Source organism: Cannabis sativa, chromosome 3 (assembly GCF_029168945.1).
Source record: "Cannabis sativa cultivar Pink pepper isolate KNU-18-1 chromosome 3, ASM2916894v1, whole genome shotgun sequence".
Lineage (NCBI taxonomy): Eukaryota > Viridiplantae > Streptophyta > Magnoliopsida > Rosales > Cannabaceae > Cannabis > Cannabis sativa.
Genome location: NC_083603.1, coordinates 40,511,320 through 40,561,805, shown reverse-complemented (window position 1 = coordinate 40,561,805; position 50,486 = coordinate 40,511,320). Strand labels below are relative to the sequence as shown.

Genomic DNA, 50,486 nt, shown 5'->3' with positions numbered 1-50,486 from the left:
GAGTCAAATTCCAAACTTAAAACTAAAAATATGTATTGAAATCAAACAGAAATTAATTAATTAGAAAGTTTCAAGAACTGAATCAGAAAAGAAAAAGATGTTAACAATTTGTTTGTTATAATAATAATAATAATAATAATAATAATAATCCTGAGACAAATAGTCAAATTTAGTGAAGATAACTAATAATAATTATGTCTAATTAATTCAAAAATTATATAGAAAGAATAGAATGATATAGTTATGTTTGTTTATTTTATATTCATAATAATAATTATTATTATAATTATAATTAGGCAAATAATAACTGGCTGCCACTAATAATGTGGGATTAAAAAACTCAAAGGCAGAGCAGATGATTAGGAAGAGATTAATTAGTTTCAGTTGTTTTTTATCTCTTAATAATTTTTCTCTTATTCTTTTTTTAATAATTTTTACCAAAACAATAATAACAAAAATCATTAACAAACTTTCTCTCTTAGAGGGAAAAAAAATGAGATTGTTTCAATCTCTTTTTCCCTCTAACACACCATAATTCATATTTATTGCTGTTCTTGACCAATATTTTATTTATATTTTGGGTTTTTATATATTTTTTTTTTCTTGTTCATATAAATATATAGATAAAGTAATTTTGTGTGATTTGGGAAATTGATTATGACAAGGGGTGTTATAGAGAAGAAAGAAGAAATTGTTGCAGTGGCTATTGATAAGGATAAAAGTAGCCAATATGCTCTTAAATGGACTGTGGATCATCTCATCACCAAAGGCCAAACCATTACTTTGCTTCATGTTAAACACAAAGCTTCTTCTGTTCCAAATCCATGTAATTATACATATATATATACATAATATAATATAACCTTATATTTATACATATTTATGTATATATAGGTATAGCTTCTTAAATGGGACATTTCTTATGTGACGTTATATATTGTAGTTACAATAGGTATTCTGATTATTTTCGAGAAATTCTGAATACTTAACAGTGTCAATATACTCGTGTAAAATCAAACAGACACAAAAGCTGTAAATTATTTAAAATTTTCTGAAAATTCAATTGCCATAGGGTATAGCTATAAGGTACATCATCATATCAAAAAAATACTAATAATAAGAAATGTGCTTATGATAAGAGCAAAACTGATACTCTCACCGAAATATATATATTTATATAGATGTATAAGTAGTAGTAACCTTGTCTATGTTGTTTGGTATGTGAAGTTGGGCACTTCATCTCAGTTCATGAGGTTTCTGAAGATGTAGCAAGAAATTACAAACAACAATTGGAGAATCAAGCCAAGGATTTGTTCCTTCCATTTCGTTGCTTTTGCACTAGAAAAGATGTATGTACTATGTTCAACTCTTGTTCTTCTTTGATCATTTCTATGAAAATCTAAATAAACTTATTGTAATCATTATTGTCATGGCAAAAACAGATCAAATGCAATGAAGTAATATTGGAAGAATCAGACATATCAAAGGCAATACTCAACTATGTTGCAACTCATTCTATTGAGACTTTAGTACTTGGTGCAGCTTCAAGAAACAGCATTGTCAAGTAATAATAATAATAATCTCTTTCTTTCTTTTTTCTGTCAAGTAATAATAATAACATCATTTATGCTAAGTGATTGTATTAAGTGGTATCAAAACCATGCACCCTCAAGTGTGACCGACATCACGTAAGGAGCGGCCTGTGGATTAGCCCTAAGTGGGCCATCGTGAATGTCGGTTACAAAGAGGGATGTATTGTTAGGATCTCACATTGATTAAGTATGGAATTGGTTAATAGTATATAACTACTTGTTCACCCTTCTGTCTTAGGCTAGCTTTTGGGGGTGAGTTCCTAGTATCAGAGCAGGGCCGACCCTAAAACAAAGTGAGCCATAGGGAAAGAAAATTTTTTTGGGCCCTTATGTTAGAAAAAATATGATATTTTTCAAAATCGGTAAAAAAAATGTATCATTTTAAAAGAGAAAAAAAAATTTTGAGCCCCTGGGCTGGGTGGGCCCTAGGCACAGGCCTAGCCCGCCTATGCCTAGGGCCGGGCCTGTATCAGAGTCATGCACCCTCGAGTAGGACTGACAAAGGGTGTATTGTTAGGATTTCACATTGACTACATAATAACTACTTGGGCACTCTCGTGTCTTAGGCTAGTTTTCGGGAGTGAGTTCTACCCAAGTGGTTGTATCAGATACCCAAAAGAAAAATGCTAATTAATTCCCATGTTTTTTAACTTTCAACAGAAGATTCAAACCTACAGATGTTCCAAGCAGTGTTTCAAAAGTTGCACCAGAATTCTGCACTGTTTATGTTATTGCCAAAGGAAAGATCTCCTCTGTTCGCTCTGCTATGGCGTCAGCACCTTCGAGATCGAATTCTCGTAACAACATTAACCATATACCTCATCATGTTCCTCACAATGTACCTCAACATCCCAGAAGTATGTTTCTCGAAAATCGAGCATTGTTTAAGGTGTCTTCTTTCTTTTCCCATTTCATTTTTTTTTTCTCTTTTTCTCATTGCTTGGTTGATACTGATGCAGCTCCTGAGAGATCACATCATAACAATCATGGCAATCATAGCAACCATGGCAATTATAACACTCTTTACCATCAACCAGATGAAATGGAAATGAGGTAATAATTATAGGAAAAATCTATAATACACCTCAAAATGAGTGTTTCAATACACCCTCTATCAGTTTTGGCATTTAGGAGAGCTTTTAAACTTTTATTTTTTCATAATTCTGTTCGTATATTTTTCGAGAATTCTGAATAGTTTATAATGTTGAAAATAAGCTTCAAATGTTTTGTTGCACGGTTGACTAATTCTTCTGCACTGTAAACTATTTCGAATTTTCTGTAAATTTACCTACACCGATCATGAAAAAATTACACTAAAAATCTCTTCTATATACCGAAATAGATAGAGAATGTACCGAAAGATTGAGAAAGAACATTGTTTCTCTTTGCAAAATTACATTATATAAAGGTCTATTTTTACTAACAAATCTCTCTTATATGAAATGATGAAACAGGTCACCTTTCACAAGAGGCAAACATTCAATGAACAAGTCATATGAACTCTCACAAGACACTGACATATCCTATGTGACAAGTGGAAGACCAAGTATAGATCGTTTGTTTCCTTCAATCCATGACACAAGTGATCAACAAGGAAATAGCCCCAGATTCTCAACTAGTTCTGACTTTGATGTTCTCAGGAATTTTTCATCATCTTTATCAGGACACAAGTCTATTGACTTGAGCTCTTCTCATTATGAATTCTCTAATCATTCCAACGAAAGTGGGAATTCGAATTCATCTCAGAACATGGTAACAACAACAACAACAACAGATTAAACAGTAATGATGATCCAAACTAAGTGTTTTAGTACTAACTTTCTTGATGCTTATTAGGATGATGTTGAAGCTGAGATGAAAAGGTTGAGGTTAGAGCTTAAACAAACAATGGATATGTATAGTACCGCGTGTAAGGAGGCGCTCTCAGCGAATAAGAAGGTATTAATCTGCATATCTATCTAGGATTGTTCGTACAATTTGTAATCCGTGGTTCTAAATTCTAACCAATTCAGACTAAACCATTTGAGACCAGACCAAATGAATTTAGTGTCTATAATTTGGTTTCTTTAGTTTGGTCATAGTTCTAGAATTCGTGCTTGTGGTTTAAACCAAACCAAATCACTTAATTTTGTATGTATACTTAATATATTTGATATTTAAGAACCATCCTAGTCATAATATTGATATTGACTTAATATTGTTTTAAGAATATTATAAACTTTCAAAAGTAACAAAATTTAGTAAAAAAAATCATACAAATCAATCTATTCTTAAGGGGATTAGTGTGATTTGGTCTGAGCATTTAATTAGTCTGGTTCGATTTTGAACTTTTAAGAAACTGTAATACTGGTTTGGTTCGAAAAAATGAAAATCCAGACCAAACTAAATTATTGAACACCCTATCTATCTATGGAATGTTTTCATTGTTGGAGAGAGATTTATGGATGTTTTCACAATAGGCACATGAGCTTCACCGATGGAAAATGGAAGAAGAACAGAAACTAGAAGAGGCGCGACTAGCTGAGGAGGCTGCATTGGCTCTTGCAGAGAAGGAAAAAGCAAAGTGTAAGGCAGCCATTGAGGCAGCCGAAGCTGCTCAAAGGCTTGCTGAATTGGAAGCACAGAAGAGAATTCATGCTGAAATGAAAGCTCAAAGAGAAGCTGATGAGAGGAAGAGAGCACTTGGGGCCTTGTCTAGTGGAGAAATAAGGTATAGAAGATACACCATTGATGAGATTGAAGTAGCAACACAAGATTTCGCTGAATCTCGCAAGATTGGAGAAGGAGGCTATGGACCAGTGTATAGAGGTGAATTGGATCATACCCCGGTTGCTATAAAGATTCTTCGTCCAGATGCAGCTCAAGGAAGATCCCAGTTTCAACAAGAGGTCAGCTTTAGATTTTTTTGATGAATTAAATCACACCAAACACAGCATTTATCCAAATTCTGAATTAAATCATTCCCTTTATTTGTACTAACTATTTGATCACATTGCAGGTTGAAGTACTAAGCTGCATAAGACATCCTAACATGGTACTCCTTCTTGGAGCTTGTCCCGAGTTTGGTTGTCTTGTGTATGAGTACATGGCTCATGGAAGCTTAGAAGACCGCCTCTTTCGAAGAGGTAACACCCCAATTCTTTCATGGCAATGTAGGTTCAGAATCGCTGCAGAGATTGGCACCGGTCTCTTGTTTCTCCATCAGACAAAACCCGAACCTCTTGTTCACCGCGACCTTAAACCTGCAAACATTTTGCTAGACCGAAACTATGTTAGCAAGATTAGTGATGTAGGCCTAGCAAGACTTGTTCCTCCATCAGTAGCTGATTCTGTGACTCAATACCGAATGACAGCAACAGCAGGAACATTTTGTTACATTGATCCTGAGTATCAACAAACCGGTATGCTTGGTATTAAGTCAGACATTTACTCATTCGGGGTCTTGCTTCTACAATTGATAACAGCAAAACCACCAATGGGATTGACTCATCACATGGAAAGAGCTATTGACAAAGGTACTTTTGAAGAAATGCTTGACCCTGCTGTTACTAATTGGCCTATGGAAGAGGCATTCAAATTCGCTAAACTAGCACTTAAGTGTGCTGAAATGAGAAGAAAAGACAGACCAGATCTTGGCAAAATTGTGTTACCTGAACTTAACAGAATGAGAGAATTAGCTGAAGAGAATATGCCTGCTGATGGGACTGGCTATATACCAGCTTCACATTCCCCTAACCGTGGCCCGAGTTCATCTCCATCACAGGTGAGCTAAAAAGATCCAAGCTTCTTCTTCATTCATTCTTGTATTGTTCTTCTGAGATTGGTCTTTCCTTTTTGGCTTTTCAGGATGTCATGAGTGATCATATGCAACGAAATTCGGGGTACGAAAGCTCAAGAAGCCTTTCTAGTACATCATCTTCTACAGAGAAATAACTAGAGCTTAAAGACATTGAAATTTACTGGCTTACATGGTTCTTGAAGGTCATTACATTGTCTATATATATAAATATCAATTAACAAGGAGAAAATTAGCTTAATATTGGTCAGAACAGCAATCTTATGAACTTGGCAAGTGTAACCTTTTTTTTTCTCATTTTATAATGAATGCAGATAAAGAAAGTCATATTAATTTGTGTCACAGAATTGAAATTGTTTAACAAGATTTCTTTTTTAAATACTAAGCTTCAGATCTTTATTTATTCAAATGAGAAACAAGCTCAAACAAGACCATACAAACAAAGAGTTCATCATTAACTTCCTCCTCATAATATATAGAGAAGTAGAAGTTAATATATAGATAGCAACAAGAGTAAGAAGAGATCAGAAGCTTTTTAGATAGAGATACTGTTGGGAATTCCTTTGGCTGCAATACCAATTTCGCCATTAGGAATGAGAAGATTGTATGGGAACTTAACAAGCCCATACCTGTTCTTCAATGTTGCATCATTGTTCCTCTTAACAATTCCATCTTCAATTTCGGAAAGTCTCCTTCCAAATCTCTCAAAGGCCTGCAAAGGTTCAGCTTCTGCTGTCCATTTTTCTTCTCTTTCGCCAAGATAGACTTCATCAGAAGCATGCTTAGACAAGACCTCAATAATGGAAATCTCAACTAAGCTCTGCAGCTCAGAAGTGATGGTTCTCAAGAAAGCCTTCTCTGGATTTGTTTTAAGCTCTTCATATTCACGAGTACCCTCTTCAGGCATGAGTCGCCTGCTTATTGTGGGACGGTTTGGAATGTACCCTCCATAAGGATATTGCCCGAAATTGACAGCTGCATGAAGAGCAGAAGTAGTCCATATAGCTGTGGTGCATGTCTCAACTAACTCTTCGCGAGTCTGCATGCTCGGCCACCATGACTTGTCTTTTAAGTCACCATGACCGACCTCTCTGAGCTCCTTCCACCATGCTTGGAGTTCTTTGTCGTTTTGAACAATTTCATCACTTTTGTAGTAGAAAGAACAGTACTCTTGAACCCAATTTTTCATTGCAGCCCATATTTCGAGTCCATCAACAGCATATGGATAGTCCTCTATCAGTAGCCGAACACCATGTGGTGAACTTGGATCCTCAACTGCCACCCCCCTAAAGCATAACAACAAATATTAAGTTTCCCATTTTTTGATTTAAACTCTTAACAACTCAATTTGCAAGAATAAAAATACCTCTTGATGAGATCAGCTGGGTGTGCTTGTTCAGCTAAATTCCAATTCTTATAAGCAGCTGAAGATATTTCCATGGAATATTTTCCAGGGAAAACCACTGACTCAATAATACCACCTCCATTAACAAGAAGTTGCCTAGCAAGTGCATTGATATTCATGGTGTCGCGAAAGTGAGGGTGCAACAGCTTGTGAATTGGGTGTAAAACACTAAGCTGTCGGTTTGTTGCTAGCACGAATGGCTCAGCTACTGCATGAGTATTCAACCTGAAATTCGATACAATATTCAGAACAATCTCAAAACATAAACCAAAGTCATATGAACTAGTTTCTTTATGACAGAGATATACCAATGACTAACAAGTTGGTGATGACCATAGTCATTAACAGTGACATAAGCTTTAGAAAGTTGCCAAATGGTACTTTCAACGCCTTGCTCGGCTGGTGTACAAATTTTGCTAACAGCACCTAAAGCATCGCCATTTGGATGTGGTAAGCTTAGTTCAATTGCCAATGGCTTCAAAGTACCATCATTGGTTAGGAACAAAAGTGTTCTGGTGGCATAAATCTTTGATGAAGTTGTATCATTGACTCGCCTCACGAATGGCATGAAACTATCATGGTGATCCAATATGTACAGCTTGTTTTGCTCAAGTGCCTAATCAAACACAAGACTTTAGTCATCAATGCCATATGTAGTTGAGAAAGAAAAACAAAGATATATAGGAAGATTTTGATCACCTCATTCACTGATAAACCATCCAAGTTGTTGATTATGTGTGATTCAGTGATGTTACTAGTTTGATTGCCATAGATTGAAGGGTCAAGTTTGCTTGTTGGTGGAAATTCCTGTAGTTAAATTACAAGTAAGATAATCAAAAATGAATCTTAAAATACTTTGAAGATCTTTATAGGAAAGAAAAAGTTAGTACTTGGAGACGACGAATGACAACAGGGTTAACTCCAGCCAACATTTCTCTTCCAAACTCCTCATCTGTCATCCATGCTGCCTTGTCCTCTGCTCAAAACCAATGGAAATAGATTTTAACAATCAACATCATTACATGTTTATCTATGGTATCGATTCTCATTCATTTATTTACTCAATTTCGTAATGAGAAAAACTAGTGGAACCCACATAAAGTAGGGAGAAAGGAAAGTAAAAGGGTCCCAAATGAAAAAACTACAAATAAAAAGTAATTACATTTTCTACCGATGACAATTTAGTCATGTTAAAGCATTCTGATTACCTTTCCGACTAGTTTAGTAAGCAACATAATAAAATATTATTTTCTATTATTTTATTATTAAACTCGTTCATTTTTTCGGTTGATTATTCTGATTTTGATTACCTTTGATCACATGGGGCATGGGATATTTGAGAAATCGGGTACCATCAGCTCGAAAAAGGTCTTTCAATGTTTCCAAAGGTACATTTTTGCTTATTGTCTCAAACACTGTAAGTGGTAGAGGAAAACCACCTTCATACAAACTGAGTACATCTTTGAAGCTATCAAACTCAGCTGGGGTTCTGTCAAATAATGACTCAATGGCAGGTTTAATGATTAAAGCAACTGATTTCAATGTGTTAACAAGGAAATCTGACATCTTCAAATGACCAAACCGCTCATCTCTTGGAATGTAAAAGTTCAAATTCAGAAGATCAATGTCCCTACTCTCACTGTTGGGATCTGTGAAACACACAATAATCACATTAAACTAAAACATGAACAACAGAAGAAACCATTGTAAATTCATACATGTGTTTAAAAACTCTGGAGCAAAATATACTTCAGAATGTAAAATTGTTAATTATTTAATAGAGAGCTCGTAAATTACTAACGTTCAAAGTTAAGAAAGAATATTTAATATCTCTATTAATTCGGGGGGCAAGATCTTATTAGTGACAAAGTTCAGTGGGCAAAAATCTAACTAACCTGTCTTGGTTGGTGGTCTTCCAGTTCTTCCTCTACGAGGATAAGGGTACTCACTAGTCCCTCCAAGAATTGGTCTGACATGTTTTTCGCCCTTGTCTGGATTACCCAAATCATTGTAAAAATCATAGTCATAGATTCTATCACCATCCTTACGTTCTCCTGTTCCATTTCCTCTGAGGTAAACCAGTTCTTGTTCTCTATACCAGATCAATGGGGCTGGTGTTTGATGAGGAAGATATGTCTGTATATAAACACCACCAAGTTCATCAAATTACTTTCCTTTGAGTAATTTTATCAAACACCCAATAAACAAAATTAAATAACTAAATACATAAATAGGATTTGTCCTCCCTTTCAACTATTTTTTGTTTCAAAAATTCTTCTTAAACCATAAAAATCATTGCAAATTCAATTATATTCTATTGGGTTAAGGACGGTTATTAAGAGTTAGTCTCACATTGCTAATATGTGAATTTAAATTGTGATATATAAGATGAATGGGCTACTTCTTCTATTGCCAATTGGTTTTGAGATGGAACCCCATTCATCTTATCCCTAAATTTTAACATGGTATCAGAGTCACTTGTCCAAACAGATACTAGTCCCATTGCCAATTGATTTTGAGATGGAACCACATTCATCTTATCTCCAAATTCTAACACAGGTTAAGCTCGTGCCTAGGATCCACTAAACCCGAGAGAGATATTGTTAAACTAGATTTTGTTTTGATTATCTTAAAAATGTTAAATACTCTCATACTACAACTATACCTGTTAGACATAATTACATAAGAAAATTGTTTAAAAAATGAGCAGAACATAACTGAAGGGACATATATGTAACAATTTTTATAATTCGGAAAAAAATATGAGACTAAAAAACCATATTTAGTACCTTGTTCCTGAAGAAAACACGATCATAGTTGTAGTGATTAGCAGGGTAAACCCAAGAATTACAAACAAAATGAACTTGGCCTTGATCAGGAACATCTTCAAGAGTAAGAGACTTAAGAAAGAACTCAGTAGTGTGATTGTTGTTAATGACAAAAGCCTCAGGAACACCAAATCCTTCTTCCAATTCAAAATGAACACTATAAGCTGATTCCCCAGCTAACAATGGAAAAAGGGTTAGTATATTTGTCCAATTCTCCAAGTATGATTCTTTTCCAAGCTTCCCTTTCAGCTCATTACCTACCAATAAAGAAAAAACACAACTTTTAATGTCACTTCTCTGCAAAACAACTTTCACAAAATGTAATAAAAAGAAAAACAAAACATTATTTTGTCAAACACCCTATAAGCATATGAACTAACTAGTACTACATGAATAGTCGATTTTTTAATTTTCTTTTCTCAATTTTCAATACCTTTACTTGATGATTTGAAAAAAAATATATATTTTTCACAAAAAGATAAAAACTCATTAAATTTATAATTTCCTCACAATATTAAAGAATATTTGCGGCAAAACTCTCTTATTATTTACAATTATTACATATGACCCTAATCAAAAAAGTGACAGCAAAAGTACCTTATCTTACAATTTTATTACAGTCGTACCTTTTTTTAGACATAAGTATCAACTCAGAAACACGTAGTGACATATTATTAGACCACCTATTATTAAATAAGCTAAAAAAATATATCGTTACGTGTTTCTGAACTAATACTTAACGGGCTTAATTGATACTTATCAGCTAAAAAATAGTTATAAAGTCCTTACTTAGCATATATTGTAAATATAACAAAATTAATTATGTGTAAATTACTTAATATAACACAGTTTATCATTAAATTTTTTTTTTTGTTAATTTCATATAATAAATATGAAAAAACACATAAATCGTATCAAAAAATGGAAAATATGTATATATACATATACATTATATAAATATGTATGTATAAATGAACTAACCAGTGTGAGTTTGAACAGAGCTAATGAGTTGAAGAGAAACTCTTTGACCCAACAATTCACTCAAAGGATCAATAATACCATTCCTCATGTCATTGAAATCCAACACATTTTTCTTCATCAAAACCACATTCCCTTTAATCTTCTTATTACCACCAAAGATTGAGGGAGGCTTCACTATCCCAAACATTTTTGCTTAATTTGATGATCAAAATATATAAATATATATATATAAATATAATGGAATAGAGAGAAGAAATAATAAGGTTTTGTTTGGTTTGTGTGATCAAGTTAGTGAGATCATGCAATGTATTTATAGTCAAAATTTTGTGCTTGCAAATAATTTCAATAGTGATTATTTTAATTATTATATGTAATAATAATACATATGAAATGTAATTTAATTGTATTAACTAGTAGTATCTACTAATAATTAATAACTTATAATAAGTGTGTTTTAAATGTGATTTAATTAGTAGGTAGAGTAGATAGATAGATAAAACAAAAGGATGATGATGTTGATGATGAATGTTTTTTGAAATAATTAAACACTCATCTTTGTTTTTTCAAAATGAATATTTTAGGAAAAATAATAGGTTGGGAATGAGGTGTACTAGATGTGGCTTAATAAATCCATACATAAAATGTTTCTTTTTAATTTTTCTTTTTAGAGTTTTATATTCACACCCAAAAAATATATATAATATGATTCATTTTATATGTTTATTTTGCATAAAATTGATGTATATTTAATTTATACTTAGTTTTTTTTTCTTATAACATTCTATAAAGATGCATATGTAAAATAAATTTATTTTAAATGTTAAGAAATAAACTATATGAAATTGAGTAAAAATAATTATAAATGAATTAAAAATAAAAATATTGAAATTAAGATGTAAAAGAAAAATTAATTTAAGTTAATTTTTTTTAATATTTGAGTGTTAATTTAAGAGGAAATTACACTACATACCTCTTTTAATTTGATGTCTTTAATTTTTACTCTCTCTTTTAAAATTTATTATATTTACCTCTTCTTTCAATTATTCTACTAATTTTACTCTTATCACGTTACGATAATTTTTATTCATCTCTAATCAAAATTTTGCTCTAACTTTCTCACAAACCTACACATCTATCTACAAATAATAGAAATATATTATGTTTGAAATTATGGCTTAGTCATGTGAGTGTGCGAGGATAATTTGTATATAATACTCATAAAAAGAGGTATTTATGAATTAAATTTAATTTAGAGATAAATTTAATTAATGTATTAAAAAAATGAGTAATCTTCAACTTGTTCCTTTATTTGATATGTATATTTTGTTATTTTTTGAAATACCATAAAAGTCTATTGAGAAATTTACAAATTTATATCCACCATAAAAATATTAACATTAGCTAAGTTTGTTACTAATTTAGTAAGAGTTAACATTTGGATAGACACTTGTTCTAAATTCTCTTATCTTTTAATTTTTATACACTTAATTTTTTTTGTGGTAAAATCCCATTGAGTTTACTTATTATTATAAATTTGAGGCGTCAGTTAAATATTAATTGAATGACCACTGTGTACATTTGTATATATGTGAAAGTAAAATTTCGAAGTCAATACAGTAATAATTTAATTGGTATTTAACGGTGATATACAACTAACACCTCAAATTTACAAAAAAAATAAATAAATAAATAAACACAAAAGATTTTTGCCACAAAAAAAAATAAAAATATTAATAAAAAAATTCAAAACATAAAAAAATTTCACTACAAACAACCCATATATATATATATACTAGGTAAATGTACGTGCCGAGCCACGTATTGCTAGTTTTATTTAAGATTTTGGTATTTTTAAGATTTTGAATGTATTTTATTTTTAAAGATTACAAATTTTTTGTTTGAAAAAATTAAATATTTATATTTGAAATATTATTTAATAATGTATTAAAAATAATATTAGTGTAATTATAAAATTGTAAATAAATTTATTATTGGAGTAGTAGATTATTCTATTTAGTTCTTTTTTTAACATAGCATTGTAATGTAAGTTTATATTTATAAATATTCTGTAAAGTGTTAATATTATATGAACATCTCCATTTATAAAGCTAAAAAGTGGGTCAATGACAGAAGTGGTATATCTGCAATCACACAAAGATAGAAGTGGTATTTCTGCTTCCTATGCTTATCCAGAGAAAATATTAGATAACGTAATGTTAACTTTAATATATAAAGATTTTTCTTTTTTAAAAAATAAATAAAAAAAATATTAATATTCTCCCAAAATAGGTTTGTTAGAGAGATATGTGGGTAAAATGATTTTTTTCATTTAAAAAAAGATTATTAATATTTAAAAGATTGTTTAATTTTTTTGGATTTAATTATTGGGTTTATTTGTTAACGGGAGATCAAACCTAATCGTTAAATAATGTTAACTTTAATATATAAAGATTTTTCTTTTTTAAAAAATAAAAAAAAAAATATTAATATTCTTTGTTAGAGAGATATGTGGGTAAAATGATTTTTTTCATTTAAAAAAAGATTATTAATATTTAAACGATTGTTTAATTTTTTTGATTTAATTATTGGGTTTATTTGTTAACGGAGATCAAACCTAATCGTTAAATTTAACAGAATATTCTTTTTATTTTTAAGAATATTCTGTTAAACCAAGAATTGCCGTTAGATAGGCACTTTTAATATATAAAGATATAAAATTAAGCACAAATATTACTTAACACTACTACGTGGTGATATCTTGCAAAAAATTTACAATTCTTTATAATAATTATTACAATTTCATTAATATAAATCGACTAATCAAATAGTCTTTAAACAAAGAAAGAATACATTTTTTTTATATAAAATTCGATACTTAATTATATAAATAATACTATAAACATATAAACACCAATTTCTCTAACCATAATTTACATATGTATTAATTAATGAAGAGTGGGTGGGTAGATTTGGCGGTGAGTATTAATTTCAATGTTGCATTATTAGATTAATTTTTTATTTTGTTTTAATTTTTTAAAAAGGGTTGAATTATTGGATATAGAAAATCTAATCTAAATATATTATGAAGGTTTTTTATTTTATTTTTTGGTATTATTTTATGTTAGGTGTCACATCTTTGAATAATAAAAACAAAAAAGTATAGTGTCATTTCTCATGTCAAGATAATGTAAATTCTTTCTTTTTGCTCTATATAACAATGACATGTAATAGTGATAATAATTAAGAAATAAGAATAATTTTAATAATTAGGTTTCACGTGTTAATATATTTATTAAAAATAAATAAAAATTATTTCTTATCTATCTACCTCAGGCAAATAGTTTATTAATTAATAAGTTAGAGATCACATGATGATATGAATTATTTTATTGATTTATGAATTATGGTAATTTTGTTATAATTTCTAGTCAAATAATTACCTAAATTAACATTCACAGTTTTGAAAATTTGTATCATGTAATATTTATGTGTGTATTTAAATACAAGTGTATATATGAATTGTCAATAAATAAATATAAAAAACTATAATTGTCTATTTCAAATAAAAATTATATATAGTTTTATAAATTTTAAATATTTATTTTCATGAGACTTAATTGTTTTTTTTTTTTGTTAATAGACATGGCACTTAATTGTTATAAACATAATTTTTTAAGGTATATTGTTAGTATTTATACATAATATTAGGTTATCGTTACGTGTATATTGCACGTATATTTATTTTTTATTTTTATTATATGTATTTTTATAATTTTTTAAATTAAAAAAAACTAATTAATTTTTTAATTTTGTTTTTATTTTTAATTGGGCAATCTGGCAACATCCATCTCTCACTTGGTGATCCCATATCCAGGATGATAAAATGGAGCTAACTACCAAAGGTGATCCCTCGACCCATTAATCGTGTCTTATTTTTTTGAAGTCTCTAACTTGGGGATTGCGACTCTTGACCTGTCTGATCATACATCACTCTCTGGGATCATAGTGTGGTTATCTTCCCGCAGGCTCTCTCTGAGAAGGCCCAAAGATGTAACGTTGTTATTCCAATTGGTTCTAGAATGGGTTTACCCTTTTGGGCCTCCACTGCGGGAGCCACATTTCATATTAGGGAAAATGCGAACAACACAAACCAAATCGATCCACTTATAAACCAAATCGTGGCAATTTAGGCTTCTCTAAGAATCGAGCATTTCCATTCATCGGACTTTAAAGCTTAAAAAATGTCACTATCTTATTCATGAGAAATGTTAAAATATATTAATAGTGCCTAGTATTACCTATGGTGCCATATCGTTATTAGAGTAATTAAGTATCCACATAAATATAATTAAATAACTATTATGAAATATCGACAACCATTTACGAGACGTAGGGCTAGGCCCGTGCCTATGGCCTACACGTTCTGAGAGCCCAAAATAAAAAATAAAAGGCCTCATTAAGCTTTTATTTAAGTAAAATAAGTGTATTATAAACAATAAATATTCATAGCTTGGTTGGTTGGAGTGCATGACACATTACTCAATGGTGTGGGTTTGAGTCCCATAACACTCTATTCCAATATATTTTTTTTTATATATTTTTGAAAGTGAAGACCCCAAAATTTAAATGGCCTTAGGCCCATATATTCTCAGGGTTGGCCTTAACAGGATGCCACATCTAAGTAGTGCTAGGTATAACGTGTTGGCTAAGATGGCACGATACAATCTAAGTGATGCACATGAAGTTGTCAAGTGGTGGTCAAGTAGTGGCACATGCTGGTGGCATATCAATGCTTAGTATGTACGACAAAGGTATTTTTATATACCTCTTCAATATTGTCTAGATGTTGACGGGACTTGGTATCCGCCACTTAGGTCTAAGAATACAATGGCACAATCTGACTTGAAGAACTCTAAAAATTGGTATATGGTGATGATCATATGTCTACAGAATAAAAATCATGTATGTTCCTGATAGAAGGCTAAAAGCTTAGAATGCTCCTTAAGGAGAGAGAACCTGGTGTCAACTCTCCACCACCCCCAGACACATTGGTGCTAAGTGAGTTACTACTAGTTAGTGGGACTAGTAGGATAGACATACGAGGACCATGAGGGGACTTGTATGTCTCCATGAGTTGGATTACTCATGGACATTATCGGGTCGATTTGGTAGTGCGTCTAGAGATACCACTAAGAGCTTAGTTGGTATGTTTATACTGGCTTGTTCGTATGCCACTTGCATGTAACGTGGCATAAACCTCAAAGAGACGTTATGGTGCGTCTTGGCCACAAGTCTCAACACGAGAAGACAAGGGTAGTCATTCATGGAGCTAGTTTGCATATACGCACGAGACAAATAAATCGTGCTAAAAAGAGATTGTCTAATATATGCTACTAGTTTGGTGGCTTGTCTTGAGGGTCTCTCGACATGTGTGGAGGCATGGTGCCTTGAGGAGTGGACTATGGACGTATAGGAGTCATTAGGCCATGACGGAGACTATTCGGACAATATCGAATGAGACATCATGTTAGTTTGGTGTTGGCATTTGGTCACATATGGTACCTTGGTCACGGAGGACTAGGTGAGCGATGGTATTAGAATTTTACCTTGCCATAGTGAGAACATATGGATAATGCGAGTATATTAGCTAAAAAGTCTCGATGCATAGATGCATTCATAGATGCTTGCGAGCATGACTAGGCAAAAGTTGTTCAAGAGACGGGAGTGTGCAAGAGGCACACGTTCGCGCGAAAAAAAAATGAGACTATTATTACATGGATGGTTAGAAGGTTGATCTTAGCCTTGAGAAGTCAAGGTATTGTACGGGTGTGTTTTTAATGTCTGAAAAGATGAGCATGTGACACTAAGCATTATTGGTACCCTATATAACAATGCTCTTTATTTATATTACTTTGCATAAATCACAATAAATCAAAGTAAATTAAAAAGAAATTCAACTAAAATAGTTTTCTAATTTAAATTACAAAAATATTTAATTTAAATTAATTATATATATAATTAAAGCATTAAAATATACAAACTCCAACATTAATCATCACTTATAAATTTTTAAATTTTTTTAAATAAATTATAATAATAAAAGTAAAGTTCAAATAACTACTTATCAATACCTAAATATTATGTATATAACAAAATATTTAAATTTTATTTTTTGTATTATAAACTATTTAAAAATGGATGGTCTTATGTATAAAATTGAAAAAAAAATAAAATAAACTAATAGGACAAGTAGAAGTGTACTATAAATTTATTATCTAACTATTTATAATAGTTTTTTTTTAAAGCTTATTCCAATATATAATAGTTTTAAAAAATTTTATAATGCACTCTAAATGGGGTTCACATGTATTATTATTTATTTTATAACTTTGAAAAAAAAAATAGTTTAATTTTTGTAATTATTTAAGATATTGTATAAAATTTTAAAAAAATTTAAAAATTTTAAAAATTTAACACATTAAAAATATTTAAATAGCTTATTTTACAAGCCTATAAAATAAAGAACTCTATTTTCAGCGTATTAATTTTTTTAATCTTTTAAAATTTTATAAAATATCTTAAATAACTATTGTGTAAACGACCATAAAAAAAATTAAACTAAAAAATTCACTCAAATACCGAAAAATAATTGAAAAAATAACTAAAACATGCAAAAAAGAGAGATTCAATTCGTTATCTTAGTTCTCAGCCTCAGTCAGCTCTTCCGCCGCGCCGATCGCTGCTCCTTCGCTTCCGACGCTCACGACCACCAACCACTCCATCTCTCTCTCTCTCTCTCTCTCTGGTAAATTTTCAAACCTTAATTTCATACAATTTCTATATCTATACTATATAGTGCAAGCAAAGAGCAATCGTATATATACATTTGAAATTTTAACCATTATTAACTTGTTTTTGAAGCTGTTCTGTAATCAATATCTGAATTCAATATTCAAATTTTGTTTAATTAGTTTTTTGATTGAATAGTTATGTTATTTTTGTAGTGCTGATGAAGTTTTTTTTTAGCTAGGGATATGAAATGAATCAATAATTTGCAAACACTGTGTCAAGACTTCAAATTTGTTAGGGTTGAAACTTGAAACAAATCTGTGTATCAAAGCTATTATGATTAAGGATAAGTTCTATAGAGGAGAGAAGAAGATTCAGTTACCAAGATAAGATGAATTCCTCTCAGATTCTTTTGCTTCCCAAGCTTGGATGGTCTCTCCCAACACCTAAGCTCACCTGGAGAAACCGCCTTCAGTATCGAACTTCCCTAAGCCTGGTTAGTGTGTCAGTATTCATGAATGAAATCAATCATGTTTAGTTTGTGTACAATGAATTTCAGAGTGTTTTGTGAAAGTAGTCATTGTGAAAAATTTTATTAGTAAAATAACCATGAAACATTACACCATGCGACCATAAATTTACACTGTTCGATGATAATGGTCTCACAATGTAAATTGAATGTGGTTATTTTGCTAATTTAACATTTTCATGCTGTTAGTTTAGTAAATTTCCCTAAATTAAGAGATTTTCTGATTGAAACAGAGAGGTGGGGATGAAGATGATAGATATGCAAAACTAGTTGGGGTGGCTGATGAGCTTTTGTTGGAGCTCAAGTCCTCCTCTTCCTCTAAATCTCAAGACTTTCTACCTACCGACGATGATGATGACTATTCGACCTTGTATTCACTCATGATTTGTTTTGCTCAAAATGGGCTGTTTCCACAAGCTGAAGCCATTTGGGATCAATTGCTTAATAGCTCTTTTCTGCCGGAAATTGAAACTGTCTCCAAACTCTTTGATGCTTTGTCCAACAGAGGACATTTTGATCAAATTGCCCGAATTCTTGCTCAGCTTAGCTCTAGAAACTTGGATATCTTACCCCAGGTATACTGCCTGGCTATCTCTTGCTTTGGGAATGGAGGCCAGCTCGAGCTGATGGAGAATGCAATCGAGGAGATGGTGTCTAAAGGTATGCGGGTTGATGCTGCCACTGGTAATGCCTATGTCAGATACTATAGCATTTATGGCTCTCTGACAGAAATGGAGGCTGCCTATAGCCGCTTAAAGAGGTCTAGATATTCAATTGACAAGGATGGAATCAGAGCAGTGGCACTTGCCTATTTGAAGCAGAAAAAGCTTTACAGGCTCAGTGAGTTTTTGAGGGAGGTGGGTCTTGGCAGAAAGGACGTTGGAAATCTCTTGTGGAATCTTCTTTTGTTGTCGTATGCTGCCAACTTCAAGATGAAAACCCTCCAAAGAGAATTCCTGAGGATGATAGAATCCGGGTTTAGACCAGACATCACTACCTTCAATATTCGGGCCCTAGCATTTTCAAGAATGACTATGTTGTGGGATCTTCATCTTAGCATCCAACATATGAAGCATGAGATGGTTGTTCCAGACATAGTAACTTATGGATGTGTTGTGGATGCTTACTTGGAGAGAAGACTAGGAAGGAATTTAGACTTTGTTCTTAGCTCGATGAACATGAACAGCTCTCCGAAAGTACTAACCGATCCCCTGGTGTTTGAAGTTTTGGGTAAAGGGGATTTCCACTTGAATTCAGAGGCCTTTTTAGAGTTCACAAAGCATAACAACTGGACTTACAGGAAGCTAATTACAATTTATAAGAAAAAACAATTCCGGAAGAACCAAATCTTTTGGAACTACTAATTTGTGGCCTCCTGCTGTTCCTGTACTAAAGCCTCTATTTGACCAATTGTGAATTGTTGGCAAAATACACCATGGGTTGATTTAGATTAATACCGTCGTGTTAGATTTTCTAAAACCAAAATAATAGGCTTGCTAACTGAGAGATTGAACATGCTACAGCTCCATATTTTATCTGTTTCACTCCATTGTACAGATCAAAGCATCCAGAGCAACCAGAAATGCCAGGTAATAGTCAATAGATTCACAATATCACCATTTTTTTTCACTTTTGTTTTAACATCTGACTTTACTGATTTTGAACATGGACTTGGGGAAATTGGATAAGTGACTAACCTTGGTTTCTATTATGCAGATGATGAATCCTCTCTCTGACTTAGATAATCTTTTTAAGATACCACCGCCTTAGCTTGGTGATGATATAGGGCATGAAGGGTCAACCAGGTGTTTTCTTGGCTTAAGCTTAGTCCAGTGGATCTGCAAAAATCTTCCTTGGGATGATATTTCTCGGTAGTTGGGCTTGTCAACACCTTGAATATCTCAGGTGAACAACTTAAAGTTCAGTTCATGAAGATTACCTCAGCAAGCACAATAGCATGGTCAACTCCCAAAACTGGCTTCCACAGAACCCCTAAACGTACCATTATGCAGCCAACAATAGATGAGTGGATACTCAGCAATCAAGACAAAATATGGCTAATTAAATTCTAACATCAAGTCAAGTCCAGACACTGATTCTGCAATTTCGAATCTTGGCCAAACAAGTAAAACACCCCTGCAAAACAACCAGCTTCAGCTGTAGAAAATTCTACTTATCCAGGTCATAAATCATCCTCATAAATTGATATTGAAGAACAGTTATGCACCGAAACCACACGGGTATGGTAATTTTCAAACAGAACATTGGTCTGACTTATCAATCTTATTGTAAAAGGGAATACTAATTCTAGTTTTCTTTTTTGTCATTTTTGTGAAGAGCAAACTAAATAAATAAGCTTCTCATAACCTGAGTGTAACTTTGTAGATCTCCTCAATGACACTAATATATGTTAGTCTAATGCTTCGAGTTTAGGATGGAATTTTTGTGCTTTAGCATACAAAACAATAAAACATAAATGAAGTTCTTTGATGCTTAGGTTCAAAATTCTTGAACTTTTTCCCTGTTAATCCCTGAACTTTTTATATCTTCATTTTGATTTGAACATAATTATCAATTATATATATTGAGAATTAATGTTAACAAGTGTTGGTAAAATTGCAGTTGGAGGTGAGCAAGAAAGACTATGAAGGTTCAAAGGGTTTAAAATCTCTTATTGTTGATGTAACACCAATTAAGAGTTGAACTCTTTTTCTATTGTTCAAATTTTGGTTTTAAATCAATGTTCCAATTTTGCAATAACAGGGCAGCTTCTAATTCCCACTTCAAATGGTAAGACTCGAAAATCGACTTTCCTTCTGCCCAGGTTTCATTGCAGCCTAATCGAAACTCTTCAACTTTTTCCACTATGCAGGGTTATTGACCACAACCTTGGATTCTCTTGGAATGGTGTAGTCTCCTAGCTTAGCTTCATTCAGATGAGATTCATATGGAGGTATCAAAAAGAGGTACTAACTGGACTCATATCCCAAAACATACCTAATATTTAAATCTTATTCTCTTTAATTTCATCTTTTGTTGTCAAGTGAGTGGTCCTCCCATATTCTCTTTCTTCAAATATTTTGCAGCAATCTCATGATAAAATATAAAAAAGAACTCATCAATAATCATATTCCATAGATATAATATCTGTGTGTTTCTGTGTTGTCTGATATGATTAATAATAATATTAATAATAATAATCTCTGATCTGATCATTTCCTCTCCTTTTTCCTTTGAGTACTTTTGAACTGTTCAATTATTAAATCGAATAATAATAATAATAATGATTTAAAGAAAGCAAAAGATGAAGCAGAATTTTGTCTACTTATCAAATCACAGTGCTTTAGCATGTGTTGTTGTTGATTGTATGTCCTCTAAGTTGAGATTACCATTATAAAGATTAAAACTTTAATAGGGGACCACCACTATCAAATTATTTTGTTCTTACTAATACATGATAATGCTTCTCTATTTATTCATGATAAACCACCAAATTGGTATAATCTATCAAAAAAATGAAAGGTGACATTTTTACATATCTTGTTCTCCAAAATGGTATGCATCACAAACATTCCATTTCCATTGAACAAAACCCTTTTATTAAATTCCAATTTGATTTAGATGTAATTGGAGTATATAAAAAATCTAGACCAATTGGATTCTTTTCTTCTTTTCTTCTTTTCCTATGCAAATCCACTTTGATATTTTTAATTCAATTCATTTATTAGTGATTAATAAAAATATCATCTTTTTGGCTTCCTTTTCCTTTGTTGTACTTCAACTTTGATTGAGTGGAATTTATTTGTTTTTTTCTTTATTATATTTATATATAAAATACATGTAATATACTAAATGGATGGGTGAGGTTGAGAAAAAAAGAAGGAAAGAACCAATGGAGAATGAAGGGTTAAAATTAAGAATAAAATAATGAGTATTTGGTGGCGAAATCTCATATATTTTAATTTGAATAATTTGTGGTATAAATATTTAAGTTTAACTTTCAGTTACAAATAACTATATAAGTTTAACTCTTAATTGCAAATCAATACTTAAGTTTAACTCCCAAATGTAAATAAATACTTAAGTTTAATTTTTAGTGGTAATAATATTTAAGTTATATTTTTGAAATTTCTGTAGGTACCTAGCTGTTAAGTGTTAAGTAAGTTTTCACGTAAGAATTCCTGATTGGTCTACGTCATTAAATTTTTTTTTTTTTTTTAAAAAAAAATAGTTTAAATATATCAATAAGAAAATGACACTTAGATAATGATTTGACATTTAACAGTCAGATATATATAGAGTTTCAGAAATATAATTTAGGTATTATTATCGTTAAAAATTAAACTTAAGTCTTTATTTACAACTAAGAGTTAAACTTAAGTATTTATGTCGTAAATTAATCTTTTAATTTGAAACACTTAATTCGATGTTTCCTTTTTTGTTTTGTTAATACTTCCTTATTTTTATTTTTGTTTGTAAATTTGAGACGTCACTTAAATCTCACTATTAAATAACAATTGCATTGTTACTGTGTACACTTGAATACATGTGACATGTTGTTATTAGCATTGAGGTTTCATCGCCAATTATTCTAAATTAAAGAGTATTGTTATTGGTCACCAGTAATGCTTAACACTTTCTAGAGGCGTTATATTAAATTAGAGTAATTTGCGACATAAATACCTAAGTTTAACTCTCAGTTGTAAATAAATACTTAAGTTTAATTTTTAGTGATAATAATACTTAAGTTATATTTCTAGAACTCTGTAGGTACCTAACCGTTAAATATTAAGTCATTATATTCACGTGTCATTCTCTTATTGGTATATTTGAATTAATTTTTTTAAAATAATACAAATTTAATAACTTTGACCAATCAGAGATTGTCACGTGTCAATTTATTTAACTAGGTACCTACAGAAGTTCTAAAATTATAACTTAAGTATTATTATCGCTAAAAATTAAACTTAGGTATTTATTTGTAACTGGGAGTTAAACTTACATATCTATATCGTAAATTACTCTATTAAGATTCGGTATTTAATCACACCAATAATTATATAAGCACTTTTAGTATTTTTCTACAACAATATATGACCTTTTTTGTTTAGTATTTTTCTACAACAATATAGGGCTATTTACAAAAATATGGGAAAATAAAGATAAGTTTTGATATATATGGCATAAAAACTTAATTACACTAAATATGGCATTTTTTAAAAAAACTTACAAATATGGGAAAAAGTCTTGAGTAATGCCATAAAAAACTTAAAATTTGTGTTTCTTTTTATTTATTTTTTCTTTTTTAAAAAAATAAAATACTAAAATAAATAAAAAATGATCTCAACTATAGATATTATTTTTTTTTATAGAAATTAAACTTGTTTTTTTTTTATTTAAACTACTATTTTTTTTCTTTGTTTTTTTGTTAAAAACTAATTATTTCATTAAAAGCAGCAGAAAAAAAAAAAAAAAAAAAAACCAGTTTCATCAACATCACCCTGAAGAAAAAACAATATAAAAAATTATAATCTAAAGATAATATAAACTTTAAAAATCAGTTCATCAACATTGAAAGAAACTATTAATTTCATTAAAAGAATAAAAAAAATAGTTTCATTATGTTATTAGAATTTTTTTTCAAGTTACTTTTTTATTATTTTGTTTCTAGGTTGGAAACTTACACTTATATTTTGTTATTAAATTATTGGTAGGCATTATGTGTTGTTTTGATTATATTTGTGATTAGTATTTTTTTTTTTTGTATATTTGTGTGTGTGTGTATATTTTTATTTGATTGTTTGATGAAACTGGTTTCAATTAACTTTATTATTAACATTTGTATTTTGTTATGATTTTTTATAACGTCAAAACTGGTTTCACATGTTTTAACTATTCTGTAATGGGGTTGCTCAATTTTTATGATATTATTATATATTTTTTCGTTTGTATAAAACCAGTTTTATTATTGTATGATATTTGAACAACAATTTTTATTTTATTTTAATTAATCAGTTTCTGACATACATATTATTTTATTATTTTCATAACTGGTTTTTTTAAGTAATTAATTTTTTTTATTGTTGTTCATAATTGAGTTTTATTCAATTTTTTATTAATTTATCTCAAGAAACTGGTTTTTATTTGTTTGTTTTTATTTTGGTTGTTTTACTAACTGGTTTCTCACATTCCACTGTTTTTTTTTGTTATTCTTTTATGGTTTTTATTGCACTTTTGTCTCTTTAATTTTCTTTGTTTCTTTTTTTTCTCTTTGATTTTAATTTGTGATTCTCTTTGTTATATTTGCTGCATATTGTATGTTTAAATTAACTCTAATTTTTGAGCAAGCAAATAAAAAATTAAATGCCAAAATAAAGAATGAAGTTAGAAGTTTGATTATTAGGTATTGATATAAATTTTATATGTTCGAAACTGATTTTTAAATTTAGTATCGTTAATTTGTAAAAGTTTAGTTATTAGGCATTGTGTATTTTTTATTATGTTATTGTTGAAACTATTTTTTTTTTTGCCTCTTTTAATGAAATAATTCGTTTATTTTAATATTGATGAAACTGGTTTTTAAAGTTAGTATCGTCTTTAGATTGTAATTTTTTTCATTATCTTGTTGATGAAACTATTTTTTGTATTCTTTAAATGAAATTATTAGTTTATTTCAATGTTGATGAAACTAGTTTTTAAAGTTTGGATTCTTTTTAGATTATGATTTTTTTTATTGTTTTTTTTTCAGGATGATATTGATGAAACTGGTTTTTTTTTTTCTGCTGTTTTTAATGGAATAATTAGTTTTTAACAAAAAAAAAACGAATAGTAGTTTAAATAAAAAAAACAAGTTTAATTTTTGTAAAAAAAAAATGAAATATAAAAATGTACACTTATTATATATATTAAGAGGAAAAAAATAGTTTGAGAAAAAAATTGAAAAAAAAAGAGAGACACAAAGAGAAATTAGAAAAAAAAAATAGAGAGAGATAAGCGAAAGAAAGAAAAAAAAAAGTAGCAACTGACTTAAAAGTTGAAAAGAAAAAAGAGAGCCAAAATTGACTAAAAAATATATAAAAAAGACAAAAAAAAAAACTTTTTGAAGTTTCAATAAGTAAAAAAAGAAAAAAAAAATTAATAAAAGTATAAAAGTAAAATGTTCTTGTCAAATTAAAAATGTAATGTTTGAAAAAAAATTTAGTATTTGGTGTAAATTTTTCAAATAAAAAGAAACCCTAAAATGTAAGTGTAAAATAAATTAAAAAAATAAATAAAACTAATTAAGCTAAAAACAAAAACATAAAATATGGGATTGGATAATAAGTTTATAAAAATATGGCATATCAAATACCATAAAAAACTTAAATGTGAAAAAATGCCATAGAAAAGTGGCAAACCTAAAAATGCCATATTTTTCTAACTTTGTTATGAAATCCCATATTTGATGTAATTTTCTACAACAATATATGACCTTTTTTGTAAGTTGGGCCGTTGGCCTTGGATCAAAATTTTCAAAACAAGACAAATACATGGGGCCCATAAAACAGTGCGTTGGGCCCACTTTGATTATAATAAAGAAAACAAATGCAACTAATGCCAACAGTAAACTTCAACTACTGGCCAATAATATTTTACCACGTATGAGATTATTCAAACACCGTACCGTATACGGCATGAGAGTAAATATTCTCACCTGAGTCTGATGAGATGAGAAAGTATTATTACTTACTATTATAATCCATCTTGCACGTGACTTTTTTCTTCAGTCCTCTCATCTCCGCACGTGACTTTTTTTTTTCTTTTTTTCTTTTTCTTATTCTTTGTAAAATAGTGCTATAAATAGCATAGCATATATAGCACCACCAAGATGTGACAAACATCCTTGTCTAATTTTTTTTTTTAAATATTTATTATTTTTGAAACAGAGGATGCTTTAAAACCTGAGAATAGAGTACAACATGACAAGAAACCTCAGGTAAGCCAGGAAGGCAAACAACCATTCCAACAATACTCACCATCTAATCCTAACCCTGCCCTAGCACACCTGTGAGCCAGTTTATTAAACTCACGAGGCACAAAAGAAAGAGTACAGGTAGGACTGAACGATAGCAAGTGTCTAATACGAGTTACAAAATCACTCATAACAGAAAGGTTGCTAAAAGACCCATTAACTTTATCCACTAAACCCTTACAATCAGACTGTACAACATCCACTGGAAGATTCACACTCTGAGCCCATTCCAATGCAAGAAGAAGAGCCTTGGCTTCTGCAACATCAGGAGGCACAGTCCCTGTCAAAGGAGCAATAACACCAGCCACCACCTGATCTTGATCATCTCTTACCACCACACCAAGACTATGCTTTTTCAAGTTAAGATCAAGTGCAGCATCAGTATTGATCTTGTATCTAGAGGGAGCCACTGAGGAAATTAGGCTGATTGAAGACCGTTGCACAGTACATAAACCGTCAGCTTTGAGGTTGGCAGATTCAAACTCCTGCAAATACGCAACTGCATGATCAAATATAAACATGGGAGACAAACATCTCCGATGATGCAAATAATTGTTTCGTTGTGACCACACCATCCAGAGGAAACAAAAGAAAATACATAACATGTGTTTATCTAAAGTCTCAACTGCTTTCGAAATAAAGGCATAAATATTCAAAGATTTGTTTTCAGCATAAAAAATATTAAAGGAGGAATTTTTCCAGGCAGTTTTAACTCTAGAACATTCAAGGAAAGCATGTGTGACCGTTTCTGAATCTACATGACAGAGAGGGCATAAAGGTGCAGGGATAATGTGTCTATGATAAAGGTTATAAGCTACAGGGATAGAGTTTAGAAGAATACGCCAAACACAGTGCTTAACCTTGGCAGGGATGGGAGAGAACCAGAGTTTAGACCAAAAACGTTTATTTCCCAAAGGAGATGAAGAGGAGGGGATATCTCTAGAAGTAAGCGCAAGATGATATGCAGATTTAACATTAAAGATCCCAGAATTATCCTTTCCCCAGATTAAAACATCAGAACACGAATGACCTGCTATGGGAATATCCAAGATATGATCAATAATGAAAGCAGGAAAATGGTCTCGCAGCTTGTTTAAGTCCCAAGCACCTGAAGGAGAAATAAAGTAGGATATTATTATTTATTATTATTATTATTTTTATTATGATTATTTTCACAAACATAATCTACTCTTTTTTTAGTGGTAGGGAAGGGAAGGTTGAAAAAACCTATAAAGGTTATAGATTAGATTTGATTTAATATATATAATAAAATAAATATTTATATTAGGATATTCATTTAATTTAATATAAAATTGAGATTTTTACATTACATATTAAATATTTTATTTTTTTTTCTTTTTTATTATGAAGCGATTTTTTTTTATAAAAAAAATATATTATGTCATGTGTTAAGTTTCATCTATTCTTCCACTATTGTTTTTAATTATTATGTTTAGTGTTTTACGATTGTTTTATAAAAATACAGTATTTTTATAAAAAATTCGTGTGGCAGTAAAATTATAAATTTTTGTCCAAAATCCAATATATTTGTAAAAATCCTATAAAATTAGAGGAGTGTTAATTGCAGCCTCTTAGTCAACTTTTGCATTCAAAAGTACACTGTAACGTCCCCGCTTCAAGCCTCCATTGGGCCCTTACACCTACGGAATGAATGGCTCTTATACACGAGTACGCCACTCTGGCTGCTTCCTGGATTGATGACTGACCCTACAGACCAACACGAGTGTTTCCAGCATGCTTTGTCCTCACTCGCACGCTTCCTGGGAAAACTTCCCAGGAGGTCACCCATCCTTAAATTGCTCCAGGCCAAGCACGCTTAACTGTGGAGTTCTTTCGAGATGGGCTACCAAAAAACAAGATGCACCTTGTTGATATAGGTAGTACCAATCAATCCATTTAAGCTCTCTTCAACTATGTAGTCCCATACCTACACAGCCTCAGAATCATCACACTAGACCTTCCCCAGGCGATGTGGGATTGCACAGCTTACCCAGTATTTCCCCTTACGGATCACGGGACTACTGACTGTCACAATCACCCCCCTTACGGGGTCCGACGTCCTCGTCGACCACACTTCCGGCTGGGTCAAGGCTCTGATACCATTTGTAACGTCCCCGCTTCAAGCCTCCATTGGGCCCTTACACCCACGGACTAATGGCTCTTATACACGAGTACGCCACTCTGGCTGCTTCCTGGACTGATGACTGACCCTACAGACCAACACGAGTGTTTCCAGCGTGCTTTGTCCTCACTCACACGCTTCCTGGGAAAACTTCTCAGGAGGTCACCCATCCTTGAAATTGCTCCAGGCCAAGCACGCTTAACTGTGGAGTTCTTTCGAGATGGGCTACCGAAAAACAAGATGCACCTTGTTGACATAGGTAGTACCAATCAATCCATTTAAGCTCTCTTCAACTGTGTAGTCCCATACCTACACAGTCTCAGAATCATCACACTTGACCTTCCCCAGGCGGTGTGAGATTGTACAGCTAACCCGGTATTTCCCCTTACGGATCACGAGACTACTGACTGTCACATACACGTTGGAATACTGTTTCTTTTTTTAAATCATAGCGATATTTGTTAGTTACAACATCATTCTTATAAATTTTTTAAAAGTTATGAATAGTTTACAGTGTTGAAAACATATTTGAAGTTTTTAAAAATACGCGTAGTGCATTTTAATATCAAAAATTTTACTATCGGTACTGTAAATTATTCAAAAAATTTTAAAAATTTGCAAGCTTAAAATTGCAACTATAACGAACATAGTTTTGAAAAAAAAATTATTTTTTAGCATATGTTTTTGGGTACGCAGATTAATTAAAAGGTTGAAATAGAAAATTAATGATAGTATTTGTCCTAAAATAATTATGTAATTCAATTCATTTAGATGTTAGTAGCTCCTTTGGTGAATTAGATTGAAATAAATTGAATTATTATTATGGATTTTTTTTCTTTTGTTACTATTAGTTAAATGTATATGACACATGTTATTTGAAGATAATTAATTAATGAAGTAATTTATGTATAGTTGAGAATTTTTTTTTTAATAAAATGAAGGTGGGATTATTTTATTGAAGTGGATGAGCTGAAATAATATCTATTTAAGGCTCTTGTTTTAATTTGCCAAATTTATCCTATCTTTTTAATAATATAAACAAAACAAATATTAAAATGATGCTTGGTGCATGATACAAAAGTTTTAAAAATTAAGAGATCATGTATAAATTTAAATAATTGTATTATATTTAATATATATATAGGGATACGATTTTTTCTCTTAATGTACTTTCACGGAATGTATTCCGTGGTACATTAGATAGGTCTCGAGGTACATTAAATGAGTGTCGGGGTACGTGAATGGTACATTATATAGGGACACGATTTTGTCTCTTAATTACCCCTAGATCAATCTCAGCCGTCAGATTAGATAAGTCCCTCATCTGACGATTGCCGTACATCACCAAATGCATTCCGTGAAAGTACAATCACGGGACAAAATCATATCCCTATATATATTAAATTGGATGTTAATAACTTAATAGTATCATCCAATCAAAACTAAATATCTAATTTTCTCAAGAAAATATTTAGCCCCTTCTTAATTTTATATGTAAGAATTGCATTTTCATTTTTTTTTTTTTTGTAATATTTTTAAGGCAAAAAGAAAAACTATGAATGGTCAAGAGAAAATATAGGAAAAAGGTCCATTTTGAGTGTTTCCATAGTGGAGATGGAAAAGGAATAATGAGCACTCATAAATTTACACTTTTTTTTTTTCTCCTTGTCCTCAAAAGTCACAAAATACTATTTAAATTATTTTAATGCTATAGATAAAGTAGGGGTAAAGTACTCAAAGACTCATGAAATTACCAACACATTGGAATCATAGATGGTTAGAAGTTTGTGTAGAGATAACAAAAAAAAAGATTTTATAGAGTTTGAAACCAAAAGGAAATATCCTCTATTCCTCTTGCATTAGACTAAAAGAAAAGATATTTGCTTTGATAAATTTTATGTAATGTTAATGTGATGTGACTCCAAAACTTGTCTAAAACTAAAAGCATCACTAAAAGTAAAAGAAACCAAAATAGAATTGTATAGAAAGAAATAATAATAGTAATTGTGGGTGTTGTACTTTTTACAAGCATGAAGGTAGTGAAGTTAGAATAGTGTTTGATGAGATGAAACAAAATATTGATGTGTGTTTTAGTACATTCTCTAATTGTTTCTATATTTATGAGAGTTTTTACTCAGTTCCTTTATTATCACATGTGTTGTACTTATTTATAATTATTTGTAAAATTTAAAAAATTATAAATAATTTATAGTACTAAAAATAAGATTAAAATAATTATTATTACCACACCTATAAAATTCTGGAATCATGTGTGCAAGAAAAAATTTAAATATTATTTTAAACAGTCTAAATTATTTATAATTTTCTAAAAATTTATAAGTAGTCCTAAATAATTAAAACATACACAATTATAAAAAAAAAAACTAAACTAAAAACTCTTCTAAATACCGAAATAAACAGAAAATGTATCATCTATAAATTTTTCCTAAAATATTAATATCTTTTTTCTACTGTGTTTCACAAAAATTACCAATTAGACCTTCTGTTTTGTTAAATGATAAAATAGAGTATGTATTTTCTAAAATTGTATAAATAGGATCTTGAACTAATTTTTTGTCAAAATAAAACTTAATAATAATTTCATCTAGAGATGTTATAATAAAATTGGTTACATTTTCTGTATTTGTTCGTGTTAGAAATTATCTTGAAGTTTATTATATTAAAAAATAAAATTGCTAAAAATTGAACTTAGAGTCTTATTTTTACCATTTTGAAAAATATAGAGTCTATTTTATTATTTAACAAAATAGAAGATCCAATTAGTATTTTTTGCAAAACATTATATGATTCCTAAAAGAAATTATGATATTAGGCATTATTATACGATATAATTTGGTGTTAGATTTTATAATTTATTAGTGTATAAAGGAAAGTAAACTTATGCTCTCAAAAAATATATTTGGCTTCTTTAATTTTAATTTTAATTTTTCTTTAGATGATGCTTAACACCACAGATATCTCTATTCTCTAATAACAACATTCTAATAAATCTTTTGCATATATATAATACCCCTACAAATGATCATAATAATTTCATTGCTTTATGTGACAAAGATTGATATATGTGATATGAATCAATTGACCACAAACTCTCAATATCTTTTTTTATTAATTTGTTTTTAATTGATTGGCTTTATGGGTCGGTAGCCTTAGTGGGGTTTGCTATGTGTATTGTTGTTTTTCATAATAAAAATGCATCTTCTTTTTTCCCCAATTCAAAGGTAATCAACTCACCACACCACATACCATACCACCCTTTCCATTACCACCAAAGCCACTTCAAAATTAAAATACAATTTTGGGTTTGATGAACCACAACAAGAACCTAAGAAAAATAAATAAATAAAGATTAAAACTTTGCCATCAAATTAAATTATTTAATGATTTTTTTTAAGTAGGAAGGTGTACTACTGTCAACTTCTATATCCAAAAACATATATTAGTATATTTGTTTTTAATTTTTTTTCATGGTAGTATTTGTTATAATTACAGTATTATTCTTGTAAATTTTAAAAAAATTTGAATAATTTATAGTGTCAAAAATAAATTAAAATTTTTTTGAATACGCGTGCTAAACTAGAATATCAAAAACTCAATTTTTTGTATGGTAAACTATTTCGAATTTTTTAAAACTTTACAAGAGAAATTGTAATTACAACAAATATCACTATAAAAAAAAATATTCAAACATGTAATTTCGAAAGTAGAAATTGATTAAGAAATTATAATTAGCAATTATTTTAGAGCATTGTTATTGGGCACCAGTGGTACTTAGCACCCTTAAGACATATCGTCTTACGATTGACTAGTGATACTTCCTAAAAACTATTATATTAAACTATATGGGATCCGATACTAAATTACACCACTAGTAATATTGACACGTAGGAGAGTGTTTGGCATTACTGGTGCCTTTTAACATTTCTCTTTATTTATTTTAATGTATATATGTATTATTTTTTATTAATTATTATTATTATTATTGTACTATGTACTACCCACTATATTATTAGTTGTATGCATATGTATGGTTGGTAGGTTCTAGACTTACTTTTTTTTTTCAATAATATACCACGAATCTCTAAGAATATAATAAAATAACTCTAATAATGATTAATGTTTTTGCTTGGCTTTTAAAAATATTAATTTTTTTGTAAGAATTTTGCAGTAAAATAAATAAATAAAAAATAGAGAAAGTGACATCTGACAACAAAACAAAAATAAACAAAAGAAAATAATTCAAAAATAAATAAACAAAAAAAATAATTGAAAGAGAGAGAGAAGAGAAAGTTTGATACTTTTAATATTGAGTTTCTTCTGTAACCACAAATAGAGAGTAAAAAGAAGAAGAAGAAGATCAGAGAGAGTCAAGAGCCTTCTCCATTTGAAGCTCTTCTCTCTCTCTCTCTCTCTCTCTCTCTCTCTCTCTCTCTCTCTCTCTCTCTCTCCCTCTCTTTGGTGAAACAGTAGATAGTTTTAAGGTTTTTTTTTTTTCTTTTTTCTTTTTTTTTGCCTTTAGTTTGAAAAAAGAATCCATTTTTATGCTTCTATATCACTCCTCTTGAAGCTTTAAACCTCTCTTTCCTCTTCTCTCTCATTTTTCTAATGTCATCTGGACTTGGGAAGAGTCAAAGCTATCTGGGTCATCCTCAGCTTTGACAAAACAACAATAAAGATTGAAACTTTATTGAAGAAAGATATCAAGAATTAAAAACCCAAAAATGGAGAAAAAATCATCAGTTAAGAAGAAACCCATTATGAGTATTTCACTCTTCACCACTTTCTCTGAATCTTTCTCCATAACCACAGCTAAATCCCCAAGAAATTTCCAAGCTGGTGTTGTGGGTTTAGGCATAGTAGCTGCCATGACTGATTTAACCTCCTCCAATTCTCATGGAGCTGAACCATTTGTAGTGGTCTCACCTAGATCAACTACTACTCCCACTACTCCTCCAATCCCAATTGTCTCTTCTGCTTCTAAAGCCACTGCTAATTTCAGAGGTGGTGGTGGTGGTTTTGATAATCAAATTCACCATGTTGTTGAAGATGAAGTGGTTGATGAATTGTCTGAAAGTTATACTTGTGTTATATCTCACCATGGCAACAATTTGATTAGGAAACGTGTTTATTATGATGATAAGCTTAATGGTGTTGTTGATAATTCTTATATGGTTGTTACTTCTGGTGTTTTCTCTGCTTCACCTGCCAATATTGGAGATGTTGATAGAGAGTTTTGGACCCCAGATTTTTTGAATTCTTGCTTTCTTTGCAAGAAGAATCTTCAAGGACTGGACATTTTCATGTACAGGTACATACAAAAATCCTATTTTCATTTCCTTAATTTGTGTTAAGTGACTTTTTTCTTGATTATGGTTTTAAGCATTAATAGACTTTTCACCTTTGTTTTTCACATGCATAATGCTTATTATTGATATGTTAAAGGCTTTACCTTTTAGTTATCTAAGTTTATTAAGTCTTGAACTTTTCTTGTTTGATATCTTGATAATGCTTGCTAATTGCTATGGTTTAAAAATCCTATTTTGATTTCCATATTTTGTGTTAAGTGATTTTTTTTTCTTTATTATTGTTTTAACCATGAATAGGCTTTTCACCTTTGTTTTTCACATGCATAGTGCTTATTATTGATATGTTAAAAGGCTTTACCTTTTAGTTATCCAAGTCTTGAACTTTTTTCTTGCTTGATATCTTAGTAATCCTTCCTATAGTTCTATGATCTCTTAAGGTTATGTTTTGGAGTTAGATTTTGTTGAGAAAAGAAAGATAAATAAATTTTTCATATTTGATATGAAAATTTTTCCTATATAAGTTTTCTTTTCATATGAAATATGTGAATTTATAATTCTTTATTGAGTAATTTGCGGGTAAATATATAAGTTTAATTCTCAATTTTAGATAAGTTTAATTTTTGACGGTAATAATATTTAAGTTATATTTCTAAACATTTTGTGGGTACCTCACTGTTAAGTGTTAAGTCATTATATACATGCTATTTTTTATTGGTATACTTAATTAATTTTTAAATAAAAATTAGTATTCAATAACTTGGACCAATCAGAAATAGGGGTCAGCATAAAATTCAGAAAACCGAAAAAACCGTTCAAACTGACTTACCGAACACCGTTGAAACTGAAATTGACGAAACCAAAAATCGAAAAAATCGCTAACGGTTTAAACCGCCATTGAACGGTCGGTTTTTTTGGGTAATAAACTGACCGAAAAAATCGAAACCGACCGTTATATATATATATTAATTTATTAAATTTTTTTTCATGTATTATAGTTATTAATAATATATATATATATTAATATATTATTTTTTTATTAATATTAAAGTTAAAAGAATAAGATAATTAGTTTTTGAACAATTAATTTGTATGTTTGTAATTGTAAAATGTAGATTAATGTATTTATAGAATAAATTAAATCACTTTTTTTTAAAAAAAATGTTCGGTTTGGGCGGTTTAAACCGACCAAATCGAGGTTTAAAACGGTCGGTTTTAAAATAGGTTCTGGATTGGTCGATCGGTTTTTGGATTGCACCAATCTAGACCGACAACTGAATTTTGGATTTTTATATTGAGAAAAACTAACCAAATCGACCGATGATCAGCCCTAATTAGAAACTGTCACGTATGACACTTGGCGACCATGTATTTATAGATATTTCAAAAATATAACTTAGGTATTATTACTGTCAAAAATTAAATTTAGTATTTATTTACAATTAGGAGTTAAACTTAAATATTTATGCCGCAAATTACTCTTTTTTTTCTCTTACCAAAATCCAATTTCCAAAGCTTAAATATTAGTGTTAAAGGTGGGAGCTTTAGTTTAAATATAATGGTGCAGCCTTGTATTGGATTTCAACAATTGATTGTATGTCAATTTACTTGAGTTTGAGATATTGCTTACACAAAATTGAGATTTTGGTATATGATTGTTTGTACGTTTATCCTTTGGCTTAAGTTGGCGTGTAATGACTTCATTACAGCTTTGAGATGTTATGCCAAATTGCCCATTAAACTATTTATATATATATATATAGATACATATATTATATTTTATATTGTGACCATAACCCATCTTCCTTAATCTCTACTCTAATCAAAACTTCAATTATTGAGCTTGTTATAAGTCTAATCCTCAACTTTGATATATACATAAAAAATTGTTCAAGTTGGTCATTATTAAGAGACTTTTATCTCAAAATTTATGGCGGAAATACTTAAGTTATTACTCCGTTGTAGATGAAAATTTAAGTTTAATTTTTTACAGTTATAATATTTAAGTTTTATTTTCTTAAGTATTTGTCTGTTAAGTTTCAAGCCATTATTCACATGTTATTTTCTTATTGATATATTTAAATTAATTTTTAAATAAAAAATAAAAATTTAATGACTTGGACTAATTAGAGATTATCACGTGAAAATTTACTTGACACTTAACAGGATACTTATAGAAGTTTCAAAATTATAATTTAGATATTATTACAGTCAAAAATTAAACTAAGGTATTTATTTGTAATTGGAAATTAAATTTAAGTATTTATGCCGTAAAAACACGAGCAGAAATTTTAGAATTTTCATCTAAGTTTTGACTTGTTTGTTTGTTTGCATGGTTAAGAAGTAATGAGAGGCGTGTTATATGCTAATGCTTCTTTATAAAAATGTACCTTACTTTGTTAAGGTGCAACACACACTCTTAAATAAATGACAACTAATTTATTCCCTTAATCATTATTCAGTCCTTTCCTTTGTTGATCAAAACTATTCACTTCCATATAATATAATTGTTCTACCTTCTGACAACTATGCTTGAGCTTCCTTCATCATTTTTGTGAGCCACTAATGCTTAGATTTGTCTCTTTTTCAAAAGAAAAACTATGCTTCCCTTAGGACCGGAACCAAAATCGTAGCAATTGTTATGTTGGTACCCGAGAGGAACTCGAATCTCAGTTTTTTCGGGGAAGAAATCACCTACTTGACCATTTTAGCTACTCTTTTTCGGGTTCTGCTTAGGAGTTTATAATGGTTCATGCTCTTGTTGGTTTACTTGACCATTTTAGCTACTCTTTTCGGGTTCTTTCTTTCCCCATTTCGGGTATGCATGTTGTTTCGAGGAAAACTTCACTAAGAAAAGCGCGTCTTAGTGGAAGTTCAAACTTGCGAATTGAAGCTAATTCATTCGGTTAGGATTCAAGGCATATCTATTTTTCTATTTGTTGCGAAGAGTGATCGAAATACTTGCCTAAGAAACCTAACTCAAAATTGTTAGGCATGTTGTTTGCTCCCACAAAACCCAAGATTTTTGTAGAACAAGTTGTTGATTATGTAATTAGCGATTAATCGGGGTTTTTCGGGATTGTATTGCAGAGGAGAAAAGGCATTTTGCAGCAGTGATTGTCGTGAGAAGCACATGAGAAGTGAGGATTACAAAGACAAATGCAGATCAGAAGCAAGGAAACCATCTCTTGATTACACTGTCTCTCCTTGCTCAAGTCCTCAGGTGTTTTTGGCTGGTGTTGCTGCAGCTTAATATAGATAAATAAATAAATATTTTTATTTATTTTTACTTAATAAACATTAGTTGGAGAGTATTAGTAAATAAATAGGGTGCCAAAAGGGTATCCAAAAATAAATAAAAATTGGTTATATATATATGTTATAATAATAGACTATACAACAAAAGTAGCCTTATAAATTATTATATACATTATTATTATTATTATGTACACTATTATTTTTATGTCCTTATTTAGTAGTGCATGAAGCTTATCTTACTTTCTATTATGAATTATTAAATAATAAATATGTATTTTTGTATTAATTGATGGAACCAAAGACTTCATATTATTTTTGTTAAAAAAAAAGACTTAATCTTATTTAATTATATTAACATAAATCTCTATATTTTTTTTAGAGAGAAATTCTCTTTATTATTTTAATAGAATGAAATTTAGCACAAAAACAATTTAAGAGCCAAATTACCTACTTTTTTTATTTGTTTATGAAGATTGATATATGTCAAATTAAATTCATTATTCATAAAACAAAGTTAAGGATAAAAGCAAAAGAAAGAAATTACTTGGGAGGAATTATATTTTATTATTTAAATTTTTTTTGACTAAATTATTTAAGGTTTTTCTAAGCATAAACACTCTTCTGAAATATTTGTTAAATTAAGATTTTATATTTTATTTTTCTTTAAAATAAATCTAACCTTTTCATGGACAATTTTGGTATATTTAAATTAATTGCAGATTAAAAAAAATTAAATTTTATTTAATGCTGCTCATAGAACTAAAAAAAAGAAATCCCAAAAACGAAATTGTCAAGTAGAAATTAATACCCTTTTTTTATATTATTATAAAATAACAATAGCAATAAAAACAATCCGGATTTGTATTTTTTTTCACTAAATTTTAGGGTCAATTTTTTTAGATGACAAATAATTATATATCTGCATGAGGAATAAATTTAATAAACTATACAAAGTTATGATATGTATCATTATTCTTTTTGCTAAAATCTAAGAACTCTACATTGTTGACTTTTTGAAGAAGTTATATTCTGACCATGACCATGAAACTCTTGACTAAGGTTGTAGTTTCCTAGAACCATAGATAGGTTTCATAACATTATCCTTTGACCACTCCCAAACAAAGGAAAAATACCATCTTTTTTATTTTAGCTTGACAAAAAAAAGAAAATAATTTCAAAACATGTCAAATACTATTTACTTTCCTCCTTTTCACCAACCAACTAATCTTAAAAAAATGACTTTAAAAGTGTAATAATTTATATAAAAACCAAAATTTCCTTCTCCTACCTTGTAACTAATATTGCCCATTGGATTTTCTCAAAACCATTTGACACCACCACCACCAACCCCAACATCCTTAATTTTTACTCTATATAAAGCCTTCTCATTTCCCCCTTCTTAATCTCAAATCTATATCTATTATCTACTTCATTCCATAACTACAACAAACTTAAAAAGATGGCTTCTAATTCCAACTCCAAACCAATCATTTTCACTCTTCTTCTTGTTGTTCCTATCATAACAACACTTGTCACAACCAACAACACTAAATTGCCCATCTTAGTATCCATTCCTATAATCTTCTTTGCCTTGCAAAAATTCTTTGCAAGACACTCCTCGAAAAACCTCCCTCCTGGTCCAATTTCCCTACCAATAGTAGGAAACTGGCTCCAGGTGGGAAATGATCTAAATCATCGTTTTCTCACATCACTTTCTCAAAAGTACGGTTCTGTTTTCCTACTCAAACTCGGTTCTAAGAACTTAACTGTTGTCTCTGACCCTGAACTCGCCAACCAAGTCTTGCATGCTCAGGGTGTCGAGTTTGGTTCTCGCCCTAGAAATGTTGTCTTTGACATATTCACCGGGAATGGACAAGACATGGTTTTCACTGTCTACGGTGATCATTGGCGCAAGATGCGCAGAATCATGACTCTCCCGTTTTTCACTAACAAAGTTGTCCACTTTTATAGTGCTATGTGGGAGAGGGAAATGGACCTTGTTGTGGATGATCTTAGAAGTGATATGAAGGTGAGAAGTGAAGGAATTGTGATTAGAAGGAGACTGCAGCTCATGTTGTACAATATCATGTATGGAATGATGTTTGACACTAAATTTGAGTCACTTGATGACCCTTTGTTCATTGAAGCTACTAAGTTTAACTCTGAAAGAAGTAGATTGGCTCAGAGTTTTGAGTATAACTATGGTGATTTCATTCCTTTGTTGAGACCTTTCTTGAGAGGTTACTTGAATAAATGCAAGGACTTGCAGAGTAGAAGGCTAGCCTTTTTCAACAACTACTATGTCAGCAAAAGAAGGTAAGAAAAACAATACATGCTTATACATATACATATATATATATATATATATATACACACACCAAAGTATCTTACTTTTCTTTCATGGATTCTAAAAGGTGTTGAATAGGTATGTTTTGAGACTAAATGAAACTAGTGACGAATCCAAAAATTTTATTTTGTGGGAACTTATTTATCATTAAAAAAATATTTATAACTACATTATAATCACCTATACTGAATTTATTTAATTTTATAGAATTTTTCTACTATTTTGATCTATACTTATTAAATTAAAAAAAATTACATTTAATTTTTCAAAAGACAATAATTTTATTAGTAAATGCTATAATATTAATAGATTTGTCCCAAACTACATACAATCTTATTCTCAAAACCATATTTTAATATCAAAATGTTTTGAAAGAATTCATTTTTATAGTTTTTAAGGTGTAAGTTGTAATAATAATGGTTTTTTTATTTTTTTGTCAAAAAAAGTTGGTTTATAAAACTTTTTTTTATAAAAATAAAAAAAACTTTGCACACATTCTATTTGTAATTTCTTCAACATTTATAGAATATGAATTTGGACAATTGGGTTTTAATGCTGATCAATATTGATCATAATAAGAACATTGGTTTTGAATTCCAACACTAAAGACTCAAATGCTTACATTGTGTTGTTTTTAGGGAGATTATGGCTGCAAATGGAGACAAGCACAAGATAACTTGTGCTATAGACCACATATTAGATGCTGAGAAGAAAGGAGAAATCAGCAAAGAGAATGTACTTTACATAGTTGAAAACATCAATGTTGCAGCCATAGAAACCACCTTATGGTCCATGGAATGGGCAATAGCCGAGTTAGTCAACAATCCAACGGTTCAAACCAAAGTTCGCGAAGAGATCAGAGCGGTTCTTAAAGGCGAAAATGTAACAGAATCAAACCTGAATCAGTTACCATATCTACAAGCAACTGTTAAGGAAACTTTGAGGCTACACACACCAATACCTCTTTTGGTACCACATATGAATCTTGAAGAGGCAAAGCTAGGAGGCTTCACAATTCCAAGAGAGTCTAAGGTTGTTGTCAATGCTTGGTGGCTTGCCAACAACCCCGAATGGTGGAAGAACCCCGAGGAGTTTAGACCAGAGCGGTTCTTGGAAGAGGAAGGTAGCATTGAGGCTGTGGCAGCAGGGAAAGTTGATTTTCGATTCTTGCCTTTCGGTGTTGGGAGGAGAAGTTGCCCTGGAATTATACTTGCTTTGCCTATATTGGCTTCTGTTATTGCTAAGTTGGTTTCAAGCTTTGAAATGAAAGCTCCTAAGGGAATGGAAAAGGTTGATGTGAGTGAGAAAGGAGGACAGTTTAGTTTGCATATTGCTAATCATTCTATTGTTGTGTTCAATCCAATCATGACATGATTTAAGTTCAAAATCTTGTGTTGTTAAGTGTTTGTTTTAGTGTTCTTTTCTTCCCCACAAAAACTATTGTAATTCACATTGGTTCAATGTTCAAAATTTGGACAAAATAAATAATAAGAGATGTTTTCTGTTTCAAAGATTTCTTTTCTTCAACAAAAATTAATGTAATTAACATTATTGATTGTACTCTCTCATTAATTTAATAAGAGATACATTTGGGTAATATAAATAACAAGAGATTTCAAAAGTTTCAAAGATTTCTCCTTTGACTAAATTTGATTTGAGAATTTTGTCTCTTAACTCAAAATGAAGATGTAAAAAGTACAAGCAAGAAAAGGGTCAACCTCATCATCAAAGCACTTCATGAATGTTGTTCTGTCTCTAATCTATACAACATGGAATAATAATAATAATAATAATAATAATAATAATAATAATAATAATAATGCTAAAGCCCCAAAAATACAAATCTTAGAATATAATGATACAATGCCTTCCTAAACTCACAAGCATTTCACTAACATAAAATTAATTTCATTCAAGAAATCTACAAATTTACACTCAGAAGAACTATCACTTATAAAAAAAAAAAAAATTATACTTTTCTACTTTCTACAATGCATTTGAGTGAGAAAACTTCAAAAATTTACCAAAAGAAAAAAAAAAAGAACTAGAATTAGTATAATTTTTTCCCTTTTACAGTCCAACAAGAAGACTTAGTCAAAAATCCATAGCCAGCTCTAATAGAACTTTTGTAGCCTTGGAATCACCTCTCATTTCGCTAGTGTTTTCGAGCAAAAGCAAATTTTTATATTTTGTTTGCTCCTGCAATCAACACCGATGACTTTATGATCCATCGTCGGTGTTACAACATGCTGAAAGAGATCACGAGCGGTTTCACTTCAAATGAAGAAAGTTGTTAACTTTATGCATTCCCGCCATCAGAACTACTGCAAGCTTGATTTTGAAGTGGACCGCTGCCTCCACCGAAATTTCCATCCAAGCTCATTTGCTCGACTTCTTGTGGGGAGAGGATCTTAATGCAGCGAACGCAGTTGACAAACTCCCTAAAGTACCCGACAAGACAATGTTAGCTAACAGTGTGAAACAAGAGTAAATGTAAATTCAAATGAAAGAGACTTACTGCCAGGGGTCATCTCCGACGAGAAGAACATCCTTTTCGTGATCCACATACACTAGTTTCCACCCTACTCTCTGTCTATCCTCTAATTGTCCCTCGATACCAAATCTACGAGCAAGATCTTGTTTAAGCTCATCATAACCTGAATAGCGAGTAATATCGATAGACCTTCCCACAGCTCCACGTTTGTAAACCTTTATGAAGAAATTAACAAAGTCAGAATCAAAAGATGGCTCTTTTAGTTGAAATATATATATAAAAAAGAAACCTTGGTATATGTTCGCATTCGTTGAAATGGCGGTGCTGGTGCCCATGGCCCCCTGTTCAAGAAGCTACCATCGTTGATTGTCGAGTCAATTGAATTGAATGTCATATCAGGAACACCAAATGACTGAGAGACCATCGAAGATGAAAGCTCCTGCTGAGCATCTTTTGAATTTTCATAGTTGCTCAACAGGTCTCCCGTTGAAAGATTATTCGGGAAATCTTTCCCTAACCCCACCAATTCTTTTGTCAATAAAGCATCGGGATTCAAAGGTGCTGGTAAATGATCGTCGATGGGATTACCATAAGAACCATTGTTTCCTTGATTTGCCTGAACTTCCTTTTCTTGACTTGCTTCTCTAAAAAGCATTGACTGTGTAGTGAAAGGAAAATGATTATTGTGATGATTATTTTGCTGTAAATTCACATCATTCTGAGAAAGGCAAATTGAAGTTGTTGAAGATGATGTATCCAAGTAATCTGTTTGAGCAGCTCCATTCAGGTATGTCTGAGGGGTACAGATTCCTTGACTTTGACTTCTTGGGATATTCAATGAAGGCTTGACTTCAGACTTTTGGTGGTGGAAATCTTTTACAAAGTTGACATTTGAAGACATTGTTTCCAATCCATTGGGACTCAATATGGTGGCAGCAGACTGAGCCATGTCTTCCACCACAATTGTACTTCGGTGAACTCTACTGTTCATAACTGGCGGAACTCCATTTGAACAATTGTTTGTAGAAGGAGATGTCGAGCAAGATGGAACATCTTCGGTTATCCCAGATTGCCCAGCTCCCACAACTCCTGTCGCTGCACTGTTACCACCTGAAGCAACATGATTTGTTACTGAGTTCGGGGGATGTCCCATGTTCCCTGGCATTTCAGATAGCATGCCATGTTGCTGATGTTGAAGCTTAGGTTGATGGGGTGTTTGAGAGAATCGTGCATTGGTTTGATTGATGTTATTATTCTGAGTCATCTGTTGTGTGACTGTAATGTTCGGTTGAGGAAGCGAGCTTGTCACCATTTGTGGCATCTCAGAGATTTGGCTAGGAGTTGAAGACCTGGAGAAACTATGGGAACCATCCAAAGTTTGCCTCTGCTGATCTTGGTTTTGAGCATGTTGAGCGGGTGGATGCAGCGACGACTGTTGTGCTAAAATTGACTGTTGTTGCTGCTGAAGCTTCTGTAACAACTGAAAATGAAGTTGATTATCCGAAATATGTTGATACTGTTGGTTCATTTGATCAGTTTGTAGTTGAGACTGCATTAGATTTTGCTGTTGCATTTGGCTAGTAATATGTTGCTGATGCTGCTGTTGATGATTTTGAGATAGGTTTCTCTGAATCTGATTGCTTTGCATGGAATTTTGTTGCTGAAGCATATTGTTTGTTTGAACAAGATTTTGAGAATGCAGAGTCTGAGCTTGAACTTGACTCGAAGGTAGAGTTTGATTAACCATACTTTGTCTTGGTTGTTGCCGAGTAGCATCGCTCATCTGTTGCTGTGGCTGCGTATGCATAACAGATCCTATAGAGTTCATTGTGGGAGGTAAATTCGGGAGTTGATCGTGCTGTTGTGCTTGCTGAGGTAGTCTTTGGGAACCGAACTGTAAGTTGTTTGCCTGAGATATTTGAGGTGCTGACAAGCCCAACTGCCTAGAAATATCAGCTCCAGGAAGATTTTGCAGAACCGAGCCAGAAAACGAATGCTGCATGTAATTTGGCTGGATGGAGTTAGCCAAGGATGCAGGATTTTGCTGCATGTTCATCCATTGGACTAAGCTTAAGCCAGGAAAACCTTGGTTGTCCTTCATGCCAATATCATCACCGAGCCAAGGCATTGTTCTCTTAAATAGGTTATCTATGTCCGATGAATCGTCATCTACAAAATAGATACCGAATAAGTCAATCACTTAACCAAACTCCACAAAGTCAAAGAACGGTTATATTGTCAATTCTCTTACCTGGCATCCCCGCTTGCCTTGGACGCTTTGACCTGAAAAATGGAGGGGGGCAGATGAAAAATGGAGCTGTAACAGGTTCAATCTCCCAGATTGACACCCTATTACGCCTTTCGCCAGTAGTTGACTCGTCCCAACCAACCTATTCGAGTACACAAAAGAAAATGGCATTAGTACTTTTAAATAGTGATCAGAAAAATTTGTATAATTGCAAATTCCCATTTAGCTAACCTGTAAATTCCGCCATTGTGAATTCTTCCATCTAGCAGGATCAAGATCACTGATACCCGTGATTGTACCCATATACCTGCAAAAGGAATTCATTTTTGCTTTCAATCAGTATTCCGAAACATTCATGATTTACAAGGCAATATGTAATTGGAGATTATTCAAGATTCAACAAATGTACAACTACCTTCTTGTTCCCGACTCTTCGGTTTCAAACATCATACGAAAACGCATGCCAAGTGATATTTGATTTCCACACACTGCCTTGTAGTACTTTGCTAATGGAATAACAAATTCTGATGGACTAGCCCTGCTTAAATGTAATAAGATATCAAAATTTGCATTCATGAAAACCGAGTAAGAATTTGCTTTTCTGAAAGAAAACGAAATGTAGAATGCCAACCTAGGATTGTAGAACACTGTGAAAGGACTATTGTTGGCTGCAGCGTGAGCGGCAGCTGCCAGAATTCCAATATGCATACTATCGCTTGACAATACAGATGATGATAGGTTCGTAGGTTGCCTGTTAGCTCGTCTAATACCGAGAAGTAGATGTTGTTTTTCATCCCTGATGATCACAAGCAGTGAAGTTGAAAGGTTTAAACAAAAGGTATTTTTGCACTTCATGAAGAATATAAACAACCTCCGTTCATCATACCTGATAAATAGAACCGAGTCGCCAGCAAAAAGCCTCTTCCCGCTGACAAATAGACTCCATCCAGTGGTAAGCAAGTGGCGTTTCGGTTGTCCTAGATAAAGGGGGCCAAAAAAGTACAAAATCAACACCCCCGAAACTATGCACCTAAAAAGCCTAATTTGGAAGATTTTGTTGAGCCGAAAGGAGAACATACCACGGTAAATATGGCGGAAGGTCCAAACATTATCATGCAAATCCCTGGCAACAAGTTCTTGAGCGGGTGGTTGCATAGAGAAATCCTTTTACAGAAAAAAAGAACATAAGAGTCTGCATTCATAGTGGGAAATCTCTAACTAATACCGAAAACTGCTTACAAGAGGTGGAAAAATCTTCTCTGCTGCACGTCGAGGAACAGAGAAACCTCCATGAGTACTTGTATCACTTGCTGTAAGCGTTTTACAGAAAAACTCGGGTTGGGGTTTATTTGTCTTGAGAGCAAGATCAGACCTCAATAGTGCATCTTTATCAACCTAAAAACGAAAGAATTCTGAATTTGTATTACTCTCCAAACTCAATAAGACAATCTTCATAATCTTCTAAATACACCAATTAATATCTTTTAGAAGACAACAAAACAAAGATTGAAATGCTTACGGTTTGAACCGGTTGGAGTGTCATCTGAGCATATACTTCATCTGTTTCTGGGTCAGCCTAATAAAGAACACACAAGAAAAAAGATTAAAACTTTAATTAGAAACTATTAAAAGGAATCTAGAGTAGATCAAAATAAAAGGTTAGCCATACATGAAGGGTGACACTGTGAAGAAGACACAATAGCTTCGATGGAAGATTCGGGTAATTGGGGATTTGAGAATCTACATCTTTCTTCATGGATGCTGCAACCTGAGATTGGGAGTTCAGTTATAAAACATATGATCTTTTTCTCTTTTCATTTAATTAAAGATTTGATTTTGTATGAAGAAATGGACATTGATTGAAAACCCCACCTACCCATGTAAACCATTTTAAAGAAATCAAAGAAAGGATTTTTATATTTTAGTAGAGCATAAATGAAGATAAGTAGGGTTCATTATAAATATCAACATACTATTAAACTTGTGATAATTTTATTAAAAAAATAAATATTTCTAATAAAAGACTTGAGTTTATATGAACAAGGATGGACATTAATTGAAAACCTACCCATGAAAACCAAATTAAAGAAAGGATTTTTATATTTTTATATAACATTACTAATAAAAGATTTGAAACTTGTAATCTTTTTTTCCTTTTCATCTAATAAAAGATTTGATTTTGTATGAACAAAATGGACATTGATTGAAAACCCCAACTACCCATGAAAACCAAATTAAGCAAATCAAAGAAACAATTTTTATACTTTAAGATAAAACTAGCAAAATCAACATACTACAAAACTTGTCATCTTTTTTCTCTTTTGATTTGATTTTTCATAAAGAAGATAGACATTGCTTGAAATGAAAACCCCACCAACCCATGAAAGCCAAATAAAGAAAGTAAAGAAAGGATTTTTAGATTTTAGCAGAGAAGATAATAGGGTTGATAAAAAAGAGACAGAATTAGCAGTAGCAGTAGAACAGACCTGTTCACTGTGACCTTGAGGAAAGTAGACGACGTGGGTCCCAGCCGGCGGCAAGTTCACCAGTGGCCCAGCGCATGCCTGCCATAACTCCTGGTTTATGCTCTTCTTCTCTGCTCCTGCAAACAACAACAACAACAACAACACTTGTTTGTCAGAATCAATGCTTGCTTATTATGCTTATACCCTTAATCTCTTCTCTTTTTAATTCATTAATTTCTACTTTCTGTTTGTTTCCCGAGAAAATAAGACCCAAAAAGAAAAAAATACAAAACTGAACTCCCACAATTGAGAAAAAATTTAAAAGACTGAATCTTTATTCTCATAAATCCTCACCCAATTGGAAAAGTTAAGAGAGAGAGAGAGTCCGTACAAAAAAGCTTAGAACGATCAAAACAAAGCCCCAGTAAAGACAAATCCATTTTCAACTGTTTTAACCGATTCACCGGCTCCTATCAAAGCTAGAGAGAGAGAGAGAAATCTGACCTTCCAATGGATTAGGAGAAGCAGCAACAGAAGCACCAGCAACACCGTTCGCCGGAGCCTTCATTGCTCGTTCCGGCGACTTTGACTTTAAACAAAACACCCAAAAATGTCACTGACTCATCTCCTCCAGCAATCAGATTAAAGAAAGAAACAATACCCAGATGCCAAAATTCCACCTTTGAGCTCAGATCAGCTCAGCTCAGCTCAGTAAAACACAAAATCAATCGAAACCCAGAAGAGAAAAGAGAAGAAAGTAAAAGACTTTGTTTAGATATGGGTTGACCCAGGTTGGAAAAATCCGGTGAGGGGTTGCCGGAGACAGTGGCCGGAAGTGGTGGGGAGACAAGGGAGGCAGAAAAAAAGGAGGGTTTGCTGAGAAATAAAGAGACCAAATGCTGAAACTTTGCCCCCTATCTTTCCCAACACTAGCTAGACATATATAATACAATTACTACATACAAATATAAAACCTTGTTTTCTTTCTTTCTCTCTTTGCTATTATGTGTATTTGTGTTTTTGAGTTCTTTCTTTCTCTTCCTTACTCCTTCCCAATGAAAATGCCCTTTTCTTCTCTCTCTCTCTCTCTCTCTCTCTCTCTCTCTCTTCTTTTTCTCTCTCTATTAGTATAGTTTGACCTCTTGGGTAAAGTGGGGATAGAGATTGTAGTTTTCTCTCTCTCTATCTATATTCATTGTTTAACCATGAGCACTCTCATAGTTTCTCTATTCTATCATTTCTCCACTATCAACAACATTTTTACTCTATCATTCAAAATAAATTATTAAAAGTTTAATTTCTTTATTTTACAACACATTTTTACATTTACATTATATATAACTTCTTTACTCTATCATTTAACACTTTCAAAAGCTTTTTTACTCTATAATTTAAAATACATTAACAAAATTCTACTTTCTCTATTTTAAAACACACTTTTATATTACATTATAAATTTTTGTACAAAAATAATTATAATATTTAGAGCAATTAATAATATTCTACAAATATTGAACATGAATAGTATATTTTAAAAAACTTTAAAATAAAAAATGAATTTAAAACATCTACTCTAGCATATTTTTAATATCGTACTTTAATTTTTTTTTAAAAAAAAATCTCTATTTTAGAGGAATTATTGTGAATGCTCTTTCAAATATCTCATTTTTTATTTTACTTCGTACATTTACATTACATAATATATCAGTTTTTTTATATAATCTTTATTTTATTTATAAATTATTTATTTAATATATTTTATTCATTTTAAAAAATAAATAAATAAATATAATATAACACACATATATTACAAAAAAATATATTAATATAATATTTATAGCTCAGTAAATAGAATTTTTTTTACATGTAATTAAACACTATTTATAAGCTAAATTTTTTAGCTAAAATGACTCATTTGGTATGGTACCATTTTTTACCTCTTAGCTAAATTATTTAACTATTATTTAATTACTCTAATGTGAATGCTCTACTTACTTTCTCTCACTTCTTTAACTTTTTTTTTTTTTCATTTTCCAAATTCCCTTTTTCAATTTTTCACACTCATATGTTGACTTGATGGATAAAAATTGAATTTTGAATGTTTGGTGTTAATGAAAGTTTTTAACTCTAGGTAATTCTTCTTTAGGTAGCTTTATAGTTGTTATTATTAATTAAACTTCATTATGAAATTGCATGATCATGATATATAGTATAGTACTCTATAACCTTTTACCATAACTCTTTTGTGTATTTGTGTATTTGTACTTTTTCTTTTGCTGAATTTCTTTATGTGTACTTGATGTACCCAAACTCAATTTTTTTTGTTTATATAATTTATGTATAAAAAAAAAATCTAGTGCAAGCTAACACTTTTATCTTTATGGTTGAAGCCTTTTTGAATTTGATAACTAGAGAAATTATAAGTCCAATTTATATTAAGTGGTGTATATTGTAGTTATAGCAATTAGTGTTTTATATATAAAAAATTAATGTATCAAAAATAATATTCAAATATTTAGACATTTAATTTCACATGTGTTTATTTTTTTATATGCGTGCAATATATTATTAATATCGTAAATTATTCAGAATTTTTTAAATACTAACAGAATATTGTTATAGGTCGTTTATATTTTTATAAAAAAAGTTATAATTTTTTTAAATGTAAAATATAAAGATGTCCCTACTATAAGTACCCTCTCTCAATATATACATATATTAATATATATTTATTTATTTATTTATATTATGAAAGTTATTTCATTTTATCATGTGCATCAAGCATACACATGAATCATCACTAGGGTCCCCCACTTCTAAGGTGATGCATATAACTAAAACAATATTATTCCTCCACTAATACAATTTTATAAATCAATGAGGAAAAGAAAATTCTCCATTTATTATTTATTATTTCAAACCTAAAAGTATCAAGAATATTTAAAGTGATAAAATGCAATAATTCCCCCATTTTGTGAATGGGTTTTTAATATTTTTTTCAGTCAACTCTTAAATATTTTGGTATCTTCATTTTTAGGATTTTCTTATTGGTTGATCATGGTTTTGTAGTTATGCTATCATATTATTTTTATGTTCTTTCTATTTATTTCTTTTTCACTTTATTTTTAAATTGAAAATTTTTATAAACTTGTTGTGTTTATATTAAGTACTAACTTAGAGGAAATTCATTCATTTTTTCTTTTAAATGTAGTTATTCATATCAATGAAAAATTAATCAATTTTGTAAAAAATATATATTTGAATTTAAAAATAACCATATTTGTAAAATCAAACATTAAAAAAAATTGGCTCCATCCAATATTAATATTTAGAATTACTTGATATAATTTGGATATTCCTTTCTCTAATTGGATGACCTTTCCCTTTTTTATTATTTTTTTTTTCAAAAAAAAAAAGAACCAATTGGATAGTCTTAAAAAGCTTTCTTTTTTTTTAATGAACTGCAAAAACATTTTCTTTTTAAAAATTTAAAAAAAAAAAAAAAATTGTGCACACAAAAAGTATGAGAAAAAGTTTTCAAAACATTTTTCATTCATAGAATACAAGAAGGGCATTTTGGTAAAACTACATGGTCCATACTATTATAATAGATTGTACTATATATTATATGGTCACACCACATTATGGTATTAATCATGATTAAATCCATCTATTTTAATTATTATTAATCATAACTAAGTGAAATTTAATTCAACATTCAAAGAAAAATAAAAAGAAGCTTTCATTATTAATTAATTAATTACATATTTATTATTTATAAAATAATAGATGACGTGGCTTTCCATGTCGGCGGCTGTATTCATGACATTGACAGCTCTGCCTTTCCACTTATTTTGACTTTTAGTCCTACTTTTTCTTGAATTTTCAAATATGTCCTTAACTTTTTTCACTCTTTTCTTTCAAGCCCTCGTTTACTCAAACTTTATCAGTTCACACCAAATTAAAAAAAAAAAAAATAATAAAAACATTGTAATATTAAACTATATTTTAACCACTTTTCTATTTTATCTATTTTAAAAAACAAATAATTTCTTATATTATTTGAAAAGTATCATATTTAAAAATAATTAATTCACTTTAACTAAATCCTATTATATTATATATACCATCAATTTTTGTTTCAAAAAACAAAACTATAGACATTATGGACAAAAGTATTAAAGTGTAGCACAAAAGATATAAATTAACCAAGAAAATTCAAACTATGAAAACATACTAAATAATCATTAAAAATCTCAATTAATGTAAAATAATA

General features: G+C 30.7%; 6 protein-coding genes across 10 annotated transcripts; 4 read left to right on the top strand and 2 right to left on the bottom strand.

The window, feature by feature from the left end:
• The first annotated feature begins 345 nt into the window (after positions 1–345).
• On the top strand, positions 346–6,675 carry LOC115709525 (U-box domain-containing protein 35). Its single transcript, XM_030637645.2, has 10 exons — positions 346–826; positions 1,228–1,349; positions 1,443–1,564; positions 2,253–2,449; positions 2,552–2,645; positions 3,047–3,344; positions 3,429–3,530; positions 4,052–4,480; positions 4,591–5,355; positions 5,439–6,675. The coding sequence occupies exons 1-10, from the start codon at positions 658–660 to the stop codon at positions 5,523–5,525; spliced, it is 2,385 nt and encodes a 794-aa protein (XP_030493505.1). The 5' UTR covers positions 346–657; the 3' UTR covers positions 5,526–6,675.
• Positions 5,755–10,882, bottom strand: LOC115709296 (probable linoleate 9S-lipoxygenase 5). The gene is made up of 9 exons (XM_030637370.2): positions 10,603–10,882; positions 9,583–9,878; positions 8,689–8,929; positions 8,104–8,442; positions 7,684–7,769; positions 7,493–7,600; positions 7,102–7,409; positions 6,755–7,018; positions 5,755–6,674 (listed from the first exon to the last, which is right to left on the bottom strand). Exons 1-9 carry the CDS (start codon positions 10,787–10,789, stop codon positions 5,924–5,926), a joined length of 2,580 nt encoding a protein of 859 aa, XP_030493230.2. The 5' UTR covers positions 10,790–10,882; the 3' UTR covers positions 5,755–5,923.
• A 6,340-nt stretch (positions 10,883–17,222) lies between these two features.
• On the top strand, positions 17,223–21,145 carry LOC115711278 (pentatricopeptide repeat-containing protein At3g42630). 5 transcript variants are annotated; one of them, XM_030639613.2, is made up of 6 exons: positions 17,223–17,407; positions 17,629–17,887; positions 18,154–19,509; positions 19,637–20,160; positions 20,543–20,710; positions 20,793–21,145. In XM_030639613.2, the coding sequence occupies exons 2-3, from the start codon at positions 17,783–17,785 to the stop codon at positions 19,282–19,284; spliced, it is 1,236 nt and encodes a 411-aa protein (XP_030495473.1). In that variant the 5' UTR covers positions 17,223–17,407; positions 17,629–17,782; the 3' UTR covers positions 19,285–19,509; positions 19,637–20,160; positions 20,543–20,710; positions 20,793–21,145. The 5 variants fall into 5 exon arrangements, with proteins under 5 accessions (XP_030495473.1, XP_030495476.1, XP_030495474.1 ...); XM_030639616.2 differs by having other exon boundaries at positions 19,637–20,165; XM_030639614.2 differs by having other exon boundaries at positions 17,242–17,407; positions 17,607–17,887.
• Positions 21,146–32,304: 11,159 nt separating this feature from the next.
• LOC115709610 (FCS-Like Zinc finger 14) lies at positions 32,305–36,902 on the top strand. The gene is made up of 2 exons (XM_030637746.2): positions 32,305–33,403; positions 36,489–36,902. Exons 1-2 carry the CDS (start codon positions 32,817–32,819, stop codon positions 36,649–36,651), a joined length of 750 nt encoding a protein of 249 aa, XP_030493606.2. The 5' UTR covers positions 32,305–32,816; the 3' UTR covers positions 36,652–36,902.
• A 912-nt stretch (positions 36,903–37,814) lies between these two features.
• On the top strand, positions 37,815–40,514 carry LOC115709609 (cytochrome P450 CYP73A100). The gene is made up of 2 exons (XM_030637745.2): positions 37,815–38,972; positions 39,642–40,514. Exons 1-2 carry the CDS (start codon positions 38,116–38,118, stop codon positions 40,375–40,377), a joined length of 1,593 nt encoding a protein of 530 aa, XP_030493605.2. The 5' UTR covers positions 37,815–38,115; the 3' UTR covers positions 40,378–40,514.
• Positions 40,515–40,889: 375 nt separating this feature from the next.
• On the bottom strand, positions 40,890–47,461 carry LOC115709608 (auxin response factor 19). The gene is made up of 14 exons (XM_030637744.2): positions 46,715–47,461; positions 46,232–46,347; positions 45,415–45,513; positions 45,265–45,321; positions 44,985–45,140; positions 44,825–44,909; positions 44,632–44,722; positions 44,377–44,541; positions 44,161–44,283; positions 43,977–44,052; positions 43,749–43,887; positions 41,787–43,666; positions 41,522–41,712; positions 40,890–41,444 (listed from the first exon to the last, which is right to left on the bottom strand). The coding sequence occupies exons 1-14, from the start codon at positions 46,776–46,778 to the stop codon at positions 41,303–41,305; spliced, it is 3,384 nt and encodes a 1,127-aa protein (XP_030493604.2). The 5' UTR covers positions 46,779–47,461; the 3' UTR covers positions 40,890–41,302.
• Between the last annotated feature and the right edge of the window lie 3,025 nt (positions 47,462–50,486).

Coding starts and splice junctions, on each gene's coding strand:
- LOC115709525 (XM_030637645.2), top strand. CDS start 658: ATGACAAGGGGTGTTATAGAGAAGAAAGAAGAAATTGTTGCAGTGGCT. Junction 3,531..4,051: donor CGCTCTCAGCGAATAAGAAG/GTATTAATCTGC, acceptor TTTTCACAATAG/GCACATGAGCTTCACCGATG. Junction 4,481..4,590: donor GATCCCAGTTTCAACAAGAG/GTCAGCTTTAGA, acceptor ATCACATTGCAG/GTTGAAGTACTAAGCTGCAT.
- LOC115709296 (XM_030637370.2), bottom strand. CDS start 10,789: ATGTTTGGGATAGTGAAGCCTCCCTCAATCTTTGGTGGTAATAAGAAG. Junction 7,019..7,101: donor CACCAACTTGTTAGTCATTG/GTATATCTCTGT, acceptor ATCGAATTTCAG/GTTGAATACTCATGCAGTAG. Junction 6,675..6,754: donor CCAGCTGATCTCATCAAGAG/GTATTTTTATTC, acceptor GTTATGCTTTAG/GGGGGTGGCAGTTGAGGATC.
- LOC115711278 (XM_030639613.2), top strand. CDS start 17,783: ATGAATTCCTCTCAGATTCTTTTGCTTCCCAAGCTTGGATGGTCTCTC. Junction 17,888..18,153: donor ATCGAACTTCCCTAAGCCTG/GTTAGTGTGTCA, acceptor TGATTGAAACAG/AGAGGTGGGGATGAAGATGA.
- LOC115709610 (XM_030637746.2), top strand. CDS start 32,817: ATGGAGAAAAAATCATCAGTTAAGAAGAAACCCATTATGAGTATTTCA. Junction 33,404..36,488: donor CTGGACATTTTCATGTACAG/GTACATACAAAA, acceptor ATTGTATTGCAG/AGGAGAAAAGGCATTTTGCA.
- LOC115709609 (XM_030637745.2), top strand. CDS start 38,116: ATGGCTTCTAATTCCAACTCCAAACCAATCATTTTCACTCTTCTTCTT. Junction 38,973..39,641: donor TACTATGTCAGCAAAAGAAG/GTAAGAAAAACA, acceptor TGTTGTTTTTAG/GGAGATTATGGCTGCAAATG.
- LOC115709608 (XM_030637744.2), bottom strand. CDS start 46,778: ATGAAGGCTCCGGCGAACGGTGTTGCTGGTGCTTCTGTTGCTGCTTCT. Junction 46,348..46,714: donor TTCTCCTAATCCATTGGAAG/GTCAGATTTCTC, acceptor TGTTGTTTGCAG/GAGCAGAGAAGAAGAGCATA. Junction 44,542..44,631: donor GACTCGGTTCTATTTATCAG/GTATGATGAACG, acceptor TGTGATCATCAG/GGATGAAAAACAACATCTAC.